General features: G+C 44.4%; 5 protein-coding genes across 7 annotated transcripts; all 5 read right to left on the bottom strand.

Moving 5' to 3' along the window:
• Window positions 1-6,894: 6,894 nt before the first annotated feature.
• nfil3-2 (nuclear factor, interleukin 3 regulated, member 2) lies at window positions 6,895-17,203 on the bottom strand. Its single transcript, XM_012818291.3, has 2 exons — window positions 16,847-17,203; window positions 6,895-11,015 (listed from the first exon to the last, which is right to left on the bottom strand). The coding sequence occupies exon 2, from the start codon at window positions 10,617-10,619 to the stop codon at window positions 8,892-8,894; it is 1,728 nt and encodes a 575-aa protein (XP_012673745.1). The 5' UTR covers window positions 10,620-11,015; window positions 16,847-17,203; the 3' UTR covers window positions 6,895-8,891.
• Window positions 17,204-20,979: 3,776 nt separating this feature from the next.
• nfil3-6 (nuclear factor, interleukin 3 regulated, member 6) lies at window positions 20,980-24,755 on the bottom strand. Its single transcript, XM_012818303.3, has 2 exons — window positions 24,364-24,755; window positions 20,980-23,238 (listed from the first exon to the last, which is right to left on the bottom strand). The coding sequence occupies exon 2, from the start codon at window positions 23,180-23,182 to the stop codon at window positions 21,959-21,961; it is 1,224 nt and encodes a 407-aa protein (XP_012673757.2). The 5' UTR covers window positions 23,183-23,238; window positions 24,364-24,755; the 3' UTR covers window positions 20,980-21,958.
• Window positions 24,756-46,692: 21,937 nt separating this feature from the next.
• On the bottom strand, window positions 46,693-51,862 carry LOC116220796. Of its 2 annotated transcripts, XM_031569204.1 has the most exons (5): window positions 51,784-51,862; window positions 49,310-50,637; window positions 48,137-49,264; window positions 47,642-47,724; window positions 46,693-47,519 (listed from the first exon to the last, which is right to left on the bottom strand). In XM_031569204.1, the coding sequence occupies exons 2-5, from the start codon at window positions 50,553-50,555 to the stop codon at window positions 47,424-47,426; spliced, it is 2,553 nt and encodes an 850-aa protein (XP_031425064.1). In that variant the 5' UTR covers window positions 50,556-50,637; window positions 51,784-51,862; the 3' UTR covers window positions 46,693-47,423. The 2 variants fall into 2 exon arrangements, with proteins under 2 accessions (XP_031425064.1, XP_031425060.1); XM_031569200.1 differs by having other exon boundaries at window positions 48,137-50,637.
• A 2,712-nt stretch (window positions 51,863-54,574) lies between these two features.
• Window positions 54,575-58,619, bottom strand: LOC122133269 (retinitis pigmentosa 1-like 1 protein). Of its 2 annotated transcripts, XM_042709068.1 has the most exons (3): window positions 58,424-58,619; window positions 58,234-58,314; window positions 54,575-55,947 (listed from the first exon to the last, which is right to left on the bottom strand). In XM_042709068.1, the coding sequence occupies exon 3, from the start codon at window positions 55,937-55,939 to the stop codon at window positions 54,611-54,613; it is 1,329 nt and encodes a 442-aa protein (XP_042565002.1). In that variant the 5' UTR covers window positions 55,940-55,947; window positions 58,234-58,314; window positions 58,424-58,619; the 3' UTR covers window positions 54,575-54,610. The 2 variants fall into 2 exon arrangements, with proteins under 2 accessions (XP_042565002.1, XP_042565000.1); XM_042709066.1 differs by lacking the exon at window positions 58,424-58,619 and having other exon boundaries at window positions 58,234-58,395.
• A 1,162-nt stretch (window positions 58,620-59,781) lies between these two features.
• Window positions 59,782-62,677, bottom strand: LOC105891459 (paralemmin-3). Its single transcript, XM_031567483.2, has 3 exons — window positions 62,633-62,677; window positions 61,588-61,668; window positions 59,782-59,944 (listed from the first exon to the last, which is right to left on the bottom strand). Exons 1-3 carry the CDS (start codon window positions 62,675-62,677, stop codon window positions 59,822-59,824), a joined length of 249 nt encoding a protein of 82 aa, XP_031423343.1. The 3' UTR covers window positions 59,782-59,821.
• Between the last annotated feature and the right edge of the window lie 8,428 nt (window positions 62,678-71,105).

The following is a 71,105-nucleotide window of genomic DNA, read 5'->3' as shown; positions in this document are numbered from 1 at the left end:
CTGAGATATCCAGGCAGCCAGGGTGAGAGAGTGCATAAACAAACTCGACCAGCCCATACCCCTCTTTCAGGGCTACATTTATTTTTGGCTCCAAGATTATGTGACTAGTTCTGTTTGAATTCCTTAAGTTCTTTCTGTAGTTATCTCTCTTTCTCTCTCTTACTCTATCTCTCTCCACCCCAGCCATGTCTTCTTGTATGACCCAGTAGCATCCCATCCATAAATACACGTTGCTTTAGTCTAAGCCTTCTCCTTTAAGGGCAACACAACACCTGTTGCTCTCTTCACAGCCCAGCAATGCTGGAAGAGTTCCAAAGTAAATAGCAATGGAGGTCAGTCTACCGCCGTTGTGTGTAATCTGTGTGTGTGTGTGTGTGTTTATGACTGTGTTACCGTGTGCACACAGGAAGGGTTATGAGATCATAAAGAGGCACAGTCCACACATTCATGGGAGAATGTGACTTATATAACACCGACCTCCAACTGATTTAATCTTCCTCCCTCCTCTGTCTCTCTCTCTCTCTCGCTCTCTCTCTCTCTCTCTCTCTCTCTCTCTCTCTCAAATGGTATGGGTGACCTAATTCCTCTGCCACGAATAAGGAAATGAAAACAAAAACAGAACCCTGAGTGCAAGCAGCAGGCCCACTCGCTGGCTCGCTCGCTCAGCTGTGGGAGAATGTGTTTGCGGGCTTGCGGCCAGCCAGACTCTGCTCAGAGCGCTCTCCGTCACATCACGGCTCTCTTCATCACAGCGCCGCGTCTTGCCTGGCCTTGCCAATGGAAACCAAAACAACATCCTCCTCCAAGCGAGCCGTAAAACACACCAAGCCGTGTGTTACTCAACACAAAGTAGCATGTTGTGTAATCCCCGCCTGTGTTGATGTGCACACGCCACAGCCCAGGGCCTCCACTGCCGGCCCGCCCGCTGGTGCTGAGGAAGTCATGCCTAACATGGAGCCAGAATGATGTGTCACTAGCATCACCTTCAGGGAGAGCATCTGTCACCGAGGAGGATACTGGCCCCTCTGAGAGATGGAAGTTCTTTAAATCTGAGGTGAAATGTAGAAGATGACCCTAAAGTGGTTTGGAACTATGCACCTTAGAGAAGAGAAGTCAGTGAAACAAAGCTACAGAAGGATTTGACATATGTACTCTCAAATGAAGGATTTGACATATGTACGCTCAAATGAATGATTTGACATATGTGCGCTCAAATTAAGTCAAAATGATGGCACACACCTTACCGCCGGCTTTCTGTTAGACTGATTTTTTTGTCAAATACAGTAAATTGCTCCTTGCACTTCTCTAGCTCTGCCTTCAGTGTGACTCAAAACAACTCCTTAAATGGTAAACAAACATAGTGGTTAAAACAATTCCAGCCAATCAACACATTGCTTCAGGAGCACATAAGAGAGGGTGTAATTTGGTTGGCCATGGAGCTCAAATATTAACAACCTTTTGCCAGAATCGTGGACTGCATCTTTAAGTAGTGATGTAGTGGGTCTCTTTATCAGAATTGTTGCAGACTGGCCTCTGTAAGATTCCAGTGAAGTTGCCCATATGCAGGCCAAAGCAGCGGTGCACTGGAAAGAATCTCCCACCCTTACAGGAAGGAAGCTGAAGAGGAAAAGATACAAGCGAGTTCTTTGTTTTCTTTTTATTCCGCGCACTATTTTCTTCCTCTCTGAGTAAGGCTGAGTTTTGCCCCACCCATTCCATTTTTCTTCTCCTAGCTGCAGTCACCCACGCAATCTCTCTCTCTCTCTCTCTCTCTCTCTCTCACTCTCACACACACACACTCAGTCTCTCTCTCTCTCTCAGTCCTTCTCTCAACTTCCCTCTCACGTTGTCACCGCCCCTCTCTTTCCTCCCCACCATTTACCCTTCTCCTCCTGACCTACTTAAGAAAAAGCTGCTGTTACGTAATGAGTTGATGTGTTTTGCAACTTTTATTTCTGTCCATACATGTCTTAAGAAAGACCTCTGTGTCAAACTGGCTGTAAAACTGACAGAAAGGTCACAACAACCATAACAGCCAAGTGAACACCAGCTGAGCAGTTGCACACAGTAGATGTGATGGTGGGCCAGTGGGCCCCCAAACTTGTCTCCCACTCCGACCCGCATTGAAACACACGCACATTTATGAGGAGAAAAGGCTTTCCAGGTCAGTGTAATATTGATTACTGTAATGTTGCAGTCAATCCCCATTTAACCCCATTTTAACTGGCAGTATGTTGGCCAGTTGAAGGACATATTCTCTGCTGTTTGTGGTGGAAGTGGACCCTCTAGGGCATGCAGCTTGTTTGGGCTCCGTCTATTGGCTCCGGGTCTGTTGCGCAATCACAACAGCGTATGAGGGAATGTGTTGGCTGCTGGATACGCCTTTTCCCTTCATCATTCCCCCTCTTCCTGGGGTGTGCAACATCGTAGACCCTCGCTAATGTACCCACTGGTTGTTAGATGGTTTGTGATGTGTGTGTGTGTGTGTTGTGTGTGTGTTGTGTGTATTTAGGCTGGGGTGTTTATAACCCTGCTTTAATAGTTGTAAATCTGGCTCCATGCTGACAATGCCAGGATATTGTGCGGCGGTCCAGCCACTTGTTTTTCTCCAGTGTTTTGCTAACACAGAGCTCAAGAATAGTTGAAAATATTTATGCTGACCCCATAACTCAGCATTATGGGTAATTATGAAATGAACTGGATAATAGTGGGGCGTGGGGAAAGGGTCCATTCTTGGGTCACTGATTCTCAGAAATTGGGTTATGTCAACAACAAAAGGGGATTGGGTGGCAGTTTTCATGGCAGTTCGTATGTGTTTGCGTATCTGTGTGTGTATGTGTGATTGTGTGTGTGTGTGTTTACATACATACATGTGTATGTTTGCATGCCTGATAAGACAGCAGAAGGCTTTGTGGTTTCAAAATGTGTGTGAAACAATGCTATGACAAACAAGGCCCATGTTGTCTGCGCACACACACACATGAGGGCGTTTAGGCCTCTGGAGGCCTGGGACATCATATTATCTGAATCAAACATTGACTGCAGCAGCTCAGTGTGGAGGACAGGTAGCGTAGCTATGTCAGTTATCGGACAGTGTCAAATATCGGCCATTCTGTTAAACAATCAAAATGCTAAGTTTATTAATGGATTAACAATCGATATGCTCAGTTTAATAATGGGTTAATATGACAACGCGAACGTTTGCCGATAACACACGCCGTCTGATAATTAACACCGTTACGATAGGTGACATAAGCCATGCATGATGCATGAGGCAGACATGTGACTTAGGTGGCTTCACTAACGCAGGGGAGCTGTCACACCGCCTATCATGCCCCCACCCCTTCTCCATTTCTCCTCCGAAAGTCTTCACAACTATTCTTGTACTTTTCTTTTCCTTTCCCCTCCTCTCTTTCTATTCCCTTTCTCCTTCTCTCCCTCCATGTCATAGCTGTGGCCCACTAACCCTAACCCTGCCCACAGGCTGGAACTCGTGTCCTGTGCCAAGAGGTTTTCATGGCCATGTTATGACACACTGTTACATATTCTGCAAACATCTCCCTCCCTCCTGCCTTTTTTCTCCCCCTCCCCTCTCTATCCCTCTCTTTTTCTCTCCTCCTCCCCTCTCTCTATCCCTTTCTCTCTTTTTTTCCCTCCCCATACTTCTCTGTCCCAGCTTGCCTCTCTTATCCCCCTCTCCTCTCTTCTCCTCTCCTCTCCTCTCCTGTCCTCCCTTCTCTCCTTCTGCTTCCCGTCTTCTCTCTCCTCCCATCCTCCTCTCCACATTGACCTACTTTTCTGCCCTGGTTTGTTTATGCAAGCTCCTGAGCGCACCCATCTAGTTGGGGTGGGGCACAGCAGTGGAGACATGCTGCCCCGCTCTTGTCAGAAAATGTCACCCTGCTGTTGTCTGATTTAGCGATGTGTGTGTGTGTGTAACATTGTGCATGTGTGTGCATTTGTTTGTGAGAGTACTGTCAAATACACGACTGTTGTAGAAAATAGCTTAAGAATGCTTGTGTATGTGAACATGTGTAAATTAGAAAGAGAGGGAGTGTTTGTGTGTGTGTGTGTGTGTGTGTGTGTGTGTGCAATCATATGGGTGTGTATGTGCTTGCTATGCATGTGTGTGAGGGTGGTGGGTGTGTCAGCCTTGAAGGGCTGCTTTGTTTGCAGGTTTAGCTCAGGTTGCTGCACAAAGGATGACCTACAGCTAACTCAACCCCCACTCTGAGCTTGTTTTGAACTAGAGCTCGTTTCAGACGCAGCAAAACTGAGGAGAAAAGAGTGGCTGGTCGCACAGAACCTCTCCCTGCATCATACCATTTCAGGTGTTTTTCTGTTTCTATTCTAGTGTTAACTCTAGTGTATCTGAATCACATACAAGAAAAGCTTGTAAGAAGCAGAGGGAGATTAGGGAAAGCTGGGCATGAGTGTAATGAGTCTGTCATCCATGCACAAGAATGATGGTAGGGCATTCACTTTGGCTCAAGTAACTCAAGTTTCTCAGCAGTGCTTGTGCAAAGGACAAAGCACTGAATGTGATTTGGTAAGAGAGCTCTTTGGGCCAAGCTCCAGTAATGTTACACTGTTGGTTTGGCAAGTGCATGCATGCATACAGACTGTCCAGGTCACGGTCACGTCTCCCCTGACGCCAATCCAGCTCTGTTGGCTCCCGGTGCCACACTGAGACCAGGCAGCAGTACTGTGGCAGTGCCGGGGGTGCCTCTGGCCACACTAAAACACCAGGCAGCAGTACTGAATCAGTGCCGGGGGTGCCACACTGAGACCAGGCAGCAGTACTGAGGCAGTTCCGGGGGTGCCACACTGAGACCAGGCAGCAGTACTGAATCAGTGCCGGGGGTGCCTCTGGCCACACTGAGACCAGGCAGCAGTACTGAGGCAGTTCCGGGGGTGCCACACTGAGACCAGGCAGCAGTACTGAGGCAGTTCCGGGGGTGCCACACTGAGACCAGGCAGCAGTACTGTGAGTGCCGGGGGTGCCTCTGGCCACACTGAGACCAGGCAGCAGTACTGAGGCAGTTCCGGGGGTGCCTCTGGCCCATGCCTGCCCCGACTGGAATAATGGTGGTGCTTAACTGAAACTGGACACTGGGAAAGACCAGTAGAACTTTATTAATCTGTGTGCTAATTGTATGTGTGTGTACCTTTTGTGTTTCGCTGGTGAATGAACTCAGGTAAGTTTCTGATACGAGTGTGGTGTAGCTCCAGAGGACAGCCTTCAGATATGACTTTGACAAGAGGCACATGGACGTACTGATCAGGGTTGCTTTGGGAAGACACAGCCTTCAGATATGACTTTGACAAGAGGCACATGGACACGTACTGATCAGGGTTGTATTGGGAAGACACGGCCTTCAGATATGACTTTGACTCATTGGCCTCTTCTCCAGACGTACATGATGTGTGATATATGTACATGGCTTGATGCAGGGCTGTGTTAAGTATAGTAATGCTAAGAGTATATTAAACACAGACAAGCTTGTGTGTGCATGGTTAACTTAACTTAACTTTAGGATGATATAAATGACTACTGCCAGCAGTACTGTGTATGTCCCTATTATGTATACAATGGCGTTGTGTTTAGATTAAGCTCAAAGTAAAGTGTGAGTGTGTGTGAGTGTACGCACTTGGCTTGGTGAATCTAATCTGCGTGCCTAAGCTGGCACACCTGTGTGTTGCCTCGGCCCCAGACGGCGCGGGGCTGGTAAGTAGGGCAGTGTTACATCAGAGCAGCGAGCCAGCCTCTCTCTGTGTCTGTGTAAATGTGGGTCAGTGGGCCTGTCTCTGTGTCTGTGTACATGTGGGTCAATGGGCCTGGGATGTTCCTCTGTCGCCGCCCGGCTCCGCTACTCCCCTCAACCTGCTCCCCATCCACCAGCCCAACCCCTGTCTGCAGGAGCGGGCTCACGGTGCTTTCTCACACCACTTGAGTTTTGTTGTTTTATGTCCAATCCTTTGTGCTATCGGTTGGGGACTTCCCACAGCAGCCTAACCTCTCACTGTTACACACAGGTACTCACATCCAACAACCTAGACTGTATTCCAACACAGCAGGGTGCACTACCACCATTAGAATGATACTCAACGTTACGTAACAGCAACCACAAAGACACCTTTGTGAGCATTTCACTGGGGTTGTCAAGAGGGCACCTTCTTTCGTCAATGTTTTACCCAAGCATTTCCCCACAACAACCGAATACCAGTCTACCTGGGTTCTTCAGCTATACTCAGACCCATTTGTTGGTGGCCATCATTATGTTTATGCCCTATATTAAATAAAAAGAAGACAAAAAAAAATAAAAGTGATTAAAAAACAGAACCCCCCCCACACACACACACTCACACTAACCCTATTTCACACCACACAGATGAGCAGATGAGCAGATTAGCCCTCTGTTCTGCTGCTTCCTCTGTGTCACACAGGGGGTTGAGAGAGCCTCCAGGGAAGCCATGACCTGGCCTGTCTATAGACTGGACTGAACAAGCATCAGTGTTGCACATGGCACACTGTATTGTCTGACAAATGGGTGTTTAGTAAGAACTGCTATCCACCAGTGTCGTCTTTTCATACTCTTCATTTGAATCTCACTGGGGATTTTCCATCTTATTCTGGTGGGTTCCAGGGCATAGGAAACTTCCAGCAATTAAATGGAACATTACCAAACCATAACCGCATGGAAGTGAAATACATGTTACAAAATTAATCTCCAGGTTCTATTCACTTGTTGGTTTTAGAGACTGACATCTGGGTAGATTTCCAGATGCGATAACTAACTGCTGCTCTTTGCTCTGCAGGATATTTCCAAACTGCTATGAGGCAAGCAGGTTCATGTTCGTTGAGCGGCTGAATGAAAGAAAACCACATGCTGGTTGATGCTGAGAAATGTGAAATCCTTTTTATTCATTTTTGTCCATTTGAAATCTTTCCAGCATGAACATTAGTGTTGTTTTTTCCTCACATACACATCAACATCAAAAACGGAACATGTGCGCTTTATTCTCCACACACAACTTCCTTCAGTATTGTCTTTTTTTATAATTTTTAATTATTTATTTAGTCAAAACCTTCAGTGAAAAAAAACACCAACATCACTGATCTTAACACACACTGAGAGGTAAAGGTGGGGCAAGAGAAGGTATTGGGGAGGAGTGACTGGGGGTACTTGGGGGGTAGATAACACGATCGACAGCAAAAGGGACACAGAGGAAAAAACAAAGAGGCAGATCAATAGAAATGACAACAAGACAACACCCAGAGCTTTTAAAAAATAATATATAATAACAATAGAAAGAGAGCAAAATCCTTATAAAATCATTACAGTGTAGTCCAGGGGCTTGGGGAACTTTACATATATAACAGAGCAATAATGACATCTTATTACATGGGGAGAAGGCCATAAAGGTGTGTGACACCTTGTGAGTGTGTGACTGCGCGTCAGCACGTTTCCAAAACAAACGACAGACTAAAGATCACACTCAATTACAGGTTTATAGTAGAAAAGCAGGGCACTTCAATCGTTTATCACGATTAACACATTACGTTCAAATGCAGATCTGTCTGACACTAGGAACAATCTGGAGTGAAGCAGGTGAAGGCCCTCACAGCGACTGACAGAGGGCCTCGTGGGCATTTTTTGTGAGGACAATCAAAAATGAATTGTGTGATATAATGATACAGCAGAGCTAGGAAATAATTAAGTCATGATGACTCCTAATGAAATAAATAATATGCATCTCAATGGTTTCAGGTATCTGACCTTGTACTGAATGACTAAGTTCGTGAGGGATCTGTTAAGGTGTACCATACATTTAAAAACACTTGTTTGTGGCTGGCACCCGAGCTGAAGGTAAATAAATACAGAACAGAGGGCAAAACCTATGGCTGCATGTAAACAAATTAAATGGGGCGCGATTGAGTGTGGAATCTTCTGTGTCTCTTCACAGAAGGGGACTGATGTATTTTAGAGCTATTTTTTTCATAGCATTTAAAGGCCAAACATCCTTTGCAAATAAAATGGAACATTGTTTTCATATGAAACTAATTCATAGAGAAATTAAATCTTCAGAAAGAAGGTTTTATTGAAGTGGTATAGAAACACTGTGATACTGTACAGCTGATCTGATTATGCCATTAGATCTTCCTCAAACCTTCTCCCACATTCATTTTTATCTTTTTATGTAACTTTTTTTTTTTCTTGAAAATATAAAGTAATTCAGTACTAATGTCATACTAGCACGGAAATATACAAAGTGTCAGGGGTGATGATGTATAAAGAAATACAAAGACCTTGAAGAGGTAGGGAAGAAAATTATGGAACTTAAAGCATTACATCTTTGGTCAGTAGGAGCTCCTCCCAAAATGTTATGTTTGGTACACATAGTAAATAGCTATTGTCTGCATATCTGTGTGTGTGATATACAATCCATGACAGAGGGGCAATCCTATGCATATTATTTACACCCCAGCATAGTCTAAGTGGACACAGTTGCACCACTCAGCCTCTTTTGCATACTGTTGATTTAACTGTGGGTGGAAACAGTAAAGGTACAAAGAAAACCATGAGACAAAAAGGGTTCCATTCCTCCTCTCGTCCATAGGCAAAAGTGCTCGTATTGTTTGAAACGGGCAATTGTTTGAAGGAGGTCAGAAAGTCTGTACAATCTATCATACAGTGCACCCAAAGGCTGAGTCCTTTTTTGGGTATCAACTTTTTGAGTCCAGATCTCTGGTCCCAGAAGATGGACTTGGAAGAGTTGCGGGGGGGGGGGGGGGGGGGGTTGGCGAAGGGAAAGATGGATAACATTAAGTTCCCCCATCTGTTTGACGGGAACCACTGTTCATGCTGCCCTGGAAAGCTCTCTGTCTTTCAGTCGAGTCTCTGGTTCCGGCTGGTCCGGCTACCGGAGTCTTTCTTGCCGCACTCTGCCCTCGATCCCCCCAGGGAGGATGAGGCCGGTTTGCAAATGTCCAGCAGCTGGTGGCCTGCTTCCTGCTCCTTACTGAGTTCCTGCTGGCCAGTCTGGGGGAGCGCCAGGTAAGGGTGCTGGGGTAAAGGACTGGACAGGATGGGTGGGGTGGTGGGGGACTCCTGGCCACTGGTGCTTATCGCTCTGTGTTTGAGTCTCAGTTTGTGAGGCAGTGCGGTGCCTTTTACATCCCCCGCTCCATCTCTGCTTTGGCCCTGAGGTGAGGTGCCTGGGGCGAAGTGCACCGGGGACACTGCTAAGGACAGGTGCTGCTGGTAGCTGCCCGTATCAGAGCAGGAGGACAAAGGGGACTCGTCATCGGTGGAGGCGTCTTTGTCTGAGCTACGAGGGTCACCATCACTTGACGATGTGTCCTTGGCCGAGGTTTGCTGTCTCGGATAGTAAGAGTCACCCTGGGAGCCTCCCTCGTAAGTCAGAACTGGTGGCTCTTCATCCCTGGAGCTCAGGTAGCCATGATGGTACACGTGGTGCTCAGCCGCTTCCTCCCGTTTGCGGAGGAGGTCTGGGGCAGAACCTTCCAGCCTCGGGGTCTCCAGCCTCTCATGGTGGTGGACTCCATACCCATTGGTGTACTCATAGGGAGGGGAGTCTAAGGTCCTCCTCTCCATTTGCTTGGTCACCTCTGCCAGGATCTCCAAGCCTCCCTGAAAGGCCTGGGTGAGTTGAGGGGCAGAGGGAAGGGACTGTGGCTTCTGCTGGTTGGTGTCCGGAGCCTTCTGGCTCTCCACCGGGTGAGAAGTACTGCCGGAGCGGAAGAGGATGACGCTCCTCTGAGGGGTGGCCCTGGAGTTTGGTGAGCTGATGACCGATTCCTGCTGGTGGTTGGGGTGGAGCTGCTGCTGGTGGTAGGAGGCCTCCATCTCATGGTGAAGGCTAGCACTCAAGCCACGGTGGAGGTTGTACATCAGCTGTGTGGTGCTGGTGGGGGTTGTGGCAACACCCATATCTATATCCATATCCATATCGATCCCAGCTCCCTCCTGCTTGATGTTGTAGGCCATGGGCTCTGGGCTGTCCCTGGAAGAACTGTCTGATAAGTCTGAGAGGGACCCCCGTGGGGAGTACTTGACATGCTGCATGTGTCCCTCTCCACGGCCCGACTGCTCGGCCTCTGAAGAGTCTGAGTTCATCATCACCTGTGAGCCACTGGAGTAGCCGCTGGTGTAGTAGGAGGAGGAAGAGGAGCTGACGTTTGGCGCACCACTTAGCTGTTGGCTCTTCTCCATATATGAAGCCGTGCTGATGAGTCCGAATCGGAGCTTCAGCTGCAGCAACTCTGTCTTCAAGCGCACGTTCTCATCGTTCAGCGCCATAACACGGTTCTCCAGCACCATGTCGTTGAGGCGCCGCTTCTCCCGAGAACGCTTGGCCGCCTCGTTGTTCTTGCGGCGCTTCTCCCAATAGGAGGCATCCTTCTTTTCCTCTGAGATAAACTCCCGCTTACGCCGGCAGGACATATTGGACTTGGGCTTGCCCGAACGGCCTTGGCGTGATGAGTTGTCTTGTGGGGAAGGGAGCGACTCGCTGTAGCTGGAGTAGGTGTCCAGTTGGTCCAGGTTCTTCGCTTCTGTGGGAGAGGTCATGACAGGGGAATTCAGGCTTTCCATTTCTGCTCTGTGGGAGCCAGACTGCAACCTTGCTAGGTATCACTCGAGGAAGAAATAATGTTTTCCCCAGAGGCAGGGCTCACTGTTCTAGATCAGCCTTTGCACGGCAGAGTGGGTCAGAGCCACCTTGAGGGGACAAGAAAAAAAAGCAGAATTCCTGAAGTCTGAAGAATGTTATGAGCACAGCAGGAAGGCCCAGTGCTGACCTTTTTTCTTTGTTTGTTCGTTTTTTTCTTTGGTAAGACGGAGCTGTTGGAGACAGACGGAGATGTGCCCGAATGCCCCAAGCGTGCTGCAGGATGTAGGTCACTCGGTCTACCTCTGCCTGGGTGTCTCTCAGGGAGGGGTACAGCCGCTCCCTCTCTCTGCCTCCAGCTGCGTGGAAGATAAAAGATCCTGGAAACAAAGAAAAATGAAGATCGGTTAATCTCCCTGCAGTCCAGCCACTGAGCTCAACACTGCAGACTTTTAAAGACAGTTTATTTTTAAGCCTTGTTTAAATGAAGCCTGCTTTTCTTTCTGGCAGGCTGGCTGGTTGATCAAGAGATTTGGAGGGGAAAATGTTAGATCCATTCTTTATGCATGGCTTTGCATGCTTTCCTTTCACAGGACCGTTGCCCTTAGCAACCACTGAATGGTGTCTCAGACATGGTAAGCAGTGTCTGACCTTCTGCCCTTGCTATTGATTTCCTCAGTCTATGACCTTTCACCCTAGCTCACAGACTAAACATTGAATTTGGCCTCTATGATGTAATGCCTCCCAATGGAATAGGATTGGGTTTACTTTTTGGAGGGAAAGCATCTGTCATGTAGTTCTGATGCTTCCATAAGTCAAACATCCCTTTCATGGCTATTGCTTCTGTGGATATTTCTACAATTCTGTATTGAAAAAAATAAACCGCAGAGTGAGCCAGACTGTGAAATGTCTGGCAAATGCAAGGACTCCATTTGTTTTCTTATTGTGAAACATTAGCCAGTATTACATCAGCGTGATAGAGGGGAGTGGTTGTAGGCCCTCCAGTCTGCTTTTACAACATTAACATCTGTGCCTCTGCCTCTGGTTTTGGCTGAGCAGCCCTAATTGCCTGAGACGAAGAAATCCAATTGTATCTCTGTAGTACTTGCTTGTCTGGTTCTTACTTCCTCTACATAAAAATCAGGTCAACAGCCACCTTAAAAGCACTTAGCTAAGAGGAAAACAAGGACAGGAATTCCTGATGATGACTCTGAGGGAGACAAATAGAGGTCAACCGAAAAGCCAAAGCAGGTCACAAGGGAGTCTGGCGCAGGAGGGTGGGGGCTGGGAGCTATGGCTATATAGGTCAAGTCCTTTGAAAGTGGGGGCAGGGGGACACATCCGACACTGAGGCCCACCACTGGCACGTGGTTTTGGAAGACATATAACTCAAGATATGGGTTGGGTGAGGGGCGACTGTGTAGTTTAGGGGCCTGCGATACTGTAGGGGGGGGGGGGGGTCTATAATGGTCAGTGATAATGGAATAAACAGCTAACCCATTTGATAATTGTCAAAACAGGTGTGTCTCTAGTTACGACCTAGCAAAGTAAGCAGTAGCCTAGTTCATGAAAACACATGGCTTTGATTTATGTGTGTGTGTGTGTGTGTGTGTTTGGAGTGGGGTTCTTGTAGAAGGATATCTGGTGTTCACAACCAGCCAGTGGTTGATTCAGTGGATTCTCTCCATGTAGTCACAGATGGCTTATCCATGTTATGTGACAGATGTGCTGTAGTTAATACTAAACTCCAAAAATGTCCCTGTTTTTATTGAATGCTCATTTTAAACTAACAGAGTATTAAGGCTAATGATCCTAAAACTAAGACAAAATCCTCACAGCATTTTAACGCTCTTTTTAATGGACAACCCGCAGACATGCACTTTTGGTCACCTCGGTCTGTCACGCCCCCTGCCAATCCATGTCTTCTGATGTCAGTTTCCAGCTTTGCTGAACATGTTTCCAATCTGCCTGGCCACCACACCCACCACCTCCACCACACCCACCACCTCCCCTCTGCTGTCCTTCCTTGTTTTGACCAGAGCTTAGCAGTTCCCAAAATCTGCACCACCACTACTGATGCATCTCCCTTAAAGAACACTGCTGATGCATCTCCCTCAGAGAGCACTGCTGCACTTGACCTTGAGCTGGAGACCAAGAGGATGCCTTTGCCACCGGGTCTGCATTTACGTAACCCAGCATGACGCTTCTGCAATTGATTCACTACCGCTGACTGCCATGTAATCTCATGTTCTGGCAGGCTTTCCTCTCCTATCCTGGCTTATGTTTCATCTGTGTCTCAGCCGTCTGGGCCAGCCTTACACAACAACAGATTGTTTGACGCCACTGTTGCAGGTTTCACTTCAGCTTTTGCAAATGAGGAAATGGGGAAACTAATTTTCAGAGTCTCTAACCTCAAAAGTAAAAAAAATGCAATGCCTTTAAGCTTCGTCCAGTTGATATCTTTGATTAGAATTGAGGTGAAATGGTTATTTGGCCTGGTGTGTAAAAGGCAAATTAATTGAATTGAGGTGAAATGGTTATTTGGCCTGGTGTGTAAAAGGCAAATCAATCTGGCCCATGGGGCTACGCCACTGTGCAAAATGCTGTGTTTATTTAAAGCTAGTTTCAGTTAAGATGTTACATGCAGTGGAGAAAGAGACAATCTCTCAGAATGTCCTACTGACCCAAAAAAAAAAACAGGGACCGCACGGCAAATAGTCCACGTGCTGCCTTCCTTCACTCCACTGAATATAGGTCAGGGTAGCAACAAGTGAGCTGGGGCAACAGGGGGGGGGGGCTGATCATGGAAGCCTACTCTAAAAATAGAGAGTAGGAGACGAGACGGGGAGAGAAGAGCGGACATCAGGACAAAAGAAGGGCTAGATGAATAGCATGATTAAGCGCTAGCAAAGATTAAATCAACTAAACTAAACAGGAAGGAGAGTGGATGCTTCATGGATGCTTCATGCTGGGACTTAACACAGGAAATGAGCATTCCACGTGAACAATTATGACACACAGCACAAACAAAGATACAAAGTGCTACCAACGTTAGCAAACCATGACACATGAGCCTCAGTGACAGGTTCATGTGCAAAACCACCCGAGACCAGAGGGAGATTAACCACAGACACCAAAGGGAAGTACGGGCTGACGTCAATGGCCATGCCAACTCATCTTTCACCAGGCACGGAAAAAAAAAGAGACAGCGAGAGACTGACAAAAAAGGGAAAGACAAGCATGAATAGCTCTGCTATGCACAAAGGATAGTAAGACTAGAAGAGCCAAAGTTGTCAGTACAATATAGGTGACTCAGGCCTCCAGTATCTGGTGCACATCGACCCACACAGTACAGACCTGTGATGCCACATATATCTGTGCTTATTTGAATAATATATTTGTACATGTGTTTCTATGTGTGTATATTTGTCTGTGAAAGACAAGTGTGCATCTGTAAATGTCAGTAGGATGGTTCACCCAGCAGTTGTGGTTTGTCAAAGGGGAAAGAATCTGAGATGCACCGCCACACTCCCAGGCTCCAGGAGTCAGACTTTGGTGAGTCGTGAGATGCACCGCCACACTCCCAGGCTCCAGGAGTCAGACTTGGGTGAGTCCTGGAAAATCCAGCTAAGCCCAGATGCCTGCAGTACGTGTTGCCTCTGTGGCTCCAGAGGGGAGAAGGGGAGAGGTTGTTTCAGCCCTGGCTAGGGGGCTCCTATCCTCGGCAGGGCAAGGCTAATATACAACATGTGGAAAGGTGGGGTGGGTGACAAGGGCCACTCTGAATTCTCCCCTGAGAAATCACAGCCTTATCTTTTTCCAAGAAAGAGGACGAGGAATCTTAGGACTGCAGGGCGGAGCGCCGGGGTCAAACTTCTCATTCTATAAGCACACTCAGATCACTCTCTCTTACAGGGAAAAGAAGGGAGCCAGGGGGAAAATGTGACCCAGGCCATGTGCTTTCCCAGTCACATGGGCTCCATGGCCTACTAAAGGCTGTAATTGGCCTCTCCCTCTCCCTCGCTCACCCACATCCAAACAACAAAGCTCCTCCGCCCCCTCCAATCTTTTATCATCACTCATGTGCCAAGAAAACCCTGAGAAAGTGGACAACCAGACAGAGACTATTCCAGATATTAAAATGTTTTTTTTTTAGATTTACTACCTCAAAATCATGCATGATCGTGTCAGTGTTAGTAAAGTCTGAGCTGCTTATAAACTTTAGCAATTGACAAATACGTAGCATTTGTAACATGCTACGTTACCCCATATTTGTAGGTAAAATACCCAAACAATGGATATTAAAATGCCAGAACAAAGGATGTAACTGGTGTGAACGACAGCGCAACACATCTCGATGTGACGCAATAGTACAATATATTTGACTAATTGCAGCCATACATAAAATGCACTTCATAACCATATGGAATAAAATACAATATTTATCTCCACCCGACAACCATGTCTGTGTTTTTATGTTATGGCTAATGGCAGAGGATTTCCGCTGGCAGGGTTACATGATGGATTCCTCCGCTCCGCACCGCATCCCCCTCCCTTAGTGACTGAGTGACCTAGATTCAGCACTGGCACAGCGAACCTGGGGGAAACGCCAACCTTTTGGCATTCCCGCTCTACCAGGCGCGTTACCGGCTAAGAGTTTTCGCTGATTGCATCACTTGTCTCCCGGCCCTCTTTTAATTATATCATTTGTATATTATGCAACAATAAAAACCGCATTGACAAACAAATAAACAAAAAAAGGCTGCATTACCAATTAGGCATGAACAGGATAAATTGCAGCGCTTGTTTAGACAACAAGGTTTGTAACTCGGGAAATTGCCCCTTCTTTAACTGATGACTGTTAAGGTTCAGATAACATCCTTGTGTTATTTTATCTTACCAATGAAAGAATGTGTTAGCTGTGCTAAAATTAGGAGCTAAAGCATGGTGCGTCATACACCTTTTATTGGATGGACTACCTGCACTAAGACATGTTTTGGATCCTCAGTGCGATCACTGTGCTGTCCACGACTAAAATATTGAGGTCTAAAGGTTTTGCATGCAAGGGTCATTTCTCTCTCACCTTCAAGCCCAACAGAACACTTACATTGAACACACCAGACAAAAAGCACGCGTTTAAGGGAATTAGTGGTGTTATCCCTCTTCTCGCATTGTACGATGGGTCTGGTTAACTTAAGCCACCTCAAACTGCCTCATCCTCTTGGATGCATCAGTTAGCTTACACGGAGTCTTTGCAGTCTAACCTATTTGCAAAATGACCTAACTAACAAGTCAATCAATTAATTTAATTTGAAATTGGTTGTTAAAACGCAATTCGCCTCCACAATCCAAACCAACACAGCGATTGGCTGGACTTTGCTTTGTGGATTTTCTCTTACTGTGTCGGACAGGAAAGGGTTTAATAAGCTACTCTGCTAACATAAACACCCGCGGTAACCTTTACGGAGGACAGCTACACGTGACAGCGAAAAGTGTGTTCGCAGTTCTGCGCCCGCTTTGACTCCGTAACCTGCTGAAGAAATGTAGAGTATATGCTGCTTTGAAAGCTGTCAAAAAGATTAGCAATCCGGGCCAAAATATAAACAACAACAGTCCACTAAAAGTACAAGAAAAAAACCAATGACCGATATCCAAATATTTTATACAAATTACATCATACTGAAAAACACGAGTTGGCTGACCTTCCGAAACTATTCGCGTGATTTTTTTAGCCTATATTTGGACAACCATTTCAGCGGTTAAGGCTATATGAAAGCATGGTACCTGCTAAACAAATATGGGTATTATTGCGGAAGAACTCTATCCACCTAATATGATAATAACACTGTAGCGCGACACCTATAAAATCACTTCGGAATCACGGGGGGAAATGCCTCGCCTTGACATTCAGAGAAAGCTCAGACCACCCCATGCACAGGCTACCGAGCAGCACCTCACTCAAAACAAGGCTAGTAAACATAGGTAGCATAATACAAAGAGATACAATGGTATCACTCTAGGAAGGATATGACAGCATACATACATACATCACGTACACACCTCAATAGGTGAAGTATGAGCCTATCGATTTAGTGTTTATCAGTATTTCCTGTTTATTTATCTCAATTGCACGCTACAATACTGCTGGAATAATTAAGAGACACGCTTACATGACCGAGGAATGCTGTGTGTATTTGTAAATAAAACCTACCTTTTTATGTTAAAACCAAAATCCCACAATATTCGCCGCAGTGCTTTCGGTATGAATTATTTTCTCTGTATCGTGGAGAATTAGATCAGAGTTGCAAATGGATCAGCGCTCTTCACAAAAGTCATCGGTGTCCAAGTGTGGCGTCGGGTAGCGTGTCCCTTATTTTGCAGTGGTTCCTCGTGTTATGTTGGTGAGTTGCTCCAATTTCCTCCCTCTCTCGCACTCCGTCTCCAAATGTATGTTAGTAGGTCAGTAGTTGCATAACAGGACGCTTTGGGTGCCTAGTCACGTTTTGTTTCTCGCGCTCTCGCCCAGCCTCTCGTCCCCCTCCCCTTTCTTTTCCTCAGAATCCTGTTGCAGCAGAGAGAGAGAGAGAGAGAAAGAGAGAGAGAGAGAGACTCGGCTCTGAGCCAGACTAGCTCAGATGTAGACCGAGATACACATAATAAGGTTACTAGAGAGAAAGATAGAGGACAGAAAATGGAATGTAGGGGAGTCATTTTTAGAAATAAGCCCTCAGTATAAAATAATAATAAATAATAAAAAGTAACACCTTTCCTCAAAGCAGCTGTCATTTTGAACATATTTCAAATGTCAAGTTCATTGTCTGGTAATTGGACAAGCCCAAAAACAGATGCTGTTTTAGCCCACATTTTAAAAGTGGGTTATGGCTATCTTGTCTTGAACACATTTGGCCTTAATAAATCCAGGACTTGGTATTCTCCATGAAATCCCAGATAATTTTGGATTGCTCAGTACATTTGCTGTTGTTTACATTCTTAGTATGAAACCAGTAAATGTTAAGCGCTTCACTATGACAATACCTACTGAGTGATTATGTTAAGATATTTTCAAACTGGTAACCAAAACACAGTCATGGATACAAAGTCAAATGAATATGGCAGTAACCTTACCCCATCACCCAGTTTACTTTTGTAATATGCTCTGTGTGTTTGCGGTACCTTCTACTCTTTAAACACTATTGTGACTACTATTGTATAGAGGTATGTATTTAGTAAGTCTGGCAAAACACCAAATTGTCATACCATTACTTCCTCCTTTTCCTTCCTGTAATTTAAAGAAATGGCACAACTCTCTAAACAGCAGACCACAGATATCTCTGTCTTCCTTTAATGCATCCTCATACCCCAATTTAGGAGAAGAGGTTTACAAAGGAGGCCGATTGCCAGCTTAGAGCCTAGGCACTTGCTTTGAACTTGGTGTCTCGTTATTCCCTCCCCCTTATCCCCCTTTAGCCACCCCACCCCAAACCCAACAAACGCACCCCAACCCCACCTCATTCCACCAAGCTGTGTCTGGGAGAGTGTTCCCATGGCAACAGTTTTACTGCCTGCCTAGCAACAGGCTTTATCTTCTGCAAAAATGGGGGTGGGCAGAAAATGGGGGGTTTGTTCTGTGTGTATTTGTGTTGGTGCGTGTCAGCGTCTTTCTGAATATCTGTGTATGCACGTGTGTGTGCATCTTTTTGGGTTGAGGGTGGGAAAGAGGTCAGGAGAAGGTCAAGAACCTGCTTCATTAAACACGTCTCTCTGATCTCAGGCCCCCTACCCGTCATCAGTGCACTCCTGTTGTCAGACACCTTTCTTTCCCCTGGCCAGGGCTTGCCCAACAGGGCAGAGAGCCATGCCATTGCAGTCAGCTACTCCAGCTAGCAGAGAGCACATCTCTGAACCACAGCGAGACGTGTGTGTGAGCACGCTGCATTCCTTTGTGTAGCTGCAGCTTTGCTTTAGCATCACCAGGAGGCATCCCGTCTGAACTACCCAGACACGTTCTGCAATTCACTCAGTCTCATGCACCACCAGTCTTTTACACTGTTATTAAGATGTGTATCCTGACCATCATCATCACCATCATGACAACATTAGAGATGTGGTTTCTGTGATGTAAGCAATATTCACCACTGGAAGAGGATGTGCACTCAAGGATTTTGTTTTTGATATTTCGACAAAGCACCACATGGCTCAGAATGGTTGAGCTGGAAACTGACCATTTGCTGCCCTCTACTGAGTGGATTTAAACTAAAAGAATGGTTACATTTTTATTTGAGTTTGTTTTTTTCTGTTTTGTTGACAAGGTTTTTGTTCTTGTCATGTTACTTATCACTTTTACAACCGTATTCACAATTTGAATCCATTATTTAATCTTTTATACTGTAGGCCTATATCTAATATCTATCTTCCTCCCTCTCCCACTCCTGCCACCATCATCATCTGGTGCTTTTCCATCCACAAACCTTGACATTATCAAAGTAATCTCTCTCTAAGTACTGACTATAGCACTTGTCTATCTAACCGGCTGGCTTTGAAGCTGACTGTCTGACCGCCTGTCTGTTTGCCTGTCTGTCTCATTGAGGGATTAACTGACCCACAGATAAGATGACCCACTCCTGAGTGAGTGACTCACACACATGCGCACACACTCTCTCACACACACACACACACACACACACACACACACACACACACACACACACACACACACACACACACACACACAGAAATGCAAAAATTAGTGAAATTGTTATTGCTGGCTAGGTCTGCATAACCTATGCTGCAAGTTATAGCCTACAACTAAACAAGATTCCAATCAAAGCAATGGCACTACAAGATCAGATGAATCCTATAAATCATTTCTTTTTCAACATCAGCTAAATGTGGGCGCACAGAATTTCCCCAGTGCAGTGAGTTTTATATATCCAAGCTCCCTTTGACTTTCATAAATAAATGTTATCTTATTGGTCTCTTATAATCAAAACTTTTTACCACATACGTATTTCTTATGGAATAATAAGGATGTTAGATACAAGAGCAAAACTTTATTCTACCATACTTGAAAAAATATATCCTATTAGTATCACATCTTTTTGAAATGGTGAATTATTCTGTTGTATTCTGTTCTGTATGCGCTTGATTCACTTGTTTGCAAGTTTTAGTTTTACGTTATCTGTCCACCATCACATGTCTGTCACCTTGTCGGTTGAAGTTCCTGAAAGGCAGAATGAGTCATATTTACTGGTTGCTGTTTGTAAACACACCATTCAAAATGGGCCCCTCCTCTCTGGCTCAAGAGCAAGAGAGAGCAAGGAGAGAGAGAGAGAGAGAGAGAGAGAGAGAGAGAGAGAGAGAGAAAGAGCATGAATAAAAAACAGAAGATACGGTTGGAGTTATCAGTTAGTGTGGTAGTGCAGCGCAATCTTACAGTATTGGCAAATAGGACCTAGAAGAAGACTAGAAGAAGGACCTAGAAGATGACAGACTAGAGCTAGTACTCAGACATGAGGTTGACCACACCTTAGTATTAATTCTATCTGTCTGTGAGAAGGAGTAACGTCCCGCCCACCAAAAGAAAGAAAAAAGAACAGTGAGCCATTCTTTTGAACAGCTTCTCGGAAAGGAACAGAAGCATAAGATCTGGCTCCCCTCAAAGAGACCCTATTCCCATCACTACGTGTGACAATCAAAAATAGACTTTCTATTCATTGCCGCCGAGAACATGGTGGAGTCTTTGGAGGGCAGAGCTCCAGCTGAAGTTACACAGATAATGAACCGTGATTGGATAAAGTTGGGGCTGTGTCATCATTTTCAAAAAGCTTTTGCATGTCCACATTGCAACATAAGGGTTGCGTTTTCAAAAGTCTCCACTTTGCAACCCGTTTTCAAGAGTATGCATTTTCAAGCCCCGACAAACTGTGTTGTTGTGTTGACACAAGGTCAAAACACAACAAAACCTCTCAGTTTTCACAAAGCTTTATTTTAACTTTAACCTTTGTTGTGTAGACAGGTCCTCACAGACAGACAGAGAGAGTATTTTCATTGGTATATCTTGTCTTTGTGAGGTGTATTGAAGATAATCAGTTGTCCGATTGTAAACTTCCTTGCAGTTTTGTACTGCTGATTTTGTACTGACATTATGTTTCACCACCAGTGTACTGTTACCCACTGTCTGTCAGAAAGCCCTGAACTCTTGAAGCCACATGTTGCTCCATGGCCATCTCCCCCTAAGCACTGTATGTGTTGGAGTTTCTTCATTAAGTTGCAACTGATTAACTGAAAACATTATAAGCTCTTTGGTTGTAATGTGGGGGTCATCAGTATTAATTGAAAAAGAAAAAGAGTTCAAGAGTATTTTAATACATATTTATTCACATGTACAAAACTCGCAACATAAGTTCACAAGACACAAGACATGACAATTTCCATCATCAAATGTAAGTTAGCAGTGTGTGTGCTGTAAACCCAGGTCATTTCAAATGTCCTGACACACACATCCAAACACACAGAGTGTGAAGTGATCGTGTACCCCCTGCTATGCCCCCTCCCCTCCTACAGGGGTCCTCTCAGCTTCAACGCTGTGGATTTAATGAAAGAGTAATTAGAGTCTCCCTTGTGTTTTAAAAACAAAACAAAGCAAAGTGATGATTTTAATTTTCTGTTCAAATGGTACCCCTCTTTGGCCTTCAGGGGGCCCTGGTCCGCCGACATTTCACTCTGTCAAATGTTTCTAATTCAGCTAAGAACCAGTTAATCTTTTCAATTAATATTCAGCTTTCTCCCAACCCCTGCAGGACTATAGAGTGACCTACAGGAGGTGAAGTGTTGGACTGAGTGATAAGCGCCTCTTTTTGAAGAATTTGTGTTTAGATTGCAGCCTGTCATTTTGCCTCTGTGATAAAAATCAGACACTATATGGAGCTGGAGCCTTTTCAGTGTTGGAGGCAAGAGCGAACAGCTAACGTAACTGGCACTGTGTAGCCATACAAGGGCAGTGAGGTGGGATTGAAGTTAGTGACTAGGGCAGTGAGAAACAACAGTGTTACACAACATATTTCACATAAACAGTTGTACATTGAGGAGTGTGTTAGGCAGTTGATTATTGTGTGATCTCTCTTTTTGTATCTTTCTTAGCTGAGATTCAGCAGAGGTAGAGTTGTGACAGGTCCAGTCCATTATTGCTCTCTCCTTCTGTGTCCTCCTGTTCTTCCCATCCCTTCTCCCTGTTTGCATGTTGTGGAGATGAAGAAGGCCAGGCCAGGTCTGCTTTGGTGAGGTGATGTGATGTTATTCAAAGGGGTCTCTGTGTTGGTGCTCATTAGTTGCTTTTGGACACCATCTGTGCAGAGAAGAGCCTCTTCAGCTGGGCCACTTCTTCACTGAGAGACGTCAGCTGGGACTTGAGCATGTGGGTGGCGGCCTGACTCTCGTTCTGCCCCTGTCCACCACTGGGGGCGGCGTGCTCATAAGGTGTTGGCCTGGCGTGCTCTCCCTCCTGGGACCAGAACCCTGCAGCACCTTCCCCTCCGTCCACGGGCGGGTGCCAGCTCCTAGCGGCGGCGGTGGGATGCAGAACGCCACGGCTGTCTCCCGCTGGTGCATCGCTGCCACTGCCACTGCCCTCTCCACTGCCAGGCGTCTTGAAGCGCAGCTTGTGGGGGAGGCACCTCATCCCCTCTCCACCATCTAGCTTCCCGACGACGGCCACCATAGCTTGAGAGAGTTCCCCAGAGAGGTGCAGCGCGATGGGGGAGCGCGCCGACCCAGCTGCGTGGAGGAGGCCGTCACCGGCGGGGTGGTGCGTCTCCTGCTCCTCGGTGCAGTGTGGGGACAGCTTGATGTCGCGCTCCCCTGCGTGGCGCTCCTCAAAGAACACAGGGCTGCCCACGCTGGAGCCGCCCGGCGTGGAGAAGCCAGAGTCCTCGGACGACATGCTGCCCGCGTCACCCATCGCGATGTCGCCCCTGGCTGTGCTGGAACCCAAGCTCCGAGGCCCCAGCTGAAGACCTGAAGGCTGAGACACAGAGGGGTGACCCGAGTGGGGAGAGGGCAGGTAGCAGTGCTGGGGGGTGGGGGGTGACTGTGTGAGGGGCAGGATGGGCACATTAGACGGGTCCTTGACGAGGCCGAAGCGGAACTTGAGTGCCAGCAGCTCGGCCCGCAGCCTGGCGTTCTCCTCCAGGAGGGCGAGCACACGGGTCTCTAGCACCATGTCGTTGACGCGCCGCTTCTCCCGCGAACGCTTGGCCGCCTCGTTGTTCTTCTTGCGTTTGTCCCAGTAGCTATCGTCCTTCTTGTCCTGTGGGATGAACTCCCGCTTGCGTCTTGCCGCTAACGCCTGGCTCTCGCTCATCTCCGGCTCCTTGCGCTTAACTGCAGTGGTGCGCCCCAGCAGTGAGCGTGCCAAGAGGCTGCTGGACGTGAGGATAGACACGGCTTCATCTGTGAACGTGCTGGGAGAGGCCATTTCTACCCCAAGGACTCCATGCTCTCGCATCTCCTGAGACTCTTCGGGAAACACTCCTGGTGCAGTAAAACTCATTGATGACAGGTTGTTGTTGCACAGCAAACCTGAATGGCTTTTGACAATGGCTCCACCTTGTGGGGAAAAAGCGAAAAATACAACAAAAGATTCGGTCAGGCAGTTGCGTAAGATCGCTTACATTATGTAACTCTAGTCTGCCCCCCCCCCCACCCCCCAAGTTGTTGGAGCTCCACTGAGAAGCACATTACGCGAAATGACTTAATCGAAAATCAAGACGGATCTATTTTCAAGCTGAGCTGTTATGCTCTCCATTAATAGTTTTCAAAGAATTACTCATAACTTCCCAGACGTAGGCGTTTTTTATTAGTAGGCTACAGCTAAACTGTCGACGTTTTTTTCATTGGACGACTTGCTGTTGTAACAGTTAAACCCTGTCTATATTAATAGCCCTAGACTAGAGTCTCTTTGAACCATTCCCTGTTTTTAATTTTTATTTTCAAAGGATTTGTCAAGGTCGGTAGGAGTTTGAATGCCGTATCTAAAGTACTACTAGTGATTTTACATAAGAGACAACGCGCTGTGCATATTCAGGTTTAATGTATCGCTTGGTCATACGCACAGAGTCTAGCGACTTTTAAATATTATTAAAGGTTGTTTGTAATTTGTCTACAATGCTGCGTCTGAAAATCCTGATTTAAACCTATCCTGACCAAACCGAATTTGAAAGTCTAGCCTACTTGTAGCCTATTCCCCATTCCAACCTATAGCCTGTGTTGAACACCAGACCACCACACTAATTAGCCTACACGATACCAGAGATAGCCTACGTCTCAGTCTCGTTACGTAAACTGTTACAGCGCCTGACATAGATTCGCCGTGTCCTTATTCTGACTTCGTTGAATTTGAGCTCCGTAGACTATTCTTACATTAGATTATGCTGTTCTCTTATTAAATGGTGTCCCCCATTCTGTTCACTTACCACCGCAAACTGCTTCTATGAGCAAAGTTATGTAGCGGCTGCCGATTTTGGCAAAAACATGTTGGCAAGAATAGATAGGCTACCGAAAAGATGTGTAACTGTTAACGTTAAAGCTGCCTCAAACTGCCGCACGACATTACAAATTAAAAACATCATTTTGCCTTACATGACATTTTAACTCACGTAGTCTATCACAACGAACAAGCGAAGATAGAGGCTATCGTTAAAAGGTACAGACTGTTGGGTAAAGTATAATTACCTTAGATTAGCGAATGACCAGAATCCGGTAACTTCGCGGTGTTCTTTACTAAAGGACTGATTTCTAAAGAAATAATACTTAAAAGCCACCTGCAGTAATGGATTCAGCGACAGCACTAGAAAACAAATCCCACACTCCCTACAATATCCAGTAGCGACTGTAACATGTTGTTTTCACTGCAACCCTTCATTGGTCCGTTCTGATTCGTCCGTGATGCCCCAGCTCCTATTTGTGTCTTTCTATGTGAAGTTCAGGCGAGGACGGCCACTATCCCTATATGAACCGCGTGGCTTTTCGTGATAATGTTCTCAGGGACCGCCTCTTCTGGTTTCACAACCCACCCCATTAGCAGAAGGCCCGCCTGTTCTCGAATAACGCATCCATTTCTAAAACCATTGGATAATATTGTTCGAGTACCCCACTCGCCTGTCTCCATAGAACAAATTAGGAATCCTCCGATTACTTCAGAAAATGACGTGGAGCAGTTTCTCTAGTCAATTAGTGGAGTGGGGGTGGAGCTGAGAAGATTGGTCGTTGATCATCAGGTTAGGTGTGGTAGCATCAGTAGCTGTAATGGTAGTAGAGACAGCAGATTATTCTAAATTACAGGTAAAGGAGGGTAGGGTAAAATGGGGGTTACTTCAGTTGACCTATATCCAAGGGAATATGAGACATAAATATAACTAATGCATGGGTCTACAACTCAAATTCAGGGTGTGTGCCATCAATTAGAACCTTAGCAGTGTGCCTAACTCAAGCAGAAAACGATATGTGGGATCCCAAAAAAGTGGTCCAACTGAGAGGGTAAATTGAGTAATCTGAGAAAAACTATTGTATTAACCAGATTTGAATGTGTTTTAATGTGTTTAGTGTCTTTAATACAATCATAAGTGGAATCCACCATTCTGCTGGTGTTCATTAGAATAAATATTATAACTAGCTAATGTGTCTACAGTTCTGAAACCTGAAGATGGTTTGCCAAGTCTCTAGGTATACTAGACATGGAAGTCTTAAATGGAATTACATTTTTATTCTTTTGAGGAACATTCACAGATTTTTTTTCCACTTTCAGTATAGACTCTCAACTGTGTTTGGTAAACCTGCAAACTTTTTAGGCTAGAAACATAATATAAAGACCAGCATGTCACATCATGTTCTGAAGATCCCTAGAATCACAAACTTTGAAGCCAATGATATGAACACTAATGTCACATATGTAGGGAGAATGCTATTCAAAATGGCAAAAGAGCGATGCTTCTACGACACTCACAAGGACGTAAACAAAAACTAGGGCTAGAAGCACATGACTACAGAGCCTCTATCAGTTTTTCTTCAGTAATTACATGATATAACCGCTGTTATGTGTCATCTAAAATCTGAAATATGTCCGTTGTTGATTGTGAAGATGCAATTCTAGTTTAAACACCAAATATTTGACTTAACGTCATGTGAACCGGTGGTTCATCTTACCCCCCAAGGCTGATCTTCACCATTTTGGGAAAAGTGCTTAGTCTAGCAACCCAGAGCTACACCTTTTTACACACTGCCAATTCATCTCCATATCTGGTCAACCCAGAGCTACACCTTTTTACACACTGCCAATTCATCTCCATATCTGATGAAACCTTTTAAACTGAGAATTTTTATTTTTTTTATGTGAAACTGTTATACCTGAAATGCCCCAAAACAACTTTGACAGGCATTTCCACCTCATCCACATGGTTCTGTCTTCCACAGCAAGATGACAAATGTAGAGTAAGGGAAACACAGGGGCACCAGAGATCAGATGACACAGCAGTGCATAGATCAGAGTTCACAGCTGACACACTTACATGTTTGACCTTTTGACCTCCCGCAAATTTGAACCCTTTAGTGCACATGTCCTATGATATCACACATGTCTTTGTTTCCAAAGATCTCAGAGGTGAGTGCTCAGAGCACAGACTCTTCCTCGTTCAGCAATCAGAGGGTTGCTAATTCGATCCGGACTCCTCCTCACCAAGTGTCAAAGTGTCCTTGAGCAAGACACTGAACCCCCAACCAACCGCCCCCGATGTGCAGGTTGCCACCATCCGCCATCGGTGTGTAAATGGGTAAATGTCTGAGGCGTTGGTGTGTAAAGCACTTTGAGTGCTCTATGAGTAGAAAAGCGCTATATAAATGCATTAGCCCTGGGAGTCTACCGGTGTCTAAGTTAGCCCTTAGATGTGCAGAGACATTTATAACCTGGAACTAACCTATTGACCAGACATAGTGGCAGTCAGCATTGGCTTTGAGTGATAAACATTTGGCACTGGAGAACCATCTAATTTGCCCTGAACAGATAGAAACTTTCAGGGCCAAATGCAGTCACGCTGGTCTGAGAATTTTATATCACACATTTAGCCTTGAGCGTTCCTATTGATTACATATTATTATTCATACGCTTATATAAGCTTTGTCTGTTGAAAATATTTCTTAAAAGCATTTCTTTTAGAGAGCATTTGTTTGTTTGTTTTTTCAAACATTTGTTTGCTTGTTTTTTTCTCCCCCTGAAAGGGATGGAGTGGACAGAAGGTGGAGGAAGAAGAAAAAGGCGAACATTACTTACTGTGGCTTTAAATGAAACAGACACGCTCATGGTGTGTTTGCTAACAAGGGATACCTGCAGATAGTTACAGAATCCTGATTATACAAAACTTACACTGCACTTACAGTTCATTTAAAGACGGATTTACAAAGTACACTGTGGCCTTGTGCTGTACTTCGGTAAAGATTATACATGGTTGTGGTCTGTGTTGCATGCAATAAGGGTTAAACATGTCTTAATGTTCTCAATTGTTACAGTGTGACATAAGAAACTTTGAGTGAATACCTCATAATCAGTGTGCAGATCAGAACACTGCAAACACATGCTGAAAGATGGTCAAACTAGTCAATCTGATCGCCTGCTGTAAGCTGTTCTTTAAAGACTAACCTTTAATGGACAGAGGTACATCTTCCTTAAAACAATGTTGGAAATAACTTGGTTTTAGAGTTGTAATTATACTGTGATGCTAAAGACAAACAACCCTAAATCTAGTTTACATTCTACATTTGTCATCTTGCTGTGGAAGACAGAACCATGTGGATGAGGTGGAAATGCCTGTCAAAGTTGTTTTGGGGCATTTCAGGTATAACAGTTTCACATAAAAAAAATAAAAATTCTCAGTTTAAAAGGTTTCATCAGATATGGAGATGAATTGGCAGTGTGTAAAAAGGTGTAGCTCTGGGTTGACCAGATATGGAGATGAATTGGCAGTGTGTAAAAAGGTGTAGCTCTGGGTTGCTAGACTAAGCACTTTAGGGGAAAATTTTCCTCCAGGGCTAATGCATTTATATAGCGCTTTTCTACTCATAGAGCACTCAAAGTGCTTTACACACCAACGCCTCAGACATTTACCCATTTACACACCGATGGTGGATGGTGGCAACCTGCACAACGGGGTTGGTTGGGGGTTCAGTGTCTTGCTCAAGGACACTTTGACACTTGGTGAGGAGGAGTCCGGATCGAATTAGCAACCCTCTGATTGCTGAACGAGGAAGAGTCTGTGCTCTGAGCACTCACCTCTGAGATCTTTGGAAACAAAGACATGTGTGATATCATAGGACATGTGCACTAAAGGGTTCATATTGTGTGGAGGTCAAAAGGTCAAACATGTAAGTGTGTCAGCTGTGAACTCTGATCTATGCACTGCTGTGTCATCTGATCTCTGGTGCCCCTGTGTTTCCCTTACTTGTATTGTGTTGTACTTGGCAGTGAGGGATCTACTAAATGAATTCAAAGAATGTACATATGCCCTGTGACAAATCCATGTGTTTATTATTCTTGGTCTGTCTTTTCTACTTTATGCATGACACTACTATCTCTTTCTTTCCGGTCTGCTCCACTGGTTCCCCCGGTGCTTTCAGGTGGCTAGCACTAATCGCTGCCTCATGGTCACTGTGGCACGTCACCAAAGGAGGGACCCGAGGAGCCCTGACCCACTGTGCTACATAACCTGCCACTGCATTCTGCCCTGCTCTTCATAACCTGCCACTGCATTCTGCCCTGCTCTTCATAACCTGCCACTGCATTCTGCCCTGCTCTTCTTAACCTGCCTGACTTCCTGCATTATTGAACCTGAGACACTTCCTCATGTAACAGTGAATCAGTCCTCAGGGACCTGACCATAGTTACATTACCTGGCTATGTAATGTTTTTACACTGTTAATAACTGTTTAATAACCCTCTGAGGATTGAAGAAATTGTGTGGTCATAAGTACCTTTCCTCCCCTGTAATATAACATAATATCATATCATATTAGAAGGGCACTCAGAGACCTCGCAATGTTAAAGTTACACTTTGCAACAATTTTACACTTTTTGATGTTTTATAGGCAACTAGTTTTGGTACCATCCTCAAATTCCTTTTTGATAACATATGGTCATGTGAAGGACAGATAAACACCTGTGTTTTCCCCACTTGCCATCCAGGACATGCACTATGTAGTTCTGTGTTGGAGGCTGGAACACCCGGCAAAAATGGAAGAAAAGCTTACACAGCATGACATTGCCAGCTAAACTGCCAAAAGACACCAGTTAGTGTGTTGGCATGCTTCTGTCAGTGCCAACTGGGCTGTTGGTGGTGTTTGCAAGGTTTTGCATGCCTTATAGGTAGTTAGCTTGCTAGTTTTGGAACAGAACTACTTATTTCTGCTTTAACGAAAGTGAAATTTATTTGTGTATCCGTAATCTTGCAGACAAACCACAAAACATAACCTCTTTGGTGAAAGTAATAATATAATTTAAAATAATATAATATAACGACTTATACACTGCACACCAAAACATAAACAAATATCATTGCAAACCACCCTGCCATGCATTTATAACTTGGCAGAGACATGGACATGGAAAAGGGGTCAAGGATAGGTGACACAATGTGTTCCTTCCTGCCTGCTGCCTCTCTCTGTCAACAGTGCTTTAGCCCCACATGCCCGCAGCTCAGAGTGCTTATGAGGCCCTTCTATTTGGGTCACTGTTCTAATGACTGACTGATGGATGACGGTTTCATGGCCCGCTTCTAATGCACAGACTTCAAGCGTAGGCAACGCTTAGATAAATCATCATACTTACGTAACACCCTAGAGTCCATCTATGACATTATATATGTATAAAAGCATAGATGTTTCTACATTTGATGAACAAAACCTTCCAAGTCTAAAAATAGAGCATATTTAAAGTGGTGTGTAGGTGTTTTATCAAACCATACCACAATAGCTATTCAGCACCCCTTCTTGATGTCAGCATCTTGTACTATAATGCTATGAATTTTTTTCATATTGGTCATGCATACACATTCATGACACACACACTCACACACACACACACACACACACACACACACACACACACACACACACACACACACACACACTAATACACACACAAACACACACATGCACGTAGATGCATCTTTTCATAGCTTGACCTCAACAGAATTGCCTCTGGTCTGGGTGTAAAAACACACTGATGCCTTTGAGGACCACATTTCTATTTCTGGACTCCAAAATACGTCATTGTGTTGGCATGACAACCACTGGCAGTTGCTAAGACAGAGGTGGAGAGTTATGAAATAATCACGCACAAAAAAATCAATCATGTGGCACATACATCAGGCGAGAAGGAAAGATTTCTCGAGATTACTGCGTTAAATTAATCTTGTTATGCAAGATGCTGATGGCTGCATTTGATTTTCTTGCCGATGCATGAATCATTGGTTTCAAAGTAAAAGTCAAATGACTTCAGTATTGGTAACAAGACACTCCATAAATCCCAGTCTAGGTCCTTCAAGTGGTAAACCCTGCACGCTGTCAGATTGCTTTGAAGTCACTGAGTGCACTTGACCTGATAGCACGTTCAATTTTATTAAAGCGGCTCTAAAAGGCCATTGAGCAATGCTATACTTTCTCATTATACATTGTGAGGTCCATCTAAGCGTGATTAGAGCCACTGTTGGTCACTATTGGAACTCCCCTGTGCTTTATTTTATGCTTGACATTTTTTTTACATAGCTCTTGCACTGGGCAAGGGGACACGAGGTGAACCACAAACAGCGAGAGGGAGGGGGAGAGAGAGAGAGAGAGAACACTATGAAGGTTATGTAACACTACTCAGTACTTGCGTAATACATTCATAATCAGTACCAAGGACGAATATAGCTGGCCTACTTTCCGGCTAGTGATTCAGTGTCCTAAACACTCCATGCAACACGCACAATTTCCTGATGCAACTGGGCTACTATTGTGTACCTCATCTACATTTAGATAGGATAGGGGCGATGAGAGGGGGTGTTGTAGGCCTCTCTCTCTCTCTCTCTCTCTCTCTCTCTCTCTCTCTCGGTGTGTTCATGTTTCATTCCACTCGAACGACTTAAAATGCGGCTAGTGACAAAAATACGCAGTCGGAACATACCGTAGGCTACCTCAAATGCTCCCCGCAGTCATGTAATGTTTTGCATTATTAAAAACAAACCCACCTACCAGAATATCAGTTTCAGCGCAGAGTATGTAGATGGTATGGTGGACAGCAGTTTATCATGTGCTTGCTAATCCTTTTGAACTCAATTTAAAAACAACATATTAGATTGAGCCATTCTAGAGATTAATTTCCTTTGCGCTCAGCCACTTGTTAGCCTATATGTGCCATCACAGCCTCTGGAATCTTAACAGTGGGGTCTGCAAATGGGGATCGTGTCTGTTTATATGCCCTGGCCTGGCACCATTAACACTGATATAATAATATTTATTACGAGACATGTAAACCAGCTTTCAAAGGCTCTGAAGCATAACCAGTCTATTATAAGTTTTTGAAATGATGTAATGTAAAGAGTGGATTTTGCCGTAGTCAATTTTACACCAATGAGCATAAATACCACCAATATCAGTGAGTCAGATGACTTTAGATGCCTTGAGCCTTTGTTCAGAAACTTAGGGATATCCTACAACAAGCTCAAATGCAGTGCCACTTGTCAGTGTCTTTCATGAGGGATTTTTCTGTATTCTTGAGGATACAAATGTGCTGGCAATGACGAAAATGAAGTTGTCAGCAATACCATGAGAGATAGTCAGAAGCCTACATACTTTCTCTAGGTTGGCATGATTCTACTCTCTCTTTATCCAGCCGTACATTTTTTCATTCAGGGTGTAACCATTCAGATATTTTTTTAAGACAATTTCATTGGCTGTTGCTACGTTTGCACACTCAGCCTAGGAAGTACGAAAATGGGCGCTGACATTTGCGCATTTAAGCCCGAATTATAGATCTGCGTCAGTGTCCGTCCGTTTTACGGATGGGCGGGGAAACAGATTCGAACGGATTCGGACGTACTGTTTTTCTCCGACGGCTGTGGGTGTTGAAAACAATTCACCGCCAGAACAGTAGGTGGTGCAGCGGTTTTTTGGTCACAGATGAGCTACTACGCGACCTCTTTGAGTGATAGAATTAGTCGATTGTTTAACTCCCTCCTCCCAGCCGTCACGTCATCAAGAGCAACAGGTGTAGTCAAATGGGTCTTTGAGACACACTACATTACAATGGATAGTCTGTCTAACGCTATATATTCACTTGAAAAGGCAAACTTATCTCCATCATGGTAGGTATTATTTGTGTGAAAAATAGTAGCAATCTATAACAAAATGATATGCTTAGCTTACATACACTATAGAAACTATTAAAAACGATTCAATGAAATGAATACTATCTCATTTTCTTTGGTATTTTTTGTCATATTCAGATTTGTAATGATGATTGCTGGGTAATATGTATGCTGTTGTCCAATGTCAAGTCTCTATTTGATCATGTGACGAGACGATATGATAGTTTAGGCGCAACATCTGAACGTCAAGACCAACAAGCTGACTGGGCAAATAAATATCTGTGACAACGTGATTACAGGAGGCAAACTGGTATCAGGGAAGAAGTTAAAAACAAACTGTCATCTGGAGAGTTTAAAAGAATACAAAACGAGGGGGAATCTACTGTATGGAGATATTTCTGCTTAGTAGTCAACCCGGATTGATTAAACCTGGATGGTTGGGGGAGAGAGATGAACGTCAAAACCGACAAACTGGGCCAGAGGCAAAAGCACCTGCAAGCTGAAAACAATGGCTTTCAAATAGAAGCATGATAAGGCATTGAACATTCCATATTTAAATATCTTAATAAGTAGTCAAGTCAACGTGTCTGCCTCACGTGATGGAGAAGTTCGTTTTTGAGAGTAAAATAAATCACATTTAGGATAATAGCCTTCTTGTGTGCGGGGATTTTTTTTATGTCCTAGCTGTGACACCAGTTTGCCTCCTGTAATCGCGTTATCAGGGAATAAGTTAAAAAATAAACTGTCATCTGGAGAGTTTAAAACAATACAAAACGAGGGGGAATCTACTGTATGGAGATATTTCTGCTTAGTAGTCAAGGCATTGAACATTCCATATTTAAATATCTTAATAAGTAGTCAAGTAAACGTGTTTGCTTCACATGCTTCTCCCCTGTACAAAAGCGTCGGCTAAATGACTAAATGTAAATGGATTAAACCTCGATTGTTGGACTATGTAGATCGTTTTATAACGAACTTTGTGCACTTAAAGTTTAAAAAAAAAAGAAACTGTCATCTGGAGAGTTTAAAACGACACTCGAGGGGAAATTTACTGTAGGCCTATGGAGATATTTCTGTCGGATGGCATCATATTCTATGCGGATTCTAATGAGGCTGTTTGATATGTCCAATGTAAGAAGTGTGAAGCTTTAATGAAATATGATTGATGCCATCCTCTTTCTCCACAACATGGATTAAACATCGATGGTTGGACTATGTAGATACTTTTATAAGGAATGTGTCCGTGTACTTACATTTTTCAAGAAAGATAATCTTCAATGGTAAGACTTGTTTTATTCGCGCCTCTTCTGGTGTAGCATATAACGTGAGTTTTATTTAGGCATATCAGATGCATAGCGTGTGTAATATGTAGGCCATTTCATTCCGTTCTTGCAATGTGAATAATTCATTTCAATATGCTTATATCCCTTTTGTGCGCGCTTGTGCGTTTAACGGGGCTTGTTTGTGAGCCAGTGCATTTATCATTCATCTGTTGATGCTCGAGTTTAATAAAGGCAGGCTATTCTTAAGAAACGTATGTAAATGTGTCAGTAGTATGAACAGTTGAGACATTGACTCATTGGGGTTCGGACTAAATATTTTACTTGCTGTCGGGCTGGGGTAGGGCTGGGACAAGTCAGCGCGATAAGGCATTGAACATTCCATATTTAACTTGCCGGAATAGTCGCCCCATAATGCCGTGCGGCGGGCACATACTTTTCTCGATGTGATGCAGCGCCCAAAGATGTTCTTTAACAATGTTCCTTACTGTTCTAATTGCATGTCGTTGTTCTGTGTTGGGACGGAGTTTATACAGGTGTGTGACGGTAGCACAGTCTGTTCGTGATAACTTGTAGCAGGGCATAAAGCATCTTAATAAGTAGTGAAGTCAACGTGGATTCTATGGATTAAATTCATTTATTGACACATCTTTTCAGGACGGCCACAGCGCTTTAAAACGACGTGTTTATAAGTTACATTATTCAAAGATGGAAGATAAAAGGCGAGATAATCGCCAGGTGTAATAAGCCTACTTTCTCATTATGTGTGTGTGTTAGGGTTTGTAATGCAATGGTGTTGGCTGCAAGTTAACTCCACTTCACGTTAATGTTAGCTTTTGTATATGAGCATTCATTTCAACTGTTCCATCATCTGAAATATCACGGTGTCGAAAAACAAACCTTTGATCTAAACAGAATATTCAGTATGGAATGGGAATATTTCAGAGCAGTATATCTTTTATCGCGTTTGACAAATATGCTCCGATTGCTGTGATGTCTCCTGTGAGAATGGGATAGTATTCTCTCCTATGAATTCGCGGTCATTTGAGCGTCCTTATAAGTGTTTCAGAAATATCTTCAGACCTCTTCTGTTATGTTTGTTCATAATCAACTAGAAGAAGCTTGTGAGACGGTCTACAGGCTATTCATAAAAAACATACGTAAATGTGTCATTAGTATGAACAGTTGAGACATTGACTATGTCTGGTTGGATTCCGACAATATATTTGAATGGCTGTCTGGCTCGGGCACTACTCTGTCGGACGCAGGCCAGGCTCGGACAGAAATATTCGGCTGATCCACACTCTATAACAGAATAGGAACAGATAGGGAATGAAACAGGAAATGTGAGATTCCGGAAATGATGTCGTTAGGAAATGATTTCGTTAGCGGACCGTTCCGTTCGTATCCGAAAAAGTTACAAAAATCGAGAGGTGCACGTCGGTGTCCGTCCAGCTCTCCGAAGGGCTCGGATGGGCTCGGATGGGCGTTCCACCACGGGGAAGGGTGTTGCCAAGGCGTGGCTATGTGTCCGTCTCCGTCCAAATGGATAACTATAAATTAGCATTAGTTTCAAGGCACTTACTTCTGACACCGCCGAAACAAACAGACCTGAATGCCACACGAGGATGCTCATTTCTTATACTACACTCATGCAAGAACTGTCAACAAGTTATCTAGTCAAGAAGGAGGTAAAAAAAATGTTGTGCTTTCACAACACCCCCCAACATCTAACACTCCTGAGAGACAAGGAGCAATACAATGATGGATCGAAGAAAGACATTTTGTCTTCATCACTTCACTTAGAAAAAACGCAGGGGCAGTTTATGGGGAAAATGTGCCACTACTCCAGTCGTAGAAGTATTTGTTAAGGCTAACTGACTGAGGCCATTCCAGCTTGCCTGGCCTCCCTGCGCTTTACACGCTGAAGCAATATTATTTTACAAATTACTACAAGGTTGGAGTACAAAATTAAACGATATCACGTAATATTTACGTAATTAAATATTTTGTTTTAGTATTTACTATTTGATCCTGTGAAGAAGATATCAGCTTGTTTTCATAAAGTGTTTTTGTGAAACATGATATCTATATCAGTTCACTGAAAGGTGTAAATGCATTCTTCTTTCACCTGTGGAATTACAGTGTAAAATGCTTCTGTTACAACAGTGAAACCCCCTATGTTTACTGTTATGAATCATTTCTGGAATATTCAAAACTGAATAACTCATTGATTTAACAATAAAGGTCTGTGTGAGGTCTACGTGTCTAGCATAATGCCATTTTCCAGATGGAGACTTGGATAGATAGAAGGGAGTTAGAGAGAGTTTGGTCAATAGGCTATTCTAATTCGCTACAAATGTGACTGCGTGTGCCCATGTTCACTCTTCCATGGTGGGGTGGTTTTTGCCTTTATTCTCTTTGGAATTGTGGCACCCGTCTTGTCATGGATCTGAGAGATCTCACTCTGAAAACAACTCGGTCATTCACTTATGCTGAGACACTGTTTGTTACCACCCAGTAGAGTGTGTGTATTTGTGTGTGTGTGTGTGTGTGTGTGTGTGTGTGTGTGTGTGTGTGTGTGTATGTGTGTGTGTGTGTGTGTTTGTTTATGCGTATCCACACTCGTACAGTATGTGCCCTTCTTGTGCAATATCCCGACACCTATGCCCAGCCTCCCCTTATGTAGCACAGCGCTGTGTGTAGGAGGAGGCTCAGAACAGGAGACTGCTGTTAGAGCTTAACCCAAAGTGACTCCTGGCACCATTCCAACCAGCCAACCAGATGCCATGGCTATGTGCCAAATCTCAGAGCGCGCTCTGATTGGCTGTGAGTGGGCTCTGTCCCAGAATGCTCCCTGGGCATTCAGCAGGCTGACATGAACTTACATCATGTCACTCTCTCCACAGCGCACCATGACCCAATCCCCCCGCCCTGCCAGTCCTCAGCCTAGCCGCTCCACCCCTCCCCCCAACCTCACGCACGCCAGGGCCAGGAACTTTTCCCCTCTATGATTTTCCCTTGTGAAATGGCTGGTGATAAGCTCCAGTTCAGCCCGCTCAACCTAGCAATGTTTCGTGGGATCTCAAGTTCCAGACCAGGCAGATCTTCTTTGATCAAGACAAAGGAAGGCTCACATAAGACAGTAGGGTAGAAGGTCCACAGTGTTCTCAATGTGGAATCTGTTCTGTCATGCATGGGAAGGTCTAAGATGTCTACTCTGTCCACGTTTACGCTTCTTGGTGGACACGCTTAAGTGTTTCTTGGAAAAAAGGGGTGTTCCTAGAAACTGTACGGGGCATAATGTGGATTGCTGTACTGGAGTATAGCTTTTAAGCTGTTTAAACCACTAGAGCAAAGAAAGAGAGTTGGTTTCCAGGTCTTGGCTGACCTCAGCTATTCATCATTGCATTGTTATGTCAGCTGTGTTTGTTACGCTGCTAATGGCTGCTTATTGAATCAGACAATGGCGTTTCTGTTGAATGTGAGGGTGGAAGTGTAGGAGCCATGTGAGCAGAGAGAGGGGTATTCTGAGGACAGACTCACCACAAAGACCACATTTGTTGCACTGTTTACATAGTTCGGAAACGTGCCCCATTGGCTAAATGTAGATTGGTCAAATTGACATGGGTGTTTGGTCTAACGTCACCCAAGATTTGACTCACTTACCAGCTGCCCCCCTTCAGAGTAACCCGAGGTACAGACACATCCACTGTGGTAACTTGATGATGAAAATGAGATCATGTAAGGCCATTGTCAGTCCACGATTGTACCATACATACAAAACCAGAACAAATACCATGTGGAATGTCCAATAATTACAAGTACACTATCACACTCGCCGTCTCACAAATGAACAGCTAACTCACTGTGGCACTCTGCAATAACCCTGGATCACTATAATAACCACTGTACAATTACACCTACAAATCATATTTATTTATTTTATTCTCAAAAACAAAATGTGCAGTACATTCCACCCTTTACTGTATAACTATACAGGCTGTATATACTGTACTTCTTACCTCATTCTCTTCCATTTAATATTTATCCCTGCACTCTCCACTCTTTGCACTATTTGTTGTGTTTACAGTTCACAGCTCCTGTATATAGCCATTTCTCCCTGTATATGTTTCTTATATTTCTTAGACCATTGTGCTGTTGTGTTGTATTGTGTTGTGTTGTGTCGTATATTTTGTGTAAGAACACTGAGAGCCACTTAACCCGGAGTCAAATTCCTTGTTTGTGCAAACTTACTTGGCCATAACGTGTTCTGATTCTGATTCTGATTCTGCTCAGCACTGAGGTTTAACAAAGGTGCGTAGGTTCATTAAATATGTAGTGATCATCCAGAAACTGTTCAAGCACCGTTTACAAGCTGATCTGAGCACTTTGGATATAATCTTTATTAAAAATCGACAAAACCTAAACACCATGCCACATTTGAATTCAATGGAATGATTCCAGAACACAGTGTGTATTAATACTGTATCTTGCTGTACATTTCTATTCTATGTTGAGGGAGGCGAGTTGAAAAGTTTCAGTTGCTTGTGTTAGACATAGGTGTTATGAAACAGTGCTGGCATTACTAATCATTTACAGAGAGATTAAGAAACATACTGAGGCATTCTTTAAAATTATACAAATTGTTTCCACACAATTACAGCTGTGTGCAAAGGTTTGGGCACCCCAGAGCAAAATCCATATTTTGTTGATTTTTCGAAGTGAAAAGAAGGAAATACAACCCCTGCAGCAAAGGAACATTTTAAAATAAGGATTCACTGTTACTAAGTTTTAAATGATGCCATGTGCAAAAGTTTGGGCTTGCACTTTCAAGTCATTAAAGCTTTATTGTTGTCATGGCAATTCCAGAAGCTAATGAATTCTCTGACTCCTCAAATATAGGCTCCTCTCAACAACTGACCGAGGATCTGAATGAACCTATCAGATGCCCACAAAACAGCAGATGGTTTTAAAAAGATATAAACGCATTTCTAATTTGCAGTTTCCAATGACTGAAATGGCTGTAAAGGGTAACCATGGAAGTCAAGATGAGATCTCGAGGACCAAGAAAACTTAAAACTGCTTGTCTGCTGGGCACAAAGCCAACCAAACCCCCTCATTTGACTCAAAAAACCTGCAGGAAGATTGATCTGACACAGATGTGGTGGTGTACCATCTCACTGTGCAGTGCTGCTATCACAAACATTGTCTACTAAGAAGGGCCATCTGAGGGAAATCTTACCAACGACCTATTCATAAATGTTAATGTATGAAGTATGCAAAATAAGCCGAATTCGATGAAAAGAACCTCTTGACAACTGTTAAGCATGTGGGTGGATCTGTTCTGCTTTGGGATTTTCTAGCAGCAAGTGGCACAGGAAACATCATAGAAATGAAGAGAAAATTGATTCCTCAGGATTCCTTTTTAGGATTCCTCCTAAATGTGTCTTAGAACTTGAAGTGATCTGCAATTAAGAGTGGGAAGATATTAGGGATAAAGAGACTTTTAGCTGTCAAATCTGCCAAACTAGTGTTACTAAGTGCTTACTAAGACCCCATGCAGACGGACTCTAGTTTGCCTGAACCCGGGTTCATTTTTCACACCTATTTCACACCTACCCACTTTTTACATCGCGTGCACATGAACCCAGTGAATCCGATTGACTCAGCTGTAGTACATCCCCCACGCCTGTTGGTGGCGCTTTGGTGCTACAGACAACTGAAGAAAACAGAGAAGAAGACAGGAGCATGCTATCAAAATAACATATGACAGTAGTTGAGCTCCAACTAGCAACGTTTAGCTTAGCCGCATAGCCTACATTTAATCTGCACAGTAACACATTATGGTGGTTTATAAAATCAGTGGTAAGAGCAGACTGTAGGTTAAGCGAAAAATAATTATATTTGTTATTGATAATAAAGAGTTTAGAACAGTGCAACTGTGCAACAATGTGCAACATGACATGTCTGAGTTGTTTAAATGCCTGTGCTTTATGGAGATGCTGAGCTTGAGCAGGAGAGACCACAATGCAAGTGCTGTGGATCCTGAATGTTTCATGGTTTACAATTGCTTCCAATTTCATGGTTTTATTACTAACAACAAATGTAGGCTATTGTTGAGGGCTTTGTCCTTCACGTACTGTAGGCTACCTCTGAAGTAACGTTAACGCTAGCTAGTAGCTATCGCTATCGTTGTCTGACAGGACTAAAGCTAACGTAACATTCATCTGTTTTGAAACTTCCGTCTATAATAAAAAAATATTTTCACGTCAGATTTGCTCATATAGGCTATTGCTGACACTTTTAAAAACTGTTTTTTGAAAAATGGTCTGATGCAAATAGATTAAACAGTGATAGATTAAAGTGTGGCTTGTTAATGTCATCCCTTTCCTAACAACAGATAGATAGATACATTTGCATTAATCCCGTTAGGGAAATTCACGTGGAAAAGGAGCAAGGTAATAGGAAGAATATATTTTTTTAAACTGGAGAGCTGTTATAACTGGCTGCCAAACTCACTGCGCCATGGCAAACTATTCAGTTATTAAATAATGCCGGTTGTGTCCGTTGTTCTGGCTGGTCTAATGATGCGATCACGTGGGGCAATCGGATTAGGTATGCGGATAGCGTGCAGACGAACACCAACAGCAATCGGATTCGGAGGTTACTCACTTTGGACCCCCGATTCGAGGGAGTGCGGATACAGTGTGCGGATACAGTGCGTTCGTCTGCACGATAGGGCTATCTGTACTCGGGGTTCACCGGGTCCAGACAAACTAGAGTCCGTCTGCACGGGGTGTAAGTGTCCAAACATTTGCCCAAGCCACGATTATGTTATTAAGTTCTTAATTACTTAAGAAGTTACACAGCATTAAAATGTGAAGAAAGCCTCATTGTTTAATGCTTTAACAAGGGTGCCCAAACTTTTGCATACAACAAAGTTATACAATATGTTGACAAAAAATCCAATAAGTAGGACTAAATAAGTCATAAGTTAACATAAAATAATAAACGTCTAATCAAAATATGAGATCTAATATCGAATGATTAACACAGAATTGAACAATCATTAACTAACTAGCACATAAGAACCCATTTTTCTGTTAATATTTTAAAGTCTCACTTACTTACTAGTCACAGTCAATCATTTTAGATCCTCTCAACCGAAAAAAAGTATGATGACACCAACGGTCTGATGAAGTAAAAAAAAAAAGGAGTGCAGGCTGGGCCGTTCCCTTCTTCAGGCGCGGGAGTAGGAGTGATGCATTCCATTGGTTCAGCAGATGGTAAACTCTCATGCTTGATAGGGAGGACTGTTCAGAGTGGTAGAAGACGGGTCATTGAGGCCAGTAGTCAGGGATGACTCATCTCCTGCTAGTCAGAGCCAGTACACAACTGAATCCTCATATCCTGCATTGCACTCGTACTCTCAGTGTCCTGGTCAAAAATGTATAGGTCACCCAAGTTGTCAATATTTTATATTAATTGTGATGAAGTGCAAGTTTTTATTCTGTCTATATCTTATCACTTATGTAGACATGCAGTCAAGCCCATGCAGACCATTTTTTTTTACTGAATGGAACCCTCAGACAGTGCATCAAACAGTATGGTCATGAAAGAAGATATCTAGAATCAATGCCACATGAACAGGCAAACAGAAACAGGTGGGCAGAGAAGCATAAGTCTGTGCGCACACTAACAGTCACGGTCTTGGACAACACAAAAATGAATCTCATTTGAGAAAGTTCTAATGAACTGAACTACAGTGCACTTTGTCCTTCATCCTTTTAAGTATGCATAACTTCTTCACCACATGTCTGCCCGCTCTGCTTCAAATAAATGTTCTCCCTCTTTTATGGAGGGGGGTGGAACTGAGCACAACTGCTAACACAGCCTCTGCAGACTACAGAGCCACTGGCAGGAGCTCAAGCAGTCCATACAACCTGGGTGAGATTTAGATGAGCGATAGCTCATCTCCTGGAGGTTCCTTTATCTCCCCACATCTCATATATCTCATTTCAATTCACTGCTCTTTTACGAAAGCAAACTTTTCTCCCAGGGCGCACGGCTGACGAATATTCACCACTGTGTCGTCATCATTGTGTAATTCTCCCGGATGAGAACAAGACCATGTTGAGGGGCTCAGTCACTCTGACACATTTGGCATGATGCAATTTTAACTCTGCATCTGGGCTGCTATTTGCTCTCATTAGAGGAGCTAAAATAGGAGCTGCCATGGAGCCGTGTTTCATCTGTCTCATACACCCCCAGACCACCACTGACGGATGACTCATGCTGCCAGGAAGGAGAGGACGGCTCCGAATGCATCAAATTAGACTCAGCGTGGTTTCACAAGAGTTGAACACTGTGATGTCAAATGCACTCAAAATTTGCAACCAGTTTGACATGTAATTTTTCAGAAGCTTTTGCGGTAGGATTTTCAACTACAGGAGAACCAGGAAGATGCCCTTTTTGCTATTTTCAACTGTATTAAATCCACCTCAGCGATACATTATATAATTTCTACACTCAGTGTTATATCAGTACATTATTAATATTTCACAACAAGTAGCTGTGGGTCATGGCAAATAAAACTTGATTATGTCTTCTATGTGCGTCACTAAAGATTGGTCACACATTAAAGTGTTCCCCTTCGCTTGTGACTCATAATTCCATAAGTGTTATGTAAGACCTTCCTTTTCTCATCAGTGTTCCACATTTGTAGTGCCCTTGATGTGACTTTGAAGTACCAGCTAAATGGAAACAGCCTCGGTGTCTTGAAATTCTACTACCCCCTTCTGGTTGTGACTGAAGATTGTTCAACCTTGTTGCATTGTGTCAAAGCAGGAACTGCAGTGTGCACATAAAAGCAATGCCTTGCATAGTGCTGCACTCTAGTGGAAATAAAATTAATTTAATTCATTGGATAAATAGAAGAACATTTTTCTTTGAACAAAACAGACAAAATGTTGTCAGTGAAATTACCTTGAATTGTGTTCTAGGGAGCATTCTTGACTTTTAGTAAATATTTTCCTGAGACAATCATCTGAAAAACCAAACATTCATCAAATATTTTTTCCTTTCATGAATCCATTTCAGAATCTTTGCTATGGCAGTAGTGATGTCATAATGTAGTGTCATTTCCACTGCTCCCAAGGAAAAGGCCAGAGTTGCCAAACAGCCCTGTAGAACAGAGCAGCCACAAGGCCCTCTACCAGAGGGGGAGAGCAGGGACACAGGACAGGCCAGCATAAACCACCAGCACAAAGGTGGCTTGGCTCAGAGAGCGATCAGCTGGACCAATGCTTAGAAGTACATCAGTGCAGCAGCCTTTCTGATGTCCCTGCTAACCCATGTACACATGGGCCCAATGGTCTTGCTAAAGTTCCATCCTAAGGTCAAGACTAAGGCTGTGGACTGGCTCATGGGAAAGATCTCAGCACGTGAATGCCAGGGTGGAGCCGACCTGCTCTGCCAATTGGTGGGCAACTCAAAGCAGGGAGAGCCAGCAGTAGTAGTGGGTGCTGGCCTTGAACGGCTGCTTCTGGAAGCTGATGAGGCTATCCTCTTCCGACACAAACCATACAGTTCAGCTATCAGAATGTTTGAGGCAGCGTGTTCAGACTCACAAGGGGCTAACCAAGGACCAGAGACCAAAAGAGAAGAGAAAACAGGGGAAGAGGATGGGGAGAAGAGAAGCATAGCCAACGGACTCCACAGGATGATATCTTCTGCAGAGGCTGTGAGCTTGCTGTTGAAGGTGCTGGGTCAGTTGAAGCTTGGTGAAGAAGAGGAGGTGAACATACTCCCAAACATCTCCCTCATTCCTGGCGAGCCCATCATGAGCAGCATGTTTCGGCATGGTGTCATCACAGCTGCATACCCACTACATGAAGTGCCAGTTCTAGAACATCTGGAGATGAAATGGAGGGCCAGTTGGTTTGGTTTCAAACCCTTTTGCCAAAGGGAGATTCTGGAGGACATCATGGATTACTTTGGTAAACCAGTGGCTCTCTACTTTGGCTTCATGTGGGCGTTGGTAAATGCTCTCCTACAAAGGTCTGTGCTGTACCTGTGTCTGCATGTCTGCCTGATGCAAGAATGCAACACACCTTTCCTCTCTCTCAGTGGGTTGGTGTGGTCAAGGCTCTTTCTTCATGGCTGGAAGCTGAAGAGTAAAACCCTGAAGGCTGAATGGCTGGATGTGCCAATGCACAGACAAAGGCCAGGATCTCCATCCTCCACCCACCAGAACCAACTGAACTACTCTGTTGACAGAGGCTTGAAAAGGTTCCTGCTCTCAGTTCTTTTCCTGACCCTCACTGTCCTAATGTCCTTCACTGCGACTGCCACTTACCTCCTCATAGATGGGAAATTTAAGAGCCATTTCCCAGAAGACAAACACAGATCCTCATATTCCCATCTCTACCTCTTCCTTCCTGATGTCTTTCTGTCTATTACCATGACAGCTTTGGACTTGTTCGCCGTGGAGTTGTCTGGGAACCTTAACTCAAGGCGAGCTTCTCCCAGCTCTTCAAGTTCACTAGGAAGTCAGCACTACAACCAGCAACCCTTACTACCTGAGCTTGTTGTCTTTTGCCTCTTCAATCACTTTGCCGTGCATTTTTACCAAGTACAAAAGCTGAGAGAATACTCTGCCCTGGGCCAACGGATCTCAGTGCAGCTGGTCACCCAGTGCGCCCTAAACCTGCTCCTCAGCCTCCTGCTGCCCTACGCCAAAAAGCAAAGGGTCAGGGGGGTTAACTGGACTAAGGCGGGCATGCCCCCAGTGCTGCAGCAGATCCAGAGGCAGTGTGACTGGCCAGCCAGCGATAACAACCAGATCCACTGCTACCTCGAGCTCCTGACAACTTACTGCTATGTCATGCTTTTCTCCAGCATAAACCCTCAATGCGTGCTCTTATGCTGGATGGCTGTTTTCCTTAAATCCTGGCTAGACATGTGGCGTTTAGGCTGGGCAGTGTGCCGTCCGGTCCCTTGCCAAGCTCCTGTCAGGGGCATAGACTTCTGGCAGGAGGTGTTCGTGGTGGTGGAGGTGTTGGCTGTCCTGGGCAACACAACTCTGCAACTGCACTCAACCGAGGCAGAAGAATTTCTACAAAACCAAAGTATGTGGGAGCTGATGCAGGTGGCACTGGGGCTGCAGGTCATCCTATTGGTACTGGGAGGAACTGCGGCAAACCTAGTTTTCTGCTTCTTCCAGGCTGTTGGCTGGCATACAGAGCAGCCTGGCCAGCGCCTCAACAGACACCACAGGCTCCATCGACGGCTGCAGCAGCAGAGGCTGCCACCAGAGGCCCAAGAGTAAGGCCCAATCTATAGAGGGCAGTGAAGACTGGATTCAGCTGAGAGACAAGCAGCACAAAATAAAAATAAAATTGCTGATCATACTGTATGTAGATAGTGACCTTTGTTTCACAGCTAAATAATGAATGGCTGTAAGTGTATGTGTCCCCTTTTTAGAATAGTAATTATTTTCATTAACTAACCAAAACAACCCTGAGGACTGGTCTGGTTCCTCAGTAACTAACCAAAACAACCCTGAAGACTGGTCTGGTTCCTCAGTAACTAACCAAAACAACCTTGAGGACTGGTCTGGTTCCTCAGTAACTAACCAAAACAACCCTGAGGACTGGTCTGGTTCCTCAGTAACTAACCAAAACTACCTTGAGGACTGGTCTGGTTCCTCAGTAACTAACCAAAACAACCCTGAGGACTGGTCTGGTTCCTCAGTTGACAGCCTCCTGAAACTGCATGTTATCATTATGTAATACAGTAAAACACTGAAATCTTTCAAAATGGGACACAATTACACCAACACAGAATTTATTTCAGTGACTTGCATTAATTACATGCATTAAAGGGAGCAATATCTTGAAATCTAGAGCATTTTGATTTAAGACAGTGTTGTTGCCTTGCATTATCATTCATTATTATTATTAGTATTACTATTATTATTATTAGTAGTAGTAGTAGTAGTATTACTGAAGGAGGAGAAGAGCAAGGATGAGTTTCATCTCACTGTAATTTATTAGTTAATTAAAGATGTCATGAAAAACACAGAATTTAACATCAGTGAATGGGTGGTCAAAAACATGTGTAATTTTAGCGATGATATTTCCATATGACTGAAGTTTGAAGATAGCTGAACTGCCTTGGACTTCACCAAAGTGGAATGAACCCCTGAGCACAGACTCCCAGTGGAGCCGTGGTTGAGAGTGAGCAGAAGAGCCGAAGAGCAGGGGGTCTGTGTCTGGAAGCCAGACCAGCAGCTCATCAGTGCAGAGAGGAAGGAACCAAAGTAGGGATATAGTCCAGGCAAAGTAGCGTTTAACGACAGACTAATTGTAAAATAATTTTTTTCAGCATAGATCATTTCTATGAGGGGTCCAGAACAATATACTAAAAGTCCTAAGAAATCCTAGTTGAGGAAATATGTTTAATTCTCATCAATCTGAGATGTGTGCTAATAATGCCATAATACAACCCAAAAATGTAATTTTTCCCCTTTACACAATTAAAGTACTCATGCAAAGTAACATGTTTTGTATTACAAGTTTGCAAATGAGCTATACACTAATCGAATATGCCCAAAATACACCCAAATAGGCTTAATTTTTTCCTTTACTCCTACCACAATAAAACTTTACATAGAAAAAGTATATATGAAAAGTTTGGAAATGAATATTCATTTGAATATGCACATGAGCTCCACACTTACTGAATATGTCCTAATTTGTATAGGCAGAAACACCATTCATATGTATGAGAAATATATCGGCCCAATCTTCATCCAATCATCCTACTGCCAATGGGTGATGGCAATGCTGCTTTTAGACTGGCCTCTAACCTGAAAACTGCTTGGCTTGGTAGTACCTGCCAGGGGTATAACCCCCCGCCAGTATAGTCTTCAGGGTCACGGAGGCACACAAGCCTCCCCACCACGACAAGGTAGCAACAACGGGAGGTTTTTAGAGGTTAGAGGCCAGTCTAAAAGCAGCATTGAAACTTGTAATACAAAAAAAGTTACTTTTCATGTATACTTTTACTATGTAAAGTTTTATTGTGGTAGGAGTAAAGGAAAGAATTAAGCCTATTTGGGTGTATTTTGGGCATATTCAATTAGTGTATAGCTCATTTGCATATTACAATTAATTTTCAAAGAAACTTCTAATACAAAAAATGTCACTTTTCATGGATACTTTCATTGTGTAAAGTTTAATTTTGATAGGAGTAAAGGAAAAAAAATGTGGGGTGTATTGTTGCCTGGCATTATTAGCACATTATGAGAATTAAACATTTTTCCTCAACTAGGATTTCTTAGGACTTTTAGTATGTTGTTCTGGACACCTCATAGAAATGATCTATGCTGAAAAAAATTATTTTACAATTAGTTCTATTTTTGGCTCCAAAATGACTTACTTTGCCTGGACTAATACAGAGCAGTTAAGATACAAGTGCAAGAAAGTGCAAGAGTGAGTTTTGATTTGTGAGTTGATATGTGAATGTGTGTGTTCATATTTGCCTTGTTTTATCACAACACTTTACAGATACAACAAATAATCACGTGTAACAAACAACACTGCTATCACAGTAGCACTGATGTAAGACTTGTCTGGGACTATAAATGATATCTTGTTTCATACCGATACAGCATGTGATGATTGTGTAACAGCACTATCACATTAACACTTGAGTGGGAACATGTAACCAGTATTTTTACTCTCTTACTGTAATGAGGCTAAACCAAGTGTAACTTGCCTAACTGATTGTAATCCTACACAGGAAAGACATCAGAGCTCTGTCACAGTTCAGGCTTCATCAGATCCCTATCACTTGGGAGTTTGTGCGTTCAATTCTGATTGTATCTCATGAGGTAATGCTTGTGAGACCTGCTGCCAAACATTTAATTCCCTCCGTACAGCTGATCTAGCACTTTCTCTTTGCTTCATCCTCATGTCTGATCCAGGAACCATCCTTTGCATCCCCACAGCAGTCAGTCCTGATCCACGTCTCCTTGGTGGTTCTGAGAGTCAGGTGAGTTCTTTGGGGTGATGTGGGGTGGGGTCAGCGTCCTTGAGGACACATGGAGTACGTGTCAGTCCTCTCCCTTCACGTGTCCGTTCACCGTGCCGGTCTCCCAGCGCTGCCAAAGCAGAGCTTTTTGACTTGGTGGGATCAGAGGTTTCTGCTCCTGGTGACAGAGAAGCAGCACACTGTCATGTCATTGTGCATACAGAAACCCTTCATTTCAGTCATGTTCGACGCCACCAGTGCACAGGAGACAGACCAAGGTCATATGCTGTTGTACTGTACCTGTGTGTCCCCTGTCTGTGGAACCTTCTCGTCTGGGGAGGGAGGTGGCCACACAAGGTCCAGTTTACCTCTGGACTGATAATCTTGTGTGGGGTCAAATGAAACAAATGTATTAAAAGTTTGTGTTGTCATATACCTAGTAAACATATTAAAGTAAGACAGTTTTATGTAGTAAGTTATTCCTTTTAGCCACAGTTTATGTTAATTGTACTGACGTACCAAGTACCATCTAACTTTTATATTAGTACATTTTGTTACAGGATGTTCTCTGGGTTAGGTTTAGAGTTAGTCAGACAAAATAATAATATCTACTTAACTTAAGAAATACACAGTATTAGTAAATGATAAGTAGGAGATAATAGAATATAGGACCCTTCTTTCTCCTTCAGTGCAAATCAATATTGAACAAGTGACAAACTGAATCGCTGAAAACCCATGAAAGGAACTACTGTATATGGATGAAACTGAAGTGGTACTAAACCCTCAGCAAATCACCTTCCTCCATACTTCCTAAGTCTGCTTGGCTGGTTGTTGTGGTTCCTGAGACTCGGCTATGCCGTCGACCCTTCCAGCTTCCATAGAGACCCCTCCTGAGCTTCCGTAGCTCTTTCTCCCTCTCTCGAGCATCTCGGATGTCCCTGGCCACATCGGGCCTTAGTGCCAGTGAGGGTCGCAGCTTAAAGAAGGGATTCTGCCTGTGCAGGACAGAGCTTTCGTCCTCATCCTCCTCATCCTCACCCACCCCTTCTTCCTGCTTCTCGTCCACTTTGTGGCCAAAAAGTGATTCAGAGCTGTGAGTGGGACGAAGAGACCTCCTGCGGTGAACCAACGTGACGTCCCCTTCGACGATGATCCTGTCTCGCTCGTCCGACTCGGCCAGGTTGCCCCATCCACTGTCTCTGTGCCAGGGCACGCTCAACTCCTGGGCCTGGCTGAGCTGCTCCAGACTGCGAGCACGTTCCATCACAGAGACAGAGGGACGGATCCGCTCTTCCGGGACCTGCCTCTTAGACACTGAGGATAAGGAGAATGCCGAGATGGAGGTGGAGAGCATCTTTTTTGGACGGAGAGGAGGAGGTTTTGTCTCAGCAGTTTTGACCTGCTGGAAGGCCTCGAACAGCATCCTTCTCTCCTTGAACTTCCTCACATAACACTCACCTAACGCCTTCCCCAGCCGAACCAAGTCCTCCTCCCTATTCACCTTAGAATTGATCTGCTGTTCCGTCCTCTTCCCAGCCGAACCTTGTCCCTCTCCTCCTTGGGTTACACTCCCTCCAGCAGAGGAACACTGACCCTCCAGAGGATCCTTCTGAACAGAGATCTGTTCCGCCTCTTCCTCTTCAGCACCACCAATAAGATTGCTGGACGACTGCAAGCTCCCCGCAGGCTCCCAGCTTTCATGGCGCTTCCTCTGAGCTGGGGTTCCAGGTGGCAGCTGCTGGGCTGCAGATGTGGATGCAGCAGCATAGGCCTGGGGCTCCTGCATGCCGCATGTGGAGGAGTCAGCAGACACTCCGCTGTCACTCTGATCATCTCCATGGCTGGGCTGCATCTCCCCACTAGCCCTAGCCTGTTCATCTCCATAGTTGGGCTGCATCTCCACACTAGCCCTAGCCTGTTCATCTCCATAGTTGGGCTGCATCTCCACACTAGCCCTAGCCTGTTCATCTCCATGGCTGGGCTGCATCTCCACACTAGCCCTAGCCTGTGGCTCTTCCAGGCCTTGAGACGGAGACGGAGCATCTTCATCTTTCTCCTCTCCACAGGAGTTTGTGTCAGGATCTGTCAAATTATTTCCTCCTTCCAAAGCTTCTGTATTCCCTTCAAATACTGCTGGCTGATTGGTCATGACTGAAAACTCCTCTGACTCCTCAGGGCTTTGCTGTTTCTGCTGCACCACATGCAGGCGGTGAAGCAGCGACTCCCCCTGTTGGATACATTCAGTTAATGCAGGCTCCTCTTTCTCTAATAGCTTAGGACTGACTTCCTCCCGTTCAAATGAAGGACACGCTGTGTTCCCCACCGCTGATGAAGGAATGTCCATGTCTTTTTTATGATCCTTTGGTGTGTGAGCCCTTTCTTGTTCCTGTGTAGCTATGTCGGCACTCACATGTTGCTGCGTGAAAATGTGTGCCTCTTTATCTTGCTGGCAAGAGGACACCTGCTTTTTGTCTGAAATTATCTCTACCTCTTGAGCCGGGCCATGAATACTTGGCATGTTGGCACAGGCTTGTGCTTCCACAGAAACCCTAGCCTCTCCTCTTTCATCATACACATTTGTGGTTCCCTGTTGCTTCTCATTAGAACTTATGGCCTCCAGTCTCACCTCAGAGATAAGACTGCCCCCTTCGTGTGCATGAGTGGAATATTCTGCCTCCATTTCTCTTTCTGTTGCAATATGAGCATCCTCTTCCTCCATCAGATTCCGGGCTTCTCCTTCCTGCTTGGCAAAAATGCAGGGTATTTCTGTTTCCACACATGGAATGCTAACCTTACGATTCTGTACAGGAATCATGTCTTCTTCTGCGTCATCTGAGTGCAAGCTAGATTCCAGTTGTCCTCTCCCAGGACTGTTGTCTTCCTCTTCCTCAGGTGCATATAGGGCATCCTCATCCAGAAAATCTTCATCATTTTCCTCTTGGTCTTGTAGGAAAGCAGCAAATTTTCCATACCCTGGGATCTTCCCCTGTTTCTGTGATGGGCCAGGTGAATTCTGAACCTCTTCAGCTGTGTTTTCTTCACTGGCCTTTGATAGCTTGGATATGTCAGTGTTTGGTGTGAAAATGGGAAAGTTCTCGTCCTCCCAAGACAGGGATTCTGGGCTTAGGCCACTGTGCTTAGGTTTTCTGTGCTGGTCTTCCTCTTCAGAATTACTGTCAGGTTTGCCAGAACAGTGGTCCTGGTGTGTAGCCATGGTGATGAAGCTCTATGTCTCTGTGTGACACCTGTGTGTCCACAGTGACAGCTGGGTTAGGTCCTCCACCCTGTCAGAGTACCTCAAAAACAAATTGTGTTGTCAGTTGTTGGTCTTCATTTTCCCCAAATGCAAAAGCATGAAATCTACAGACTGTCCCAAGCACCCACAAGATGCTAACTACTTTAGAATTCAGGAGTAATCAAAAGCCTGCTAAATATATACTAACACACTGTGTAGGACTAGGAGGTATTTTCATTTGGCATTAGTATTCAATATTTTACCTCACCAGCAGAGAAATGATTAGGTTAGTGGTGCATTGCTAAGACTACGGCTAAATTACGGCCTATATTTAATCACTGTGCTTATTGGAGTATTAATGTGGGTGGGATGTGTTATCAGACAGAGGTACTAACTTGACTTGGCAGAGTTAAAATGTCATGTTGACTTGGGGTAGGTAAACCAGGGGGCAGATTTTCAGCTTGACTGCCCTGTTTCAGCTTGACTGCCCCTGTCATCTGCATGTACTGCCCACTGTGACCTAAACTTAACCTCTCGGTCTCTTGCGCCACTTAAGCTTCACTCTCATAATCAAAAGAAGAAAGATCAGGCCGTCTAGACTGACCCCGAGTAAAGGACAAGGACGGATTATTGTGAGGCTTTGAGTTGCATATGTCACCTGTCATACTGTATCTACTCAGACCCTGCTGTCTATACTGTCAATCGAGTGTTGTTTTTGCAATTAAAAAAAGCCCACTGCTTTAATCTATAGCCTCCGTTGAGGGAGCGATTTGTCCTGCTATAATTACACCATTGAGTCAGATTAGCTAACTCTGGATTAGCCACATGCTACATTGTGTGGGAGCCATTGGAAGGAGTGCTGATAATTCCATTGGATTGGATTAATATGCCTCTACTATTCTTTACTACAGTTATCTCTAAATAGTTTGCCTTTTTCCCAATTCTTTACATTGTAGTAGTGTTGTGTTGTACAGTGAAACCAACTTCAAAACTTAAGCCAGTTCTTCATGTCACAACAAATTGTGGCTGACGTTTACCTCCCTCTCTCACATTCAGCTCAGGCAGTAGAGTAGCAACAGATTGCCATAACATAGACAGCCAACTACGTCATATAGGGCATGGTAGCATTCTTAAGAAATCAAATGAACACAAGCAGACACAGAGAGAAGAGACAGCATTGAAGAGAGAGGAGGAGAGAGGTGCTTACCTGGTTGTGCGCAGCCCTAACTCAGACTGACATTATCAGCTCTGACCCGTGAGGAGATCACATGCTAAATCCACAGCACACACCCCATCCCCATACACAATCACACTCTCACACACTCACACACACACACACACACACACACACACACACACTCACACACACACACACACACACACACACACACACACACACACACACACACACACACACTCACACACACTCACACACACACACACACCTCCCCATTCCCACAGGCCTCTGCATCAGTATCCCAGTAACAGCAGAGGTGTAAAAGGTGTAAAAGGTGTAGAGGTGTAGAGGTTGGCTTATATAGAGGAGCTAATTCTGCTCTGCCCCATCCCCCACGGGCCAACCTGTTTATCCCTACTATGCTTGTTGACTAGTATCAGTTTGGAAGTTCTTCGAAGTTTACACCATTGCAACAAACGTGATTATGTCATGGATGCTGGCAGGCTTGATCTCAAGATTGGAGCAAGGCTCTAAGGTAGTCTGATTGAACAACTGTGTGGGTACAGTGAAAGTGATAACATGATATAATGCCTTGACCATTACCAACTATTACCATTAGAGATGACCAAACCGTGTCAGCTGAAGTTCAGCCACTCGGAACTCTGAACCCCTGCACTGGAACACACATGTAATGCAGATATACTTCAAACCTATTACAATTGTCTAAATGACAATGCAGATATACTTCAAACCTATCACAATTGTCTAAATGACAATGCAGATATACTTCAAACCTATCACAATTGTCTAAATGACAATGCAGATATACTTTAAACGTATTGCAATAATCTAAATGACAATAAATAAGTAGAAATAAGAGGGCCATTTTTTTTAAGCTCAGTCCACAGGTAGCGATCTAAAATCGAACCCCTTACAACCCTTCCTCCAGATATACGTATTAGTACTATATTATCTGGATGAGTTGTTCAAACAATATACAGTATACAACAGAAGAGAGTACACACCTGTGCAATATCACTTCAATGTCAATCAGTTTACATTTACTACATTCAAAATACAGGCCGTACAGTAGGGACTCAATGCAACAAAAGTCAGCACACTTTTCAACTGTCTGGCTCAGATGGGGTCCATCATGATGTGAACCTGCCAGGGACTTTGCATTCACTGTGGTAGTCCTGGCCAGGTTCATGCTAAACATGCTGGACCCTGTCTGAGCAGAGTTCACTGTGGTAGTCCTGGTCTGGTTCACGCCAAACATGCTGGACCCTGTCTGAGCAGAGTTCTTCAGCACAAAGCTGCAAAATTAAACTTTGTTGAAGAACATGAAAAGAAGTCTGGTGAATATTGAGAGCACATTCTAATAATTTGCTCACGCAAACTGGTGATCCTCGGCCCATCTTTGCTCCTAAAGGACTAGGCCTTTCCTGGATGCTGCTTTTGTACCAAAGCATGCTTACAATGACCTTTTGACATCACAAGTTTCAAATCACATCATTATTTAATTATTCTATCTCATTACTACCCCTTAATTGCCCCCGTCCCAACTGTTTTTGGAATGTGTTGCAGGCATAGATGTATATTTACAACAAAACATGAAATATCTTGTGTTCATACTGTCTGCAATGAAATAGAAGTCAAGGTAAATTTATAAATCACTGCTTTCTTTTTTATTTGCATTTTCCATACCGTCCCAACTTTTTCTGATATGGGGTTGTAGAATCCTTTGACATTGCAGTGATACTGCACAGGGGTGGACTCAATTCTGTTGTATACTGCAGTGGACAATCCAGTGGACATGTTGTGCTTTCTCTACACAGTTATATACTTAGACACTACAAAAAGGTACTCTAAGAAACAGTCATAGCAAATGTAAACTGATTAAATACGTCATCATCTTAATTGAAACCACATATAAATGCAATGTTTAGTAACCCATGCGTCCAAGGGCTTGATTAACAATGAGAACGATGAGGAAGACATTTCACTTACAAGAGGAACTTATGTGTTTTCCTCTTCTTCCTGTGAATGTGACTTCAACACAAGGACACTGAACCACCGTACAATTGAGACCTTGTACATGAGGGCGCTGAGCTGAGAGGCTATACTGTACCTGATGGTAGGTGTGCAGGTTTTTTTCTAGAAATTTAAGTGAAATGAAAAATATGCATTCATATAGTGAGCCAAGATGTTTTTTAATTCCATTTATCCAAATAAACAAAAGACATAGACTAAATGTTAAGAAAAAAATGGAATACTGTCCATTTAAAGTCTTTCATACAATTACAGCAGGGTAAAGTATATATCAGACAATTCTGCAACCACACACATGCACATATACCCTCACTCCATAAGGTCACATTTGGCATCTATATTCTTTATTTAGAATAGTGGACCCATTTTCTGCAAAGAAACCTCCAAATGTTGCTTTGATTTATTTATTAATACATAAAATTAAGGCACACCAAATGCACATTCAATCTAATGCAAAATTAAAATCACAACCTCCCACTTTAAATTGACAGCAATCAGCACAGTACTCCTGACATGATACATGGCAGTGAAAGCCTCAATTCTGATAATACTTCTGGCTTAAAAACAGCAGGTGGCGACAAAACACAGTGCATAAGTCCATTGAAGGAGTGCCGTTTGAAGAGCACCTCTGAAGGACAGATGAGATCAGGCATGTTGTTGGTCAAGTATTAAGAAAGAGAGAGAGAGAGAGAGAGAGAGAGAGAGAGAGAGAGAGAGAGAGCTTGAGAGAGAGAGAGAGAGAGATGAACAGAGAGAGAGAAGGGTAAAGACAGAGAGAGAGTGAGAGTGTGTGCTATCTATGACCTCACATGACGGAGCAGCACTGGCAGGTCTTGTGCTTTGGACTGCCCACTCCCTCTGCTCTGCTTGGCTCTCCACAGGAGGACTGCCACTCTGGGTCCCGGGCTGGACTTAGCTGGGGGTCTTCCAGACCGACGTCCTGAAACACATCATCCAGTGACTCCTTCTCCACAGCTCCCTCCCCTCGGCCCATCTCTCCCTCCATCTCTGCCCCCTCAGTCCTGGTACCCAAGGTGGGACACGACAAGAGGTGAAGAGGGACCTCCGGGGAACCTCGGTCTGGGTCGTGCCCTGATGCCGCAGCCCTCGCTGGGTCTATAGCCTCGGTGTCTGTGCTCCTGTGTCTCTTCTCCTCTGTGTCGCCACCTCCCTGTCTTGCTTGTGGCCAGTCTGTCTGGGTGGCTAAATGAGTCTCCAGACTTGGGTCAGCCATCTCTGCAAGTCCCTCTGCTCCAGGCTGTCTTTCATGAGTCTCCAGACCTGGGTCAGCCATCTCTGCAAGTCCCTCTGCTCCAGGCTGCCTTTCATGAGTCCCCAGGACTGGACTAGTAGAAGTGTGGCTGATCTCTGTCTGAGGACACGCCAGCTCATGGTCCTGGGAATACTCCTCTCCCTCCCTTCCCTCTTCCTCCTCATCGCTATCTTCACGCACAAAGACCCGCTCTACTCTGACAAGCGTTCCGTCATCCTGGTTCCCCTGGCCAGGGTCGGTTGCTGCCTGACTGAAGCCCAGAAAGGTCAGAGTGATAGGATCCAAGCCCTCCTCAGGCCTAAACATCTCCTCTTCCTCCTCCTCGTCCTCCTCCTCCTCTGTATCAATAACATTATCATGTTCATCTGTCTCTTCACCCTTTTCATTCACGCTATCTGCATCTCCTACGCTCTCCCCTCTGCTGTCAACAGCATCCTCCTCAGGCTCCAGTTCCTGGGAGCTCTTATGGGAGGACCCTGAGTCGGCGGCCTGGTCTCTGTCCTCTGACTCTGCCTCTGCCTCCAGTTCGGCCTCCTCTGACTCTGCCTCTGCCTCCTTCGCAGCCTCGGCTTCCTCTCGTCCACCCTGTCCCTCTACAGATGGTGGTACCAGCCCCCGGACCTCCAGCAGGGCAGGGACTCCGACCTCAGCCAGGGTGTTCAGCACCTGCCCCAGCTCCTCTGCGCTGGGCTGGGCGGCTGCGCTCAGAGACCCCCTCACTGCTCTGACGCTCTTACGGCCGTCGTCGAACACCATCTCCACCTCTGTCACACCGGGGTGGTCCCCGGGAGGCAGGGGGGCCACGGACGTAATCACAGTGGCCCCCGTCCTCAGATCCTTCTCTACCCTCACCTCCAGCATCCCCAGCACTGTGGAGACAGAGGGAAGAGGGGGACAAAACAGAGAGGTCACACGTGGGATATTCAGCCATCTGAAAAACTTGTACCACTCACCAAATGGTATGAGATGACAAGTCAACATCTACCAGCACACAGAACAGTCGTGAGTCTTGGCACATACAGCAAAGACTTTGATGCCTTTCTGCAAAGAACTTGGGGATATGTTGAAAGAGAGATGGGATACGTTGAGAGAGAGATGGGATATGTTGAGAGAGAGATGGGATACGTTGAGAGAGAGATGGGATACGTTGAGAGAGAGATGGGATACGTTGAGAGAGAGATGGGATATGTTGAGAGAGAGATGGTATACGTTGAGAGAGAGATGGGATATGTTGAGAGAGAGATGGGATACGTTGAGAGAGAGAGATGGGATATGTTGAGAGAGAGATGGGATATGTTGAGAGAGAGATGGGATATGTTGAGAGAGAGATGGTCTGCACTTTTATTTCAGGAATGATGTGTTTTCATGCTGCCAGTTTTTGAGATCCACCCTCAGGCATACTTACTGCCCTTGGTGACACTGGATATCACAACATCACAGGAAACCGACACAAATGGGTGGAATGATAAGGTAAAGAAGATAAAGCTGAAGAAGAGCACTAGGGGTTCACAGTGCTGTGTGATCGAGCAGTCACACTAATAAATACATGTGTCCAAATAAAACACATGGCACATATGCAGGCACTTACAAACGGTACCTTTCACACACACACACACACACACACACACACACACACACACACACACACACACACACACACACACACACACACACACACACACACACACACACACACACATCCCTCTGCTTTAGAGAACAAACAACATTCAAAACCGTCTCACAACCCCCTCCTTCCCTTAGTGAATACACACACACACACACACACACACACACACACACACACACACACACACACACACACATACATATGCACACTGACCACACACACAGATGTAGACATCATCCATTTTTAGTCCCTCTGCAATAGCTTCAAGGCATGCAAAATGAACAAACAGAAACGAGGGGAAAACAATAACAAGGCAGCAGCGAGGCTATATTTAAGCACAGCGTGTAGCCACTCTCTAACGTGCCTCCATCCTGACTTAAGCTCTCTCACATGCACACACACACACACTCACTGACACATACATGCAAACATGCACGCACACACACACACACACATACACACTCAAATATACACACACACACACACACAGACAGGCAGGCACACACACACACACACACACACACACACGCCTTTATCCTGTGTGCCCATCATCATCAAACCATCTCCTAGGGAGGGGAGGCTATGGTTTTTAGGGGACAGGGATGGAACCCTAAACCCCCTCCCCAGCCCAAGCAAACCTAATTGGCTGGCCCGAAGGCCAATGGTCACACCGCTCTGGTTAAAAAGCCTGTGTGACCTCCACACACATTTAGACCTGCTTGAGTTAGTGTAAAATAGCCCTTCCAGTTTTGGCCCATTGAGATTTAGCAGAGGGTTTGTCAGAGGCCATGCAGTGAGATCTCAGCTGTGGTGGGATGGGCTGGCTGGAGAGAGACACTGGCCATATTGGAGTCGGCATTCAAGGGTTCCAATATGCTGTACAGACTGTGTAATGTAGAAAAGAAGCATGGACATTTAGCAAAGATGCTAATTTTTGTCACATGATATTGTCACGTATTTCTGCCTCAAATGAGTATGTGTACTGAAACCCTTCTCACGTTCAAATGAGTATGTGTACTGAAACCCTTCTCACATTCAAATGAGTATGTGTACTGAAACCCTTCTCACATTCCTATTGTTTCTTGGAGTAAACGTGTGACAGTCTGGTGCTGGGGCTCTATATTATAGCTACAGCCAAAGTTCGCACTTGTTATGTCACAGTCGGGAGCAATAATCATGTAGCATGTTATGCAGAGAGTGTTAGCTTGTCAGGGTAAACTACACTATTTATCACTCTTGAGATAGAAGCTATGCCATAGGATGCTTTGTTGAAAGTACAGAAATCCCAATAAGAAATACCATATTAGTAATGAGTTCCAGCTGAGTGTGTATGTGTGTGTGTGTGAGTGTGCGTGTGTGCGTGCTTGCATGTGTGTGTGTGTGTGTGTGCGTGTGTGTGCGTGTGTGTGTGTGTGTGTGCGTGTGTGTGCGTGTGTGCGTGTGTGTGTGTGTGTGCGTTTGTGCGTGTGTGCGTGCGTGCTTGCGTGTGTGTGTGTGTGTGTGCGTTCATCATACTGAGACTCCATACCTGATCTGTCCTCACCTCCATTCTGAATGGGGAGGGAGCTATTGGGGAGAAGAGCGGTTTCTTCCACTTCAGCGTGACTCTCTGCAAACAGATACAGATCGCTGGGCTTCAGCATATGACAACGAGAGAGAGACTGGTATAGACGAGTTGGAGATGAATAGTGTATGCCTTGTATAGAAAGCACTCTTACCTTTCTCGTCTGTGTCATCTTCTGTGTCAACCTGTTTGGAAAGAGAAAATTATTTGTGCGCATGATGTGCATTTAGTTTCAACACAGCAGTACTACACATCTACCAAAGATACATGAAGCCCTTATTGTCTCCCTGCAAGTCTATGAGAAATACTTCACATGCAAACCCATGAGGAAAAGAGAGCCCAGTTCAGCTTATAAATTATTTAACTTATTTACACGGCTGGCACAACAAACACAACAAGCAACAACAAGCCAAATAAATGCACTGACTGTGCATCTACTGTATGTGTGATCTGTGTCTGTGTGTATGTGTGAGAGCGCACGCACACATGCATGCATGCAAACATGCCCGTGCAAGTGTATGCCACAACAGCCTGCGTCGTGATCCATGTTTGATCCCTGCTTCCTTCAGGCTATGTCTATGAAGATGCATATGAAAGACTCACATGCCAGGTCTCTGAAATGAATGAGGGAGTCCTATTACTGTGGTTTGGACTGAGGTGGTGGGAAATGCTAGAAAAAACACTGCACTGCTAGGAGCAGCCTGAAGGGGGCAGGAGAGACACCCACTCAGTGCTTTGTGTCAAACATGGACTCTGACTGACACCCGTTCAAGATCTGAATATCATTGGGCTATCATTAGCAAACAGCAATTTTATGTATTGCTATATGTATCCATATCTAGAGCCAACCACAGCTGAGTCTTGACTGAGACGTGTTCTTGTTGGAATATGGTGCTCTGCTTTTGTGAGTGTGTGTGTTTGTTGATATCTACCTGATCGGATGCATGTGTGTTGTTCTTTTGTGAGTGTGTGTGTTTGTTGATATCTACCTGACAGGATGCATGTGTGTTGTTCTCTGTGAGTGTGTTTTTGTTGATATCTACCTGACAGGATGCATGTGTGTTGTTCTCTGTGAGTGTGTTTTTGTTGATATCTACCTGACAGGATGCATGTGTGTTGTTCTCTGTTGAGTTTGTCTGACTGCCATCCTGGACTGGCGTCTCCTCCTCCTCCTCCTCCTCCTCCTCCTCGTTCTGAGTCTTACCCTCCTCCTCTTCAGTGTCCCTAGCAGGGAAACATGGACATGAACATCACAATCCACCAGAACAGGGTCTTCACTCTCCTCCAGAATCATTACTGGGTGCAGAGACCCATACACACAAATTAAGGCCATTCCTCACCTTTCAATGAACTCACAGACACAAACACACAGTTAGGGGTCTTAATGAGGCTTTACGTAAGTGATGCCTATTCCAGACACAAGCCACAAGGCTGAGATAGAGAGAGAGAGGGGGAAGGAGGTGTGTATGTGTTTGTGTGTGTGTGTGTGTGTGTGTGTGTGTGTGTGTGAGAGAGGTTGAGTCATTGGGGTCATTCAGGAGGAGGGGTGGTCTCACTCCTTCTCCTGCCCCTCTGTTCTCTGTGCTGGAGGCCAGAGTGGAGCTGGAGGCCCAGGGCCGTCTGCAGCCGTGGTGTTGGGCACATCCATTAGCCACTGGTCCCTCAGGGACTTCCTCTGAGAGTGAGAGAGAGCAAAAGGGGAAGAGAAAAAGTGCAAGTGAGAGAATGAGAGCGATAAAGAGAGAGAGGCAGAATGAGACGAATGATCCAAATGCTTGGAGTGAACTTGGAGTTGGAGAAGAGCAAGGGTGATGTAATGTAATATAAGCAGTAATATAATGACTGCAAGGGTGATGTCATTTAATATAAGCAGTAATGTAATGACTGCAAGAGTGATGTAATGTAATATAAGCAGTAATTTAATGACTGCTTCCATTCTAACAACTCTCTCAACTTTTCCCAGCCCACCCTGAGCATGGGCATCCAAGGCAACAGTATGTGGATCAGTAAATTGATCAAATACACCATGATCCAACACTGCACCCCTCTCTTTTGCTGTTAGTTTCTCTCTCATGTCAAGTCTGTAGTTCTCCTTCCCCTTCTCTGTGTCCCTATCCTTTCTCCATCTCCTTCTCTCCCAGATAAGCGTCTCTCCCTGTCCTTCCCTCTTTAGCTCCGTGCCGGGCCCCTCAGTAAAGATGTGCAGTGACACTGAGAGACAGTGAGCCTGGTAACAGCCACCTGTCAGAGGCAGTCAGAGTGCTGAGAATGAGGCTGAGGCATGTGAGGAGAGGCAGTCAGAGTGGTGAGGTTGAGGCATGTGAGGAGAGGCAGTCAGAGTACTGAGGCTGAGGCATGTGAGGAGAGCTGACGCTTCATAGTTATTCTAGTGTTTCACCCCAGAGGGCCACATCAAAGCCTCTGCTGAACCTTGCTGGACAGGATGTTATTGCATGGTGGCGATGAGGGCGCTACAGCAGAATGTGAACTGTTTCCAGTATAACTGACAGCTAAGGTGCTGTAAGGTGTGTGTCATGCCATAGGCGTGTGAGACAGAGCCCACCCAAGGGTTAACCTCTGTGAGTGGGTGTGGCCAAAGCTCAGAGTGAGGGTGAGGGTGCAAAGAAATATGGCTTTATTAAGGCGAGGAAAAAAAACTCAAGCAAACCATAAGTACAACACAAAATGCAAATGATGAAATAGCAAGAGAAATCCCAAGGCAAAATATAGAAGTAAACATAAGAAAAACAGAGGAAAAAGTGGAAAATATCAAAGAAATCCAGCAAAAAATGCAAACTGCTCCAGGCCTCTCTTTATAGCAGAGGTGAATGGGTTTGGCCAAGGCCATGTCTGTGCTCCCCACAGCCATCACAGGAGTTCACCTGGCTAACTACGCCAGGAACCACCGCCAGTGTTCCCCATGTTTCGGGTGGGACTTCCTTTGCCGTCGGACTGACCCGCCACAGATGAGGAGAACATGATAAACATCTGACAAGTCGGTAATCCCTTTTATACTGTATACAAATATTCAAGTCGGTAATCCCTTTTATACTGCATACAAATATTCTGTTGGGCACCACCTTAGTCCAATCAAATCATAATTAAACTGGTGTAGCGTCCTTTGTCTTACCATCAGGAGATAATGTGTATGTTTGCGTGCGTACATGTACACCAGTCCGTGTGTGCGTGTTTGTGTGTATATGAGGTTGTGTACAAGTTTATGTGTGTTCAACTATGGGGCAGAACAGCAAAGCACCATTCCATGTGTGTGTGTGTGTGTGTGTGTGTGTGTGTGTGTGTGTGTGTATGAGATCAAACCTTGCTCTGAGCCAGCTTCAGCCATTCTTCCTCCACCTCACGTCGTAATCGCTCTTCTTCCTCCTGTAACCTCCTCTTCTCCTGAAGAAGAAAAAGCTAAACTGTAAGGAAGAGAGAGCAAGAGAAATACAAAACAGGGCATAATCCTCTGAATACGCATCACTGTTGATGCCTGTACCTGCGTATTAAAGAAGGCATACTAGATGTTTCAACTCTCTCTTTCTCCTCCATTCTCTCTTTCATCTCCCTTTCTCTCCCTTTCACTCTCTCTCTCTCTCTTTCTCATCCTTTCCTTTGTGGATGTCTCAGTGAGAAGGATATCTCTATATAATAAGAAGCAGACACTTTTGATGTGAAAATAGTCCAGAAATAAAATGCCTCCCCCTATCCACCCGTGCTTTGAATTGGATTACTTTAAGAGAATCTAATCCTCTTCCGAATTGAATTAACAGCTCAGACACAGCACAGGCTCAAAAGGTGGAATATGGTAATCTCTCAATTCGTTTCAGTACATTATAATATAATATAATATAATAATGGATTTATATAAATTACACAAATATCACAGGTAAAGATAATGAAAAATTATAATATATTAATGTCAGAATATGCTCATTCTGCTAACACTAAACATTTTAAGCTAGCCATTCTGTATCTACTAAATCTCTATATTTGCTCTATATTTTTGTTGGCATTGGCTTGTGTGTGTTTTCCGTTCTCATGTTGGTTGTGAACTTCTACGTGAACTTTGACCTGCTGTTTCACAGATCACCAGCCTTTGGTGGGACACATTGGATGGGAAATGAAGCATTGCCTCTCGGTCAAAGAGCTAGGCCTGACCTCTCCATGAAGGCCCTGGCTGACCCCCCAGTAGACTACACACATTCTTTAACACAACACACAACACACAGGCCTATCGCCAGCTTCTGCCTCTAGTCCACCATGGTTAAAGCTACTTTAAACTGAACCCAGAACAGCAGCTCAGGGCAACGGGTGGTCAGGTAAAACAGCAGCGCAAACGTCCACGGGATGGTGTGGAACTCACAGCGATGGCCTGCAGTCTCTGCTGGTACTTCTCTGCTTCATCCATCCTGGCTCTGCAACACAAAGGGCACTGCAGTACTGATCCTGCCCAAACCTGGACATAGTAGTTAGGCTTGGGGTTAGTTCAAAACCATGACATCCAGAAGACCTAGAAGAAGACCTCCAGACGGCGGCTAACTCTGGACCTTATCTGCCTCTGGCCATATCTCATCTCAAGGAAAATTTGTCTAAAGAGTTCTTTATCTTTGTCTGTGTAACAGACCCGCAAATTAGCCCAAAGACCAAATCAAAGGTTAACGTGTTGCTTGCTCTGATTAGTTCCAAAGGTTCTCTTGTGCATGAGTCAGGGGCTGAATGCAGAATGCTGCATCTGTTAGCTGCCTATCTTAAGTGTTTCTGTGGTCTGTAGAGTGGGCCCATTGTGAAACATCAGGGGTAATACCACTCCTTCACTTCAAAGACCCACCATCAAGAACAGCCCCCGGAGAGAGGTGGGTGACTGCATGAGGGGCAGCAGGGGCAGAACAGAGGGGGTATTTTGTGTGACACGCAACCAAGTGCAAGGCCCTGTTTATAACGAATGATTGATTCTGAGAGCAAAGGACCTCCAGGTCTCGCTTGAGTGCTTGCCTAATATTGTGGTTGTCGTGGCAACGGCGCTCACCAATGCACATGTACCACAGGAGCCCTCAATTAAAGCACATTTCAGGAAGAGAAAAAAAGGAAGAGAAAAAAAAATCTCTAAATGCTTTTATAACCCTCCAGCTGAGACTATGAGACAAAAAAGCTTCTGAGAGGCTGTTAACATGAGCTATCCAAAGGGAGAGCAGACTTCCTGCAGAGTGTGTGTGTGTGTGTGTGTGTGTGTGTGTGTGTGTGTGTGTGTGTGTGTGTGTGTGTGTGTGAGGTGTTATATAAGTGAGAGGTATTATGTGTGTGCAATGTATGTGTAGCTCAGAGAAACAGACATAAACAACTAAAATGGTTAACACTTTCCCAGCAGGAATCTGAAAGAGTTAGAACTGAAACCTCTGGATCTGTGGACATTCTAACTAAATCATGACGGCCATGTCAGCATTCTCATTACTGGCCACACAATCATACAGCAACATCTTCATCTTCATCTCATTCTCATTACTGGCCACACAACCATACAGCAACATCTATTTAGAATACTATTTTATTATTATACAGAATACTATTTAGCACTTTTCAATTTCATCTGGAACATCTCTCGTCTTGGGTTTGGGAGTAAATAGTTGAAAATGAGTGAGAGACCATGTGAATAAGGATGAAAGCTGTCAGGACGCTTTTGGATCTGGTGATGCAGGGACTGACAGCAGAAGTGGGGCACTCCAGCTCTCCCCCAGAGTGAAGGGAAGCCTGTGGAAGAGTGTCCCTGATAGGAGGGACTGTTGATGGCATTCACTGCTCTCCTCCAGCGGAGTGAAGGGAAGCCTGTGGAAGAGTGTCCCTGATAGGAGGGACTGATGATGGCATTCACTGCTCTCCTGTCAGGCTGAATGTCCCACAGGCTGTTTGCATCTCCACTGGAAACTTTAAGGTTGTTGACGCCCTGTCCAAAATATTTCAAGCCAAACAGGCCTTGATGGAGAGAAGACCTGGGGAGCATCTCAGAATACGGGAGATGTTCTTGATATTATTTATCATTTAGCCAAGGATATGGTAATGGGGGTCGTTTTATCAGCAGAAATAAATTGATTAGAGACTGTTGATTTGCATTAAGTGATAAAGTGCTTTTGGGAATCTAATTAAAACAGCATGCTCCCTGATAAACAGTCTCCTCTGGACTGTCCTCTGGCTAAACAGAGATGCATAAAATCACACACACATAAAAACAAAAACACCCTGCCACACCGACACACACACACACACACACACACACACACACACACACACACACACAAACACACACACACACACACACACACACACACACACACACACACACACACACAAACACACACACACACACACACACACACACACACACACATACACACACACAAGAACACTTGCCCTATATACTGTATATCCCATCACTCCATCAGGAGGCTGAAGAGAAGGCTCACAGCACATGGAGTACCCACTCATGCTGAACTGATGCCTCTCTAGCTGTGTGTGTGTGTGTGTGTGTGTGTGTGTGTGTGTGTGTGTGTGTGTGTGTGTGTGTGTGTGTGTGTTTGTGTGTGTGTGTGTGTGTGTGTGTGTGTGTGTGTGTTGGTGTGGCAGGGTGTTTTTGTTTTTATGTGTGTGTGACTCCATGTGTGTGTGTGTGTGTATTCATGTGGCCGTTTGGTAGAGAGGGAGAGAAAGAGAGAGAAGGCGAGAAGATGAGGACTGAAAAAGGAGGGCAGCTTAGAGCGATGACAGATATACATACAGGCGACAGAGGGACTCATGAAACACTGAATACTAAAACACACCAACACTACAAATGTGCATACAAACACACAGACTCACAACACAACAAATGTGCATACAAACACACAGACTCACAACACAACAAATGTGCATACAAACACACAAACACACAGACTCACAACACTACAAATGTGCGTAAAAACACACAGACTCACAACACTACAAATGTGCGTACAAACACACAGTCTCACAACACTACAAATGTGCGCACAAACACACAGACTCACAACACAAAAAATGTGCATACAAACACACAAACACACAGACTCACAACACTACAAATGTGCATATAAACACACACTCACAACACTACAAATGTGCGCACAAACACACAAACACACAGACTCACAACACTACAAATGTGCGTACAAACACACAAACACACAGACTCACAACACTACAAATGTGCATACAAACACACAGACTCCCTGGCGTAGGACTCTGTGTTCCTTTACTTAAATAAGCATTGCCGTGTTCCACACCACGGACGGGTCCAGTGCCTACAAGAACCCAGGTTCTGGTCCTTTCACAAGCCCACTCTGTCTTCTATTCACTTCCTGTCTAATCCTCACTCTCCTATAAAAGGCTAAAAAAGCAAAAAAAAAGCATTGTGTTGTTGAAAACAACCATGAAATCAATGAATCAGAATAAAGATGCATCCAAATCACCCAAATGCCAGTGTGTGTGTGTGTGTGTGTGTGTGTGTGTGTGTGTGTGTGTGTGTGTGTGTGTGCGCCTGTTTGCATTTGGGCCAAGACACACAGGCACAGGCACAGGCACTTGGCTCATTAGTTGTGAAGGACAATGCAGATATAGGCCTGGGGCCTCATGAAACAGCGGTTATAAAACCCACTGCAGCTGAGCACTGCGTCATCCTGTTGAGGACTACTCTGTCTGTTTGGGTGAGTAAGAACAAGATCATCTTGTCTGGTCTACAGAAGAAAGCCATTAGTCAACTACACATGATACAGAATGCTGCAGCATGAGTCCTTACCAAGACCAGACGAGGGGCGCACAATACACCAGTCTTAAAATCACTTCACTGGTTACCCGTTAGTTGCAGAATAGATTTCAAGATTATTTTACTAGTCTATAAATCACTCCATAGTCATGCACCTGAACATATGTCAGGCATGCTCTCAAGATACACACCCAGTAGATCCCTGAGGTCCTCTGGCACTGAACTCTTAACAGTTCCAAAAGCCAAGACCATGAGGCAGCGTTTAGTTTAGTGTTTCTGCTCCCAGTCTTTGGAATACTCTGCCAGAGGACCTAAGAGTGGCTGAAACTGTCGAAACCTTTCTTTCATCTCGCCTATTCTTCTCTTTGATATGTATTGTGGTTCTGTGGTCTGTAATACATGTGTTAGTGTTTTTTAGATTTCTTTTTCTTTCCTTTGGAAAATTCGTGTCAAACATAATTGTTTGTATCTACTCCAAATTTCACATGGCAATACTTCAATTCAATTCAATTTATGTATATAGCGCCAAAACAATAAAATGTTCTCGCTTTACAGGGCTCAGTGCCTGAACCCTCTAAGAGCAAGCACAATGGCGACAGGGGCAAGGAAAAACTCCCTGTTAATCAGCAAGGAACCTTAAGCAGAACCTCAGCACATAAAAGGGGACCCATCCGCTGGAGCTTGGCCGGGTACTTCCCTTTAATCCTCAGTGTAGTTCTTTATCTCTGTATCTCTGCTCTGAGATTGCACTGTCCCTCTCCATCTGCTTCAATCTCAGAGCTCATCGGCTGGCCCTGGAAAAGATCATGTGGGTGTATTATTGCAGTATTGATTTCAAAATGTCCATCAGGCATTTGCTCAGTGTGCCTTTTTTGGGACTCTTTTGATGGAATACTCAATGGAATTTGCTAGGTTGGAAAAGTTGTGATAATTGTTATGTTTGTGTGGCTTGGAGTTCTGCAGCAGCTGCTTCCACTCCACATACCTCCGAGGCTAGTGCACCCCTCATGGCAGGGACGTGCGGTCATATGAGGCAGGTGAGGCAGAGCCTCACTTGTCATCTTGAAAAGTAAAAAAAAAAAAAATTATTTTATAAAAAAAATTATAAAATAAAATAAATCTTCATATTTCTCTACTAATCTGTGGTATAGGTGTAATTTCTGCATGATTCCAATCATTTCGAGCATTTTTATAATCAAAATCGCTGAATTCGCTGAATTTGCGCATGTCCTACTCAAATAGACGGGAGAAAACAAGGGACGTGCGGTCAGGTTAGGCACCATGTATTGTCTATGGGAGCTAGTGAGGCAGTGCCTCACCTAGGATTGCGCAATCGCTCCAAACTGGGTTTTGCGCATGCGTGCGCATGCGTAGAACCTTTGAGCTGAGCTCAAAACGCATTGAAAAATCATGTAGGTGAGGCACACAGTACCTCTGCCTCAATGAAGGGGGCGTGCGAAAGCGCACCTGTCGGGGTTATGCTGGGGAACGTTGCTCTTCTTCTACACTTCTGTGGAATGGAAGATTTTATTGCTAAGCTGAAGCAGTTCTCAAAACTGGACTTTCAGTCCAAACGTGAAATGATTAATAATGGGATACCCATGCCGGAGCTAAAAGGTATGCTTCAAGCGACGGGACAGAAGATAACTCGATCGACTTCTCACATTCAAAGCCAAATTCCTTTGAACATGTTTGGAACCTCAAGAATACATTTGGTTTTGAACTTACAGCGGCAGCCCCGTTGATTTCCCATTATTTCTCTTGGGATTGTTTTATGTCTATGTGAAGCCATTTAACATCACACAAGTGGTTGTGATCACTTTGAACCCAAGACTGCTTTTTATTGGTGAGCTAATTTTGGAAATTAAACTTAAATTGTAGGTAAATTGTGTTTCCTGGTTGCAATGGTTATCCTGTTGCTACGTTAGCTAATTAGCTAGCTAAGGACACTTAATAACCTTACGAGTTAATCGGAAGTTCAATTTGCATGAAATGATAGCTGGTTATCTAGCTGATGTTATAGTCTCCTCGATTTAACTATTACAATTATAATGGGAAAAGGTAGAAACCCTCAGGGTGCTTGTGCAACTTCGTAAGAAAGAGTTCATATTCATGAGTGCATAATATTTACACGAGTTCATCACAAGCTAGCAGCTCCCTACTGTATGCACCTTACCTATGTGTGTGTAAAGAATGCTGATATGAAAAACAACCGGTAGTCAATGTGAAAGCTGCCAATTAAATGGTGATCTTAGATACTCTATTGGGTTTATGTATTTGTAAATTTGACTCTGAAAGAATCAGTGCCTTACCAGCCACGAACCTCACCGCACGTCACTGCCTCATGGGGTATACAGGAGTGAGCCAAACAGGATTTTCTGAATGAACGACATTTTCCAGTCAAACAGCAAAATCAGCACACGCAACAGAGATATGAAAACCAGCTAGAAGAGATAGTTCACACAACAGTGTCCACTACAATTTAATAACTCTTAAGGCAGCAATTATGCTCCCACAGACACGGTCTGCACATGGTGCGCGTGCGCATCACGCACATTTCGTCATCAGAACAGTCCAAGCAGCGCCAACATTTAGTGTCGACTTGTGCCAGATGACAAGTGTGCATGCGAGTTTTCAATCACCAGTTTAGCGTCAAGAGAAAATTTGATCTATTTACACTATTTATTCATTTAGCAGACGTACAGATGCACATTTTCACTCGTATGTTTGCTTCCTGGAAATAAAACTATGGGAGACCCACTAATAAAATGAGTTTAGTTTATTTCATGGTTTAGCGAGAAATACAATCAGACAGGGTTGCCGACCCTCACGCTTTTGGCATGAGACACACTTTCATGTCCTGTCCCACGCTAGCATGAAAACAAAAATCCATTGACTTCAATGCGTTCAATACACCTGTTTTTGTCATTGTCACCAATTGTCACCCTTAAATCAGCCTTGAAAGTTGTCAACTGTGAAGAGATATTATTTAACACTGTGACTGAGTGACTCACTGAGTGAAGCTTGTGTGCTGAGACTCTGCTGCAACAGCATAAAAATGAATATACTTTGGAGACAGCCATGCGCACGTCCATGTCCACATTGTGCAAGGCCATGTCTGTGCTAGTATACCTCCCCCTTAATTGCTCACTCCACTGTTTCTCGTTGCTCTCTGCTCAGTAATTGGCCCTGTAATCCCACAGGGCATCGGGGTTCTCCACCTCTGTTGTCCTACGCAACCCTATTATGAATGATCAAACCACGTTAGCTCTGGCCGCTAGCTCAGAGGGACTGTTAACCCAGTAATGAGGGATACTCAGGCTAGCATAGCTTAAATATCCAAGACTTGAAAGTAGGGCAGGGGTTTTTAAATAAACAACCCCAGCCCTGAAATAAGGCTAGTGGACAAAAATAAATTCACGACACTCGACCAAGAGATGTGAAAGTGTAGGTTTAGGGCATAAATTACACCCAGCTCTGAAAACACCTGAGACAATTTTAGCAAGACCTAACAACATCTGAGATTTACCAACAGTTATGAATGTGAACAGGTAAAGCCAATGGGGTCGAGGCTGATAATGTTATTCTATGTAGTAAATAGTGATCAGTTCAAGAATGAAGAGAAATGTCCTCTACTATAATATTCCAACCCAGCCACCGACGTGATAAGGTACCATTAGGACTTGGTGGCCTTCCAGATCATACAGTATCCAGTGTGGGCTTCTCTCATTCTGTGGCAAGAATGTGACTGTGTTCAGTGAGCAGTGTTGAAGGCTTCTGACTCATCTGAGCTTGTTACACAGTCAATTAGCATTTCTCAACCCAGGCAGCAGTTGCGTGCGTAATTCTTGGCGTGGCTGTCAGTGTCTGGTTTTTCATCATTGGCTGAAATCAGCGTCAGGGGAAGAGATGGAGGGGGCAGATTGTCTGCTGCGACGGAGCCTCTATGACAGGCCTCTGATTAGAATAATGGCCACAAAGGACTGTGGAGATGAAGAGGAGGAGGAGGAGGAGGGTGCGCTGTGCTTTCCAGGCAGTACTTTTCAACCATACAGCTGATTTAAGCTTTAACTTCCACGAGAGCTGGCCATGAATGTTCACTTCAGCTAGCATGTTCTCACGCACACGATGCAGAAAGCAGAACGTGCCACACACACCCACACACACACTATGGCTACCCCCCCCCCCACCCCACCACCACCACCACCTTCCATCACTCTCGCTTCGGTGAAAAATAAACATGCTCAGTCTCTCCCTCCATTTCTTTTTTTTTGTGATGGAAACAGATTCCCTGGAAAGACAAGAGCACTCTGCAGAAAATGGCTATGGTTCACTTCCACCCCTTTGCTTCATTAAGGCATCCACTGCTTGGCATTGCTTTGCTTTGATGATGACGATCAAGCCAAAGATTGCATTGCATACTATTTACTGCACTGGAGCTACTTGCTTTAATCTGCACTAGTTTGATCCAGCTTCTGAATCCTGCACTAGTTTGATCCAGCTTCTGAATCCTGCATTAGTTTGATCCAGCTTCTGAATCCTGCACTAGTTTGATCCAGCTTCTGATTCATGGGATTGATACAGGTCTTAATCATGACCCTGATCTGAGCCTTTCACTAAATGATTATGGTCTTGAACTGCTCACGCTTCTAAAACTGATCCCAGTCCATGTAGTCTGATTACATTCTGATTCTTATACATTTCCTCTGCAGTTAAATGAGCTCAAATAGGATATGATATACAGTGGGGAAAATAAATATTTGAACCCCTGCCGATTTCGCAAGTTTGGCCACTTGCAAAGAAATGTGTGATCTATAATTGTAATGGTAGGTGATGTATTTTAACAGTGAGAAATAGAATATCAACAAACAAATCCAGAAAACTGCATTTTATAACATTTATGACTTTATTTGTATTTGATGCAGAAAATAAGTATTTGAACCCCCAAGCAAACAGCAAGAATTCTGGCTCCCAATGACCAGTTATGTGCCCTAGAAGCAAACAGATTAGTCCTCATTAGGCCTAACAAGGTACACCAGATCTCAACTGGTGACGTGTATAAAAGAAA

This window comes from Clupea harengus, chromosome 1 (genome assembly GCF_900700415.2).
Source record: "Clupea harengus chromosome 1, Ch_v2.0.2, whole genome shotgun sequence".
Lineage (NCBI taxonomy): Eukaryota > Metazoa > Chordata > Actinopteri > Clupeiformes > Clupeidae > Clupea > Clupea harengus.
The sequence above is the reverse complement of the archived record's forward strand: the minus strand, read 5'-3'. Positions and strand labels throughout refer to the sequence as shown.

Excerpts from the sequence above, each read along its gene's own strand:
- nfil3-2 (XM_012818291.3), bottom strand. The coding sequence starts at position 10,619 with ATGGAAAGCCTGAATTCCCCTGTCATGACCTCTCCCACAGAAGCGAAG.
- nfil3-6 (XM_012818303.3), bottom strand. The coding sequence starts at position 23,182 with ATGAGTTTTACTGCACCAGGAGTGTTTCCCGAAGAGTCTCAGGAGATG.
- LOC116220796 (XM_031569200.1), bottom strand. The coding sequence starts at position 50,555 with ATGGCTACACACCAGGACCACTGTTCTGGCAAACCTGACAGTAATTCT. Across the intron at positions 47,725-48,136 it reads CTTAGGAAGTATGGAGGAAG|ATTATCAGTCCAGAGGTAAA; the intron begins GTGATTTGCTGA and ends ACCCCACACAAG. Across the intron at positions 47,520-47,641 it reads CACAGACAGGGGACACACAG|GAGCAGAAACCTCTGATCCC; the intron begins GTACAGTACAAC and ends CTCTGTCACCAG.
- LOC122133269 (XM_042709066.1), bottom strand. The coding sequence starts at position 58,348 with ATGCTGAAGCCCAGCGATCTGTATCTGTTTGCAGAGAGTCACGCTGAA. Across the intron at positions 55,948-58,233 it reads TGGAGGTGAGGACAGATCAG|TGCTGGGGATGCTGGAGGTG; the intron begins GTATGGAGTCTC and ends CTGTCTCCACAG.
- LOC105891459 (XM_031567483.2), bottom strand. The coding sequence starts at position 62,677 with ATGGATGAAGCAGAGAAGTACCAGCAGAGACTGCAGGCCATCGCT. Across the intron at positions 61,669-62,632 it reads AGAGACTGCAGGCCATCGCT|GAGAAGAGGAGGTTACAGGA; the intron begins GTGAGTTCCACA and ends TTTCTTCTTCAG. Across the intron at positions 59,945-61,587 it reads TGAAGCTGGCTCAGAGCAAG|AGGAAGTCCCTGAGGGACCA; the intron begins GTTTGATCTCAT and ends TCTCACTCTCAG.